This window comes from Leptodactylus fuscus, chromosome 1, assembly GCF_031893055.1.
Source record: "Leptodactylus fuscus isolate aLepFus1 chromosome 1, aLepFus1.hap2, whole genome shotgun sequence".
NCBI classification, from domain to species: domain Eukaryota; kingdom Metazoa; phylum Chordata; class Amphibia; order Anura; family Leptodactylidae; genus Leptodactylus; species Leptodactylus fuscus.
Window position 1 is genome coordinate 96,195,642 of NC_134265.1, and position 60,948 is coordinate 96,256,589.

A 60,948-nucleotide genomic window follows, 5' to 3' on the forward strand; every position below is an offset into this window, starting at 1 on the left:
GTGGCTTCTATTGAAGGCTACATAGAGTAGCCTGTAATAGAAGCCAGTGAATGACAGGCCGGGGAGTCTTCACAAGGCTCCCCGCTGTCATGACAACATGAGCCTGAACCAGGGGCATAACTACCATAGAGGCAGCGGAGGCGGCTGCCACAGGGCCCGGGCCATTAGGGGGCCCGGTGACAGCCGCTACCGCTGCGTTTTGTTTGTTTTTTTAAATTGGCCGTTACGGGCCCTATTTACTTGCCGATCCTGGACATAATACTGTGTGCAGGGGCCACTATTGGGTATAATACTGTGTGCAGGGGATACTATGGGACATAACACTGTGTGCAGGGCCACTAAGGGACATAATACTGTATGCAGGTGCCACTATGGGGTATAATACTGTGTGCAGGGGCCACTATGGGGGATAATACTGTGTGCAGAGGCCACTAATGCACATAATACTGTGTGCAGGGCTTACTAAGGGACATAATAGAGTGCGGAGGAGGGGGTCGGTCGAGGTCTTCGGTGTCGGTTGGGGGGGGGGGGGGCCATGTCAAAAGTTCACCACGGGGCCCCGTCATTGCTAGTTACGCCACTGTCCTGAACCCAGAGCTTGCTTGCCGGGAAAATGCCGGTGCCCACGCGTCGTCAGGAAAATGGTGCATCCGTCAGCTTTGACCGAGGCGCTGGAGGGGTTGATGCCCACAATCGGTGTGGGCACCGACCGTGGGCATTAGCGCTTGGTGTATAATGTATAAATGTTTAAACACCCTGCATCCGCCGTAATAGTATGGTGGATGTCGGGAAGGGGATAATAGTATAAAATACAAGGTTAACGGTATAATGTCTTATTGTTATAGAGCTATATTATTATTATTCACTAGTGGTCTTCTATTTTTGTCTCTTCAGCTGTTGAGATGCTACAAGTATCAACATGCAGCCAACCTTTACTTGATGTGGAAAGCAGTGCAACTGTTGAGTTGTGAACATTCTCCCATTGGGCACCATTAATCTCAAAATCCTTTCATGTCGTCTGCAATGGGACACAGTTTAGTTTTACTGGTATGTGCCTGGATGCCAGAGATATTGGTGTCTTTAGTTACTGATATCAGTACCTGTCAGAGGGGCTAGCCTAACAGATCAGCATCATTGCCGGGTAGTAAGGACAGGTACTTTGATGGTACCTTCTATAGATTGTACTGCAAAGGGGGGTGTTCCTCACCACATTAGGGGCCCCTCAAACAGTATATCAGTAACCAAAACTAATGCCACCAATATCTTTGGCACCAGTGCACATATGTGCACAACTAACAGTGTGCTAAATTCAGCACAATGCCAGCTTTGCAGCAGTATATAGTATAACACTTTGCAGAGGACATGAAAGCGCCTCTGTAAGGTTAATGGCCATGTTTTGCACCTGTCAAATAGTGAGAAAGTTTGCGTAACAGCAACATGAGCCATGCCCATTGGAATAATGATCACTCCGTAGTTGCACTGCTTTCCACGTCACAAAAAGGTAAAATAATCTTAAGAATTAGGAACTATGTGAGTTAATAAATGTGGACTTGCTCTTCACTACTCAAAAAAGTCACAAAGTATTAGGAAGCCATAAAATCCTAGATGTTGTTATCACTGACAAGAACCAGACAGCAGATTTAAAGGAAGCTTAGGAGGCTACTTTGAAAGAAACACGTGCTGTGAAAGTCAGGGCTGGATCTCATTTCACCTAATAAAAAGCACAGTGATAATAATTGATGAGCCTGGATAAGGAGATAATGTTCCGTTGATAGTGACAATGACGTTCTTGTGTTTTGACAATAGTTTATTTATAAGCGAGAATTGAGCAGCTGAAAGAGACTTTATGGGAAAATCTCATTGCAAAGCTTCACTGAGCCCATTTATAAAAATTGAAAGATGAACAAACAATTGGAACAAGGAGTCCTTCATTGGAGATGAATATAGCAGACTTGTATATTACTGTTTGGTGCAGTAAAATGTGTCACCATTCGCCATGATAGATAGGAGAGTTGTTTTAACTTTACTATGAAACAGCTTTATGGATAAACTAGCATCTGCCCGCGACTTTGTCTGCGGGTTTGCGGTGGCGCTGAACTACATACAGTTGGTGTATTGTTGGTGGAGATGATTCGCCGTGCGCCAAGGCGGACCCCGTTGCCCCTTTGTTGCTCTCCCCTCCCCCCCTGCATCTACCATGCCCTCCGGACCCCCTCCCTCCTACCGCTACCCCCCATCCCGCGGTGACCCCCACACCCTCCTCTGGGCCCCCCTCCTGCGGCCCACCATTCATCCACGCCCCTGTGCTCCCGCGGAAACCCTTCTGTCCTGCCCTGGGGGCCTGGGCACCTCCCTTGTACCCCCTAAACTCTGTTCTGCGCACCATCCTACTGCGCGCTCCCCAGGACCCCAAATGGCTTGCCCGTTGGTCCATAGTACCCAAATCCTACAGTCCTTCGGCGCTGCCCAGGCCCCCTGCACACCTTGGCCGCGACCCCACATTTGGGCTGCGGCGCTTCTCCATGGCCCATGTTTCCTTTCTGATAAATTTCTCAGCATGTGCAAAATCTCAGCCCAATTTGGTCAGCCGTTTGGCTGTGATTGAGGAACAAACCTCCAAACTTTCAAATTTATAATATTAGTAGGATGCAATGTCTGTTGAGTAGTCCATGTTTGATAGATTATACACAGAACCAATGAACTGGATGGGGTCATATACAGTTGTGGCCAAAAGTTTTGTGACTGACACAAATTTTGGTTTTTACATAGTTTGCTGCTTCAGTGTTTTATTCAGATGTTTCTATTGTATAGCTGAATTACAATTGTAAGCATTTCATAAATTTTCTAACTTTTACTGACATATACATCAAGTTTATGCATACTGAAAACCTCAGGACCTTTCTATGATAGGATAAAATAATTCTTTTTGGGCTCATTCACAAGGGGAAAGAGGGGGCGGATTATGGCGCTGAATCCACGTCATAATCTACCCCTCACAATGGAGGTCTATGTAGACCGTTAGCGCTCTCTTTTCCATGAGCGGCATGTTGCTGGTCACGGAAAAAAGAAGCGAACTGCCTTTTCTTCAGGCAGATTCCGCGGCTGATTCAGCCGCTGCGGCTGCCTCGTTACACCACCCTCTGGACTAGGTCCATTCATTTGGGCCTAATCCGGAGCGGAAAGCCGCAATGGAATATGCACCGCGGAATCCCCGTGTGAACTCAGGCTAATATTCCCACCATGGGGAAATTCAGTATGTTGCAGCAGCATAGATAATACAATAATAGAGCAAGAAAAAACAAATACAAAGCTCAGAATAGGAAATTAAAAAAAAAAATTATAGGAGTTATAACAAAGAAAAACTTCAGGATCATTTAGTTCTCTGTACTGGGTGCTCTACGCTTGGCTCGATGTTGCTGCTCCGCATTCAACCTGACCGTAGCCAGGCTCAATGTAGGTGGAATTTTTGGTGGTCACTTCAATGGGAGTGCCAGAGATAGCAAAAGAACAGCACTCAGCTATCTCAAGTGCACCAATTGAAGTGAATGGGAACACCGACTGCTACCAGTCTTGCCCAAATTCAGCCTGGCCATGCACAGATTTAGGGTAAGTTCACACGAAGATTTTGAAATCAATGGGAGACGCTCAGGAGTTTTTTCCGGGAGATGCGGAAATGTGAGATGCTCATTCTTTAGGCTGATTCGCCTTGTGATTCAGCTTGAAGACACTCCTTCCTTCGGACTAGGCCCATTCACTGTGCCTAATCCGGAGCAAAGTCCGCAGTTGGATGCCGGTGCAGCGCACCGGCTTTCAGTCGCGGCTACCCGGCTTTTGGATCGGAACCTGAGGTGGCCTCCGCCAAAAACCCTGTGTGAACTTACCCTAATTGTATAGCTGGAGAAACGTCCTGTGTCTTTAGTTTGTGGGAGGACTCTTAATATTTATAGTGCTGACCCCTATGTTTAAAGACTCATTATTCTTCAGGATATCCCAAACAGTCTGATGGGAGCTTCATCAGACAAAATGTCTGTCAGTCTAGGGGCAGCACGGTGGCTCAGTGGTTAGCATTGCAGCACTGGAGTCCTGGTTTTGAATCCTGCCAAGGACAACATCTCCAAGGAGTTTGTATGTTCTCCCTGTGTTTGTGTGGATTTCCTCCCACACTCCAAAGACAAAATGTACATGGGGGGGGGGGGGGGGTTGTCACAATAAACACAAACAAAAAGACAAAACAAATGAATGTCAGTCTGTCTTTGATATTCTCCTTGCAGAGAGGTGGCTTCTGGAAGAATGACTGTCCATAGTAGAAAAGGGGAGCACTACCATCCTGTGTCATGCCAACAGTAAAGCATTCTTAGACCATTCATGTGTGGGTTGCTTTTAATCCGAAGGAGTGGATTCACTCACAATTTTGTCTAATAACACTGGCATAAAAGATGATGTAAACATCTTCCAAAATCAACTTCTTCCAACCATCCAAGCGCAATATATTGATCATTCTTTATTTCCAGCATAATGAAGCAGCATGTCACAAGGCAAAAGTGATAACTAAGTGGTCCAGCTTCTACACTTTCCAAAGATAGATTTCATATTCCACATTGCAGGTCTGAGGGGTCCCTTTCCGGTGGAAACCGGGCGGACCCCATTATAGAGTTCATGGTAACCATTTTTTTAGGTTCCCGTTTTTGGGGTCCCCACGCTGACCCCATGCCACAAATAAAAACCCGAACGCAGCTGTGATCCTAGTGTAAGGCCCTTATTTTGGAGGTCATGTCATTTCTGGATTACAAAGGCCTATACATCTGCAGTGCTGGACTTTTCACATTTACCATCCACATGCCAATGGGAGCTACACAAAAAGCTCAGTGCTTAGTTAATTCTATCACTCCCATATAACTATTTGTTGTTGAGGGGATGGGTAACAAGGTCCCCAGTCTGGAGTCAGACCCCCACCACTCTACTGTCCACTAGTTTAATAATAAAGAAAGAAATGCTGGCCGCCAGGGGGAGACACTTCCCACACGAGACCACACAGCACCGCTATAATAATTCCCACAGAGGCAGTAAGCTTTTCCGGCGGTCCCTGTCACGTGACCATTAAGGACACTACTCTCTACCGTAGACTTTACAGTTATTTACACTTCCTTTAGCTAACCGTTTGGCTGCCCCGCCCCCTGCATCCCACGTGACCTAACTTCTCCTCTTCGTTGGTCGAGCTTGCGCTTGGTTACCGTGAAACGCAACGCTGCCTTGACATGGCGCCTTAGCAACCTGAGTGCGCGCTGTTGTGTAGTGAACGGGCCGCCGACATGCGGCCTCCGTCTGCCCCGTGCCCGGTAATCCTGGCAGTGCTGGTCTTAGTAGGTCAGGCGGAGGCTCAGTCACTTCTAGGTAAGTCCTGAGAGGAGGCCATTGCTTCAGTCTCCATAGTGTAGTAATATAGTCTACGTTTCATCTGCGCATTCTGATCTGCATTAGGAGAGTGACTAGAGTCTTTGTGAGAATCCGTATAGTAATTATGGTTATACTATAATAGCTGATAGGCCTGACTGATGCGGCAAGGCAGGAGTCACCATCAGCAGACTGTACATCGTGTAGCAGCCTATAGCAAGGCAATGTGACAGCTGCTGAGGGGGGGACATCATTCCCGAGTACAGACTGCTGTACAGTGTGCCTGGATTCTGAAGGTGAAGCTTATCTTCTTTAGTTTGGCATCTTCAGATGGGTAAGGGTTAGAGATGAGCGAACAGTGACATGAATTGCAACTGGGACAGCAGGGGAAGCATGCCTGGGGGCGTCTAACATGCCCAAGTCCCTGTATTACGCCACTAATAATGCCGGAGCTGACTTTTTCCCATAGGAATGCTTTGACCAGCGTTGATTGGCCGAATTAGGAAATTGTTTTTTGACACTTTTTTTTTTTAACCTGATGCAGTTTTTTTTATTTTATTTTTTTTTTTTGCTCAAGTACACTATATGAACCTAGAAACTTCCCTTTAATAAAAAATGTTTGCGGTTTTTGATGCGCCTTTTGCAAAAAAGTGTAAAAAAAAAAACCAAAAAAACACTTAAAGAAAACCATAACAAAAAAACACGTCACGTTTTTTTCCACATCCTATTGATTTCAATGGATTTTTCGGATTTTTCAAGGTGGAGTCCGTCTGAAGATTGGTCATGTCACTTTTTTTTCTCAAGTTGAAAAAATCAGGCGTTTTTTTGAGGCGGATTCTACCTGAAAACGGCATGCAAAAAAAAAAACCCTCTGTGTGAACATACCCTTAGACTTCTTGCCAGTATCATGGCCATCATCATTATGTAGTCCTAACATTACCCTGTAGTGGCATCTATGAGAAATGAACAGTAGTTGCCAGGCTCCCTTGCAAAGTACAGCTAATTGCTCGGAAAGGGTAGAGGATTGACTTCTAACAATAAAAGATGGTCCCAAATGGACGTTTCCTTTAAGCACTACAAGTTTTATTTCCCGTATTATGGAAATTATAACTGGATTCTAAGAAAGTGGGACAGAAAACCTAACATAAAAAAAAAAAAGCTTTAAGGTCCTATTGGTCCTATTCTGACACGGCTTCCCGCGTCAAAATCAGGACCAAAATGCGCGGTCCTGTGCCCCGTGTGAACAGGGCCTAAGGGGTTGCCCAGAATATATATTATACATTTTAGACCAGGAAAGGTGACAAAACAAACATATCTGTTTCTGGTGCTCCTGTGTCTCCCAGTACAGTCTTGCTGTACCCGTGTTTCCTTCTGGTGAAAATCCCCTCTGCACATGACAGCTGTGGACATACAGCTGCTGAAGGAAAGGGATGCGGGATGTCACAGCCAGCGAAGACTTCCAATAAACTAGACCGTGGAGCAGCAGGACCGGACCACGCTGGGAGACAGGCCTAATCTGAAAAAAAAATAATAATAATTTTATCCTGGATAACTTCATTAAAGAGGACCTTTCACTTTCTGGGCCACATGTGGTGTAACGCACCGCTAGAAAGCGGACAGTGCGCTGAATTCAGCGCACTATCGGCTTTCCCGTTCTGTTCCCCCAGTGACCTTTCAGGAGGTGAAAGGTCCTCTTTATAAAGGTGTTGTAGCAAGTTTTTAAGTTATTCTCTATTGATAGGAAAGTGGATAATCCCTTTAAAATTCTGAGCCTTGAATAATAAATGACAAAAGGGTTTTATTACAGTTTTCACTGCGTTTTCATGCAGGTTTTTATCCTTCCTCGGTTTTATTATCTGGACCACAAATGACAACATTCCTTGTTTCAAATGTTTCCTCAAATCAGATATCTCTTGAGGTCATCACTGGTACAAGTAAGTGAAGTTGTTTGCTATCTCTTTAAGTAACTAAGTATTTCACATATATGGATGTAGCAGAGTAAACCTGAATATTTGCAATCGGTTAAACTGCTGCAGTGCGGTATCTTAGCACAGAAGACAACAAAAAACATTTTCAATGACTCTTCATTAGTTTTTGTTGTCTTCTGTAATAAGATGTCACTGCAGTAGTTGAGCCAGTTACAGATGTTTGGGTTAACACTGCCTTATCTGTGTGTTTTTGCAGTTACCGTATATACTCGAGTATAAGCCCACCCGAATATAAGCTGACCCCCCTAATTTTACCACAGAAAACTGGGAAAACTTATTGACTCGAGTATAAGCCGAGGGGGGGAAATGCAGCAGCTACTGGAAAATTTCAAAAATTAAAATGGTCGGAATTTTTGGGTGCAGTAAGTGCTGGGGAAGAGGAGGGGGTGTTTTGGTTGTCTGTCTGCCCCTTCCCTGAGCTTGAGGACTGTTTTTTCTTCCCCTACTTGGAATTCAGTCTGACTGAATATAGGGTATCTGCAGTGCTCCTATTAACCCCTTTTCGACGGAACAGGAGCACTGCAGATACCTTATATTCAGTAGACTGGGCACTTTCAGACACAGGGATACCTAATGTGTATGTGTTTCACAGTCATTTTCTACTTTTGTATGTATTCTAAGGAAAGTGAGAGTGATTTAGAACTCTTATTATTTTTTTTTTAATCTTTTTTTTTTTTTGCACTGTTTTATGGGAGATTCTATACATTGATATTGTGACTGGTCATAGACCCCCCCCTCCTAAAAAAAAAAAAAAAAAAAAAAAAAAAAATTTTTTTTTTTTTTGCTGACTCGAGTATAAGCCGAGGGGGGCTTTTTCAGCACAAAAACTGGGCTGAAAAATTCGGCTTATACTCGAGTATATACGGTAACCCCTTTCCGATGGAACAGGAGCATTGCAGATAACCTATATTCAGTAGACCGGGCACTTTCAGACACAGGGATACCTAATGTGTATGTGTTTCACAGTCATTTTCAACTTTTATATGTATTCTAGGGAAAGGAGGGATTTAGAACTTTTATTTACTTTATTTTTTTAAAGCTTTTTTTTAAAATTTCTTTTCACTATTTTATGGGAGATTGTATACATTATTATTGTGGCTGGACACCCCCCCCCTTTCAAAAAAAATTTCTTTTTTATATACGGTGTATTTATTTTATTTTTCTTTCTAGCTTCTATACCATCTCCGAATTGTAATGGACCAAATACCATAGCAAATTGGTCGTCAAGCGTGGAGTCCTTTGATGCTGGGACACAACTGGTAAGTGGAAGAAATAGTGTTATAGATGAAATACAGGCAAACACCTTTTCTAAAATAAAGGGTCCATGAGTTTCAACTTGTTTTCTTCTTCCTAATCTGTTTTGTTGGCACTTAAAAGCATGGGTGGCCCTTTTATTTGGGAAATTGGTAATGGTCTATATTCTTAAACCCATGGCATTCTCTCTGATGGGTTTGCATAGTGTTGCCAGGGGCAAGGCAGCCATACATAGAAAAACAGCTACTACAGCGCCTGCCACGTTAGTGGGGCCATCTTCACTGTGGCCTGGTGAGACACACTTTAGTAATAACTGCAGATGATGGAATTAGAAAGGGAGGATAGAGTTCTGAGAAACCCTATTTATGCTAAAGTTCATCATCGTAAAATGTATTCTACGTTATAAGAGGCTCCATGGGTCCTTGTTAGGCTATGTTCACGCATTCACTGTGGCTTCTCTTCATGTATGATGGATTCCGCCACCACCTGATGGACCACATTATCTGTCTTGCTGTTCATTGTTTTGAGGAGTTTAGTGCTACATGTTGTGCTTATTTTGTTCTGTCAGATTTGTTGAAATTTGTTTTGTTTGGTTCACACCTGTGCTCGGGTTTCCATTCTTAGGGCCCGTTCACGCAGAGTAAAAGTGCGTGTATTTTGGCAAAATACATGTGTAAAGAATACATGTGTAAAAATAAGACTCCCATTGACTTCAATGACATTTTACACGTGTATTTTGACGTGTTTTTTTACACGTGTAAAAAATTGTCATTGAAGTCAATGGGAGTTTTATTTTTACACGTGTATTCAATGTGGATTAAACATAACATAAGATAAGATAATCCTTTAATAGTCCCACAGTGGGGAAATTTCAGTATGTTACAGCAGTATAGTAATACAGATACAGGATAATAAAACAGTAGTATATTACAGAAGTAGACACACATAAGCTGAGAAGAGAAGATATACTAGGAGTCCATAGCAGCTAAGGAACAGAAGAACAAAGAAGGAAGACTTCAGGGTCATTTAGTTCTCTGTGTGGAGTGATCTTCGCTTGGTCTGATGTAGATTATACAGCCTGATCGTGGTTGGAAGGAAGGACTTGCGATAGCGCTCCTTCTCACATTTGGGGTGAAGCAGACGGTCACTGACAGTGCTACCAAGTGCCATCAAGGTCTCATACATGGGGTGGGATTTGTTCTCCTACATGGAGCTCACCATGGACATTATCTTCTATCACCCACCACCTGTACTGGGTCCAGGGAGCTCCCCAGGACAGAGTTGGCCCTTCTAATCAGCCTGTCAATTCTGTTTCTGTCATTGGCTAGTATACTACTCCCCCAGCAGGCCTCACCAAAAAAAATGGCTGAAGTAACCACAGAGTTGAAAAAGACCTTAAGAAGGCATCTGAAATATCATTTCTATGCCATTTTGATCTTTTTGTTTTGTAGGTTGTAGCTAAAGTTATGGTGACTTTCACTAGAAATCTGACTTTATGCTCCGGCAATGAAACAAATTGCTGTAAAGAGGTTCGGTGTGTTGTGGAAACCCTTCAAGTCACTGCCTGTGAGAATAACCGACCGATGGCCAGCATGCTCCTACATGCAGATATCTATATTAACACCACCTTTGTAGGAATTGTTTCAGGTAAGAGACTCTTCAAACCGTCAGTGAGGGTTTTCTTTGGTAGCAGTATAATATAGTGAAGAATCTTATGGCGTAGCTTGTTGTCATCTTTCTTGTATACACTGTGCATGAAATAACTGCTAGTATTTTAATCTGCAAGTAGATTTGGTACTATTCCGTTATCGGGCCAGCAGCAGCGCAGTTCAGCAGCAGCTTTCGGGACAGCAGTTCAGCAGCGGGAATTACAATGACATCCGAGGACTGCTGGCCCGATGCTTGTGCCCAGTAACCAGTACATCGATGACCCCCCTCCCCCATCCTTCTCCTCCTGCCAGTGCTGCCCCCCAGCTCTCCTTACATCTTCCCCGTACCCTCTCCCCGCCACACGACTAGGCCTCACCTCAGCGCTAGTACCGAGACCGAAAGGAAAGACACCGGGGCTCAATCCAGGCCCTGACAAGAAACACGCCGACTATAGGAACGGTGAGCTACAGCGAGCCGGAGGGACAAACTTTCTGCAGCGTCCGGCGGCTATCTAGTAGCATTCATTGCTCAAGATTTACGGTGAGGCCTATTACAGGGAGAGGGTACGGGGCAGATGTAAGAAGAGCTGGGGGGCAGCACTGGAAGGAAGAGGAGGATGAGGGCATCGATCGATGTACTGCCTACTACACACAAGCACGGCCTCTATCATCGGGCCAGCATCGGCTTAGTCATGTGGCGGGGAGAGGGTACGGGGTAGATGTAAGGAGAGCTGGGGGGCAGCACTGGAAGGAGGAGGAGATGGAGGGGGGGTCATTGATGTACTGGCTACTGGGCACAAGCATCGGGCCAGCAGTCCTCGGATGTCATTGTAATTCCCGCTGCTGAACTGAACTGCTGTCCCGAAAGCTGGTGCTGAAATGCGCTGCTGCTGGCCCGATAACGGAATAGTACCGTAGATTTTACTAAATAAGCTACAGATTTTCTACTAATTTATGTTTGTGACTTTCTGTTAAGATTTTGCCAGGTGACATTTTGTTGTGAACAAATCATAGAATTAACACAATACAAGCTGAGTGTTCCACATGAATGTTTGCTATGAGTTCATAACATCTTTCACCTGGCAAAATATTGCCCTGTAGCTCCAAACTTAGGTTGCTGCCACACTGTGTACTGACCTGGCTATAGCCTCATTCAGTCCTTGGGTCACTGATGCTTTCACTTCTAAGTAATGCTAGGGCTACATAGCAATTTTTCTTAGTGCCCCTGTTCCTATTGCCCATTTGACATTTGCATCAATGTAAGTGAATGGAGTTGTATTGCCAACTCAAAAGTTGCTGCAACAGCAACTTCTTGTTGCCAAAAGATTGTGTTGTACTGTACTTTTTTCCAACCCTTGCAGTTGCAGAACCCTATGAGTCACCGATGTAAGTGAATGTAGCTGCAGTGTGAAAGACTGTACAGCTATCTTTGGTTGTGCAGCGGTTATATAGCCAAAGTATCCCTAGCCTAAGTGAAACAATGATACATTTCAGTTGTATCTTATTACTGGCTATTTGTTTTTTGCTGTTACTGCACAGACAGCAATGAAATAAAACTGAAATTCATTGGTGTTTTACTTGGAAGTAAAAACAGAGGCGGACTGAATGTAGCTTCAGGTACACCACGTGGCAGCAGCTTTACCTTTGACTGATAATTGATAAGTGCACTCATCTTTTATGAAGTGGTAGATGATCACAAGTCTGTTGACTTTACAGATAATAAAACTGTGATACCTAACCAAGTGTACCAACCGCTGGGACCCTGTCCCTGTAACCTAACAGCTGGAGCCTGTGATGTCCGCTGCTGCTGTGATCAGGTAACTCATTTATTGCTTCTTTTTGCAATGTTCTTGGAATTTTTGTATCTATGTGTGTGTATATTAGTGAGCTAATAGGATAATAAATAGATTTATTATCGGTGTTCAGTAGATTATTACTTCTGCAGATGTTATATACATTGATAACTAATATTATATTAATATATGATGGCTAATAAGATATATAGTTATATTCATAGGCTACCGTATTTTTCGGACTATAAGGCGCACCGGACTATAAGGCGCACCTGCAAAAAATGCCTGCTAAGGCATCTAGGTTCATATATAAGGCGCACCGGACTATAAGGTGTACCGGACTATAAGGCGCACCATATAGGGTGCGATTATAGGATGCGCCGGATTATAGGATGTGCTGAATTATAAGACGCTGTACATTGGATATTGAATGAAGCACAGTTATGTCACTGGGCTGCTGCACACAGAGCTGTACATATCACAGCTCCTGTGTACGGTGGCCGTAGTGCTCAAACCATTTACAGCAGGGGTGCTCACACTTGTTGAGCTACTTATAAATTGACCATTTTAAAATTATCTACTGTGTGGGCGGAGGCTTGGGCTGCATGTGTGAGCGGGGCCCACAAGTTTACCAAAACTGGGCAGGGCTTAACACGTCTAAGGGTCGGGGCCTGCTCTGATGCAGACGTTCTGATTGGCTCATAGTACTGCCTGGGCACCCAGCACAGAGCCAACACCACTGCCAGTAATGCTGGTGCCCTCAGCACAGACCCCCACAGTCCTCCTGCCCGCGGCTGCCTGGAGAGCGGGGAGGGCATCATCCCCCAGAGCTGCTGCTGCTTCTGTTCTGTGTGAGACACAGGGGACAGAAGCAGCAGCAGCTTCGGGGGATGATGCGCTCCCAGCTCTCCAGTGTGACACAGAAACTAGGCGGGGCTGTGGCCCAGGCCCCACCCACACAACAGACTGCTGTGAAGAACACGTAAGGCAGCAAAGGGGCGTGGCCAGCAGCCAACATGGCCGGACGCTGTCCTAACATCGCACCACAGAGTGCAGCAGTCACGGAGCGGTCACTTCGGCGCAGCGGAGAGACCAGCGACAGCACGACCGGGACCCAACCAGTTGTATTGGGGAAGAGACAGCTTCAAATTGAGTTTCTGCAACTTCCATTAGAGGTAGGACAGTGTTAAATATCCGAACCTGGCTCGCCACTGTTAAATATCTTGTATTTGCCGGTGAGACTTGTGTCCACTGTTAAATATCTTGAATGGTGGGGGACAGTCTTGTGTCACGTGTTGTAGGCCTTATCCACGATAGGAAGAAGTCAGCTTGTTATAAATCAGTGTAGAGGTTTATTAATATCTTGAAGGAAAACACAGGAACAGGGAAAATGTCCAAATAACACAAATATCAGTCAATTGTCAATAGCTTACATCTTCAGAGAAGTGAAATCATCTGGATATCCTGTAGTTACAGCTTGGTTCATGCTTGTCATCTGGTTGGTGGGCTTGGGCTGGTTATGACGTCCATGGATGTCCATCTGCCTGGACCACCCACCCTGGTGTTCCCAAAGACAGACCTCCTGGTCTTCCCCTGGTCTTCCCAAAGACAGACCCAAACATGTGTATTTCTTACTCATTTATATTCATGAGAGGGGGTGTTACCTTCCATCTTGTAGCTATGTAAGGAGATTTCTAAAATGGTGTACTCTAACCGCACCCATGTTCCCAGAATATAAGACTATGATGTCAGTAGAGTGTTAACCCCATGTCTGCTAGAGAATATTGTAAATATATAATATTTAACAGACAGATCCATATATAAGGCGCACCGGACTATAAGGCGCACTTGCAATTTCTGAGAAAATTCTAGTATTTTATGGGCGCCTTATAGTCTGGAAAATACGGTAATATGCTAGTATAATATGCTATTGTGGTTATAACCTAAGATTAATGGAATTTCTCACAATATTGTCCACACCGCAGCATTCTAGGTATTACTTGTCACGTCTCACCCGGAAAAAAGCCAGTTATATGCAAAACAACTTGTATTTGTTATCCTTTGCTGTTTCGGTGCATTTTTCCACACCTCAATCACAACATGTGAAAGTGCCATTATACAGTTATTCTGAGTAACTTAAACATGTTATTGAGTTCTTTTCATCTAATTTCACCTAAAGCATTCCAGTAATGTTTTTGTCCCCCACATATTTGAAAATGAGCCTGTGTATATGTTATTACATATCTTCCTGACAAAATTATTGTGATGTTATATGCTCCCCTCTGGAGCACTGACCTTCTCTCAGCTCATTTGAATTGACTCTTCTGGACGAGCAAAAGGTCAAGCTATTAATATTATAGGGGTTGTCCAGGCTAAGCCAGGGGAGGTGGAAGAAAACCCAAAAAACATACTTGTCTGTCCCTGATGCTCCGGTGTCATCCTAAGGCGGTCTGGTCTTTGGGTGTCTCTTGTTCTTGAATTTCTTCTTCTTCTTTTTTTTTTTTTTTTTTTTTTTTTTTTTTAACTCTGTGTTGGGTTATATCTGAATTATCCGGAGGTTTGTGGGTTCCTCAAATAATTTGTAAGAATTATAAATTTACATGAAGACCTTTCTATTTGCTTCCTTCTTTGATAGGATTGCAGCCTAAGCATGAAAGAACTCTTTAATGGATCTTGTTACTCTGGTATTTTTGGTGGAAATGTCTCTCCACCCTTTGACCAGCTTTGTAGTGTTCAAGAAAAGAACCGTGCTCCTGATTGGTTTCCGTTCCTGTGTGTCCAGTCCTCCATGGACAATTCCCCATTTCTTGGTTATTTCTACCAGGGATACACCGGGTAAGTCTCTGTATGCTCATGCAAACGTAATGATATAGTAGCTTGGCTTCTCCTACTATTATCCTTGTACAAAGTGTGTCTCACTCTGGAGGACCTTGCCTATTGGTTTTATTGAATGCTGCATTCATGATTAATACTGCTGCTTTCTTGGAACAAATTATAATGAGGGTACCCGTTTAAGGGGTTTCTCCACAAAGGGCTATCTCCTAACCACAGAACAAATCTCTTCTCTTTGGGGGTCCCCACCACAGGTACTGCCACTGGTCACAAGCTTCCCTGCTTTTCACAAGACAACCACAGAGAGAAATATGATTTAGCATTGGTAGTGCATATGTTCATACAGATAGAGGATTGGGACACTTGGTTTAATGATCAAGAAGGTCCCAGCAAGGGGGATTCCAGAGATCAGACACTTATCAGCTATTGGCAGAATAGGTGAAAAATGTTCATTGTGGTATAAGAGCTTTAGCTGACTGTACTTTGTGTTCAGAAGCCCACAGTCATCCTCTCTGCCATGCAGATATACTGGTTTAGTATTGGATTACTGTCACAGGTTTGGAGGCTTCTTCAATCCAAGGTGAACTGTATCCTTTTATTTGCATGAGATCTTGTAGATAAGTATTATTTCTAATAATTTCTTTATTTTTTTTACTTTTCACAGAACACCCTCCCAGACTCCATCTTTTAATTTGAGCTTCCAGTCCATTTATGAAAAACCCCTGAATGGTTATAAACAAGGAGATGCAATATTAATAGATCTAAATGGATTCAACGAGTATCTTACTATTCCACAGGTACTGTGTAGTAAACTATAGACTGATCGCTTTGTCTGTCGCAGCTAGGCAGTAAAGGGACCTCATTAAAAGACATATAGGCACCTCATATTTGGAGGTTTATGTTGGCAACACCATAAATCTACCCATCTTAATATATGGTCTTGGGGTGGAGGTCTTGCATATACATTTAACATCTAGCAGAATTGGCTTTCAGCATTCCATCATTAGGACAACTCAAGAAGGATCCAGATCTAGCACTCCAGAAGGTAAAATTGATTGTCTCACAGACTAAAATCCAGGAAAAAACAGAGAGGGCATGTCTGAATACTGATCTTGTAATAAGAGGTGAATACCGGTATTCAGACATAACATAAATAATGATGCAGTGTTGCCTTCCCTGTTTTCTCTGGATTTTAAACTGGCTCAATAAAATATTGATCCATGTTATCTACTGGAGTGCTGTAATATTCTTTCAAGTTTATTTTGTGGACATTCGCTTTATGTCCCACAAAGAGTCTGCTATTTGTTTTTATTTTTTATTTTTTTTGTACTCTAAGATGTACTCAAGATAGTGTCTGATATCTGCAGCTCACAGGAATAAGCTTAATTTTAAGAAGGAGCTGTCTAGCTCAGAAGATATGTGTAATATGTTTGTATAGCATAACAATAGTGTTGGTTCTGCTTCTGCTATAGCTCTCTTAGGGGTTGTCCAGGATAAATTAATATTTTAATAATAAGCCCCCTCCCCTCAACTTTCTAAACTTTTATTGTACATTTTTCTTAGTTTTACTGTAATATATGTACTGTATATACTCGAGTATAAGCCGACCCCCCTAATTTTACCACAAAAAACTGGGAAAACTTATTGACTGGAATATAAGCCTTCGGGGGAAATGCAGCAGCTACTGGAAAATTTCAAAAATTAAAATGGTTTTTGGGTGCAGTAGTTACTGGGTGCTGGGAAAGGGGAGGGGTATTTTGGTTGTCTGTCTGCCCCTTCCCCGAGCTTGAGGACTGTTTTGTTTTTTTTTTTCCCCCACGTGGAATTCAGCTTGACTCAGGGGGGGCTTTTTCAGCACAAAAACTGTGCTTAAAAATTCGGCTTATACTCGAATATATATGGTAGGTCACCTGACCTTAGACTGGGCTGTCGGGATGTCACTGGAAAGAAGCTGGCTCATCCCCCATTCCAATTATACTTACCTGTACCTCCTGTGGATATCAGGATCCTGGGACATCATTGCTGGAAGTCCACCTCTTCATTGTGTATGCCGATTGTCCATGCATGGCCAGCACATGTTACAAAGAGTTTGTGCCGACCGACACCTCCAAAGAGTCGTATAGCACCATATAATATGGACTGTGAATTTGGGGACACTGGGGGGCATATTCTACTGTGCGGGGGACACTTTTGAGCATATTATACCATGTAGGGCCACTGTGTAAACCACATTGCATCATGGTAGTTGTAGGAAAACAGAACAGGAAGATACCCATGTAAACTAATGCTGAAAATGCCAGGAAATTACAGAGAACCCTAGAAATATCTCAAAACACTGCTAAAGGTATAAGAAATATACAGATGTACAAAGTGGTTTTCTGTGTCATATCCGAGCTCCAATGACGTACAGTAGTATAAAACTAGTGTTTGAAAATGTTGTGCTGCAGTTAATAAATATATACTTTATCTCCTTTTTTTTCCCAGCAATCTGCTATTGGGACTTGTATGACCTATTCTCCAGTGGCTTATCTTCAAGATTTCAATGTTACGTGTATCACTGATATAACTCTGTGCACAGACGCATTGACCTTTCTTTTGGATGCTGTGAAGGTTAAGGATGGCAATGGAGGTCAGTTCTTGATTTTATTTATTTATTTATTTTTTTTTGGGGGGGGTAGGGGTGGTTGGAGAGTAGACTTAAATCCTTGTACTTAGTATTTTACATCTGAGATATGTCTTCACAACTTAAAGAGAGCTATCAACCAAAATAAAAATTGGCCATATATATCGAAAATTAGAGAAGTGTGGCCACATTGGTTGTTGCGTTTAACAAGGATAATTTCTCCTATTTGTGTAGCAATATTTTGACATTTCTATCTGTTCAATGTTATTTTTCACAGGAGGTAGGGGCAGTAAAAAAAACTATTTACATATCAATGTGTCATTTTCATAGTCTTTATTAAAAGACCACTTTTGCATCTGTTTTAGGCACAATTCCTCTCAAAATACAACTTAAAAATATTACACAGGATATTGCTCCTACAGGTATGGCCTTTATCTAAACAATAACATTGGAATTATTTTTTTTATTTGTTGTTGTTTTGAAAGTAAACTACTTATTATGTAGTACATTTACTATTACTATATGGCTGTTCAGTAACCCTCCTCTTCTCTGTAGGACCTGCACTACCTCATGTTTTACAGTGTGAAGTGAATGTGTCAGCAGACTACGTATTTATTTGGGAAGCTAATAAAATAAAGGAAATCCAAGTCACCGTTGAGACTGCTAATCTGACACTTACTCATCAGGGTATCTTTATTATTATTATTTATTTGGCTTTAATTTGCCTGCTTACCAGTTTAAAGGGATTCTACCATTAAAACCTTTTTTTTTTTTCTCCCTAACACGTCAGAATAGCCTTAAGAAAGGCTATTCGTCTCCTACCTTTAGATGTCTTCTCCGCGCTGCCGTTCGTTAAAATCCTGTTTTCCGAAGGTATGCAAATTAGTTATCTCGCAGCACGGGTGGCGGGCCCTAGCGCTCGAACAGCACTGGGGGCGTCCCCAATGCTGCGAGAGAACTCTCCAGCGCTGCTGGAGAAGATGGAGGCAGAGAGTTCTCACACAGTATTGGGGACGCCCCCAGTGCTGTTTGAGTGCTGGGGTCTGCCCCCAGTGCTGCGAGAGAACTCATTTGTATACCGGCGGAAAAGGGGATTTTAACCGAACGGCGGCGCGGAGAAGGCATCTAAAGGTAGGACACGAATAGCCTTTCTTAAGGTTATTCTGACTTGTTAGGGAGAAAAAAAAAGGTTTTAATAGTAGAATCCCTTTTAAGGCTAGGTTTATATCTGCAAACAGTTCTCTAGTTACCCCATAGACTATAATGGGGTCTGTAGGGTGTCTGCTGTTTTTATACTGACACCAGTGGTGAGATTTTTCTCACTGCCAATTTTCAGCCACCCTATCCTAACCCATTAAACTAATTTTCTAACACCATTTATAAATTTGGTCGTGTGCGTCGGATCTATCTACTTATACTCTTTGTACAGAGTTCCTGTGGTCTTTATAAACCATAAAGGTTTGTAGACCAAAATAGGTATATTACAATAAAAAATAAAAGCTATTTCATACTAGTAGTAGTACTAGTATTACTAAACTCAGTTTAATTATACTAATTAATTAATTATCCTACAATTATCTGTGATTAATAGATGCATAATTTGTTTTGCATATTTACATTTTTACTAAGTCAATCACTGCATTCAGTCTTATGCAAACAAGTAATGTATATTGTAATCTTATGACAGCAAAACTAGCTCAAAGATTCACAGCTACATTTCTCACCAGCAACAGTACCACAGGTGTCCTCTCTGGAAATCCAGGTATGTAAATCGTTAAAAAAACAAACTTGTAAAACAAATCATTTGACTTTGTACAGGAATGCATGGAAATTCATTCATTAATACATTATGCCAGAGTATGTGAGACATTGCTAGGTCCTATGAAAGGGGGCACCATTGCTAAACCTGTGGGGACAAGTGCCATATCTGTTATGGGGTCACTGGCTCTGTTAAAATGGGTATTGATATTTAGTTGCAATTCCATTAAATATTTGTAATGTGTTATTTTTGTGTTATTTATCTCACTATCCTCATTATTATCTGAAAATATTGCCCCACTCTTTTCATTATGTTATTGAAGACTCGGCAATTTTTTTTCTATTTTTGCATTTTCAGTGTTTCCTCCCTTTCTTCCACAAGCCATAACTTTTTTGTAGTTTTTCAACCTATATAGCCATATAAAGTCTTGAGTTTTTTTGTTTTTTCTTTTAAGGGGACAAATTGTACTTCTTGTATAAGGTGTATGTGTGTATATATATTTGTGGGGAGAGGAATGAAATAGTGAATAAATGGCAGTTTGGGCACTTTGATTTTTATCCCCATGACACCGTTCACCATATTGGATAAATAATTTTAGATTTTAATAGTACAGACTTTTTTTTTGATGTAGCAATACATGCATATTTGCTTTGCTTGTTTTGTTTGTAAGCTAAAGTAAAACATAACATTTATATAAAACTTTGTTTCCTCTATATTTGTTTTGCATAACAATGTCATTAATAGTTTTTTAGACTATTTACAATCCAACCATATACAATAGGTCTTCGTTCTGTATTCTATTTTACCTGCAGGCTACCAAACGGGAAAACCAGTTATCGCTGCTAATGGGAGTGCGCCATTTATCAAGACCACGCTTAATGTCTGGAAACCAGGTAAAATATTTTTCTTTTTGTATAGTTATTCAATACATGTCTAACACACATGTAATATGGTGTATTAAAAGGGATTTTCTAGACTGGGGACCCGTTATGATACTAATGATTTATCACAGGGTAAGTCATTACTGTCAGATTGGTAGGGGTCCGAATAGCTGCCTTCAGCTCCAGAAGAGGAACTGTCCACTGAATAGTGCAGGTGCAATTCTCTTATTTGCCTGAAATAAATGCATTTGTGCTTTTAAAATTGCTGAGCTTTATAATAGCATTTGATCTATTTCAGTTTTAGATAGCTCATGCTCTAGTGTGATTCAGAAACCTGTTCTGTTTGGAGAAAATTCATTTTCTGGATGTTTATTCAAAGTGGTCAATGAGAACTGTGCACAGCTAAGGTGAGTCATAATTCTAGAAAATCTAACTATGAAAGATTATAGACATAGCCAATACAATGTACAATCTATCACAACAGAGGAGCACAACCTGAGACCTGCCAGGAGACAAACTGGCTTGTCTGCCCTAAAGGTTGGATCTTTCTGATGCAGAAAACGTCATCATTGATATGACAGCTCCATTCTGTCTTTCCAGCACTGAACATAGATATTAGTGTTGCCCATATGCATCTTTGTTTTTGAGATGAGGCAAAGAATGATAGGTAATGGCACGCTCCATTAGGCTAACCAAATCGGTTTGCCACATTACAGGGACTCATTTACACCAACTGTATTACACTTCTGAGTTGTAGATAAATAAACAGAACAACTCATGGCATATATCAAATGTGTTCTTCCCTAGAAACATAACTTCCAGAGGCACATACCACTGTAATACAGTAGCCATGTAAAGAGTTGCAATATAGCGGTATTGTATACCTTCAGAAACTGCATGCACCCTCCTACTATGTGTAATTTTAACATTAACTGTCTTAAAACATTGATAAGCTACCCATGTTTCTACCTCTAACCCTATTTAGGATCAGTAATAGGTGTACCCAATAAGTTGTTTTGTTTCCTGCACTTGTATTAATAACCATGCTGTATATGGCATTATATTCTGTATTGCAGGGGAAATGTACTTTCCTGGTTTAAGAATTTACTTCTTTCTGTCAATCAAGTATCCATGAGAGGAAACTCAAATGTCAGTGACCCAAGCGAATGGGTACCGATAATATGTAAGTTATTAAATGGGAAAGTTGTAAAATGTTCTGCAGGAAAATCGGAGGAAAGTTTATACTGTTTTCCAGTAGAAATCTGTATTTCTATGGGTTCTGAGGATAGTGGGAATCTAGAATGCCGCACACTACTGGTAAGCAAACAAGTAAAATCAAGCATGTACAAGACAATAAACAAGAATATAAGCAAACGTATGCAAGTCTGGTTTGAACCCAATCTCAGCTAGTTGAAACCCCAAGTTAGGGTATGTTCACACATCAGTATGCCATCCGTCCGTTTGAATTCAGTTTGACACTTCAAAACAGACTGATACACATACTGATTGCATACTGACACCTTTTTATGCTGATAGAGGACAGATAAGGGGATTAAAAGTAGCAATTGTAAACAGAGTAGAGATAAGGAGGACACAGGGACATTTATTATATCTCCTTATCTTTACTTTGTTTACAATTGCTACTTTTAATCCCCTTATCTGTCCTTTAGGGGACAGATAAGTTTGCTATCAGCATAAAAAGTTTGCTATCAGCATAAAAAGGTGTCAGTATACAATCAGTATGTGTATCAGTCCATTTTGAAGTGTCAAACTGAAGTGTCATACTGCTGTGTGAACACAGCATTATACAGGCAAATCACAGATTATGAGGACCAAGCAGATGTCTAGAGTTAATAGATTGCCTGACAGATCATTATGTGAGCATTTAGTGTTCCACCCCCCACCCCCACTTCTTGATGTATAGAACTTTCCAGGTGCTGCATGTTTGATGGTCATTGGTTTAGAATTTGACCTTATACCTTTTGTATCAGACAGTACCAAGACCTTCTAAGGCTGAAGCCTCACGTTGTGGAAATGCAGCTTTTTTTTTTTTTTTTTTTTTTTTTTTTACAGATATGTTGTGGTGCTTCTAGTGAATCCCATCCACATATTGGAAATTGGCGTTTTTCAAAATTGCAGCATTATACCTATAGAAACGCCAGTAGTTTCCCTATAGGTATAATAGAAGCAGAAAGTCCACAGTGGAAACCTCTGCAGTCTTTTTGTGAAAAGTAATACAAGAAAAACTGCAATGCGTTTCCGTCACGGATTTTCCCACAGCACTTTTAGGCCTTGGCCCGCTATTTAAGACCTTAGCCTATAAGCCAGAATAGAAGTAGAACAATCAAGAAGTAGTTTTAATACCTTATAATACAAATTCAAACTGGATTGTTGACAAGCATTTGCATTGTACTGTTCAGAAGTTAGTGTCAAGCCTATATAAATTGTTTGAATGGAACTTTTTAGTTGTGTGGTGGTGGTGTATTTTTGGTTTTTTTTTTTTTTTTTTACACTAAGCCACAATGTTGTTATGTTATTTTCATGTACATACTATAATAAAGTTACCATCGACTAGTCATGTGGACAAAGCCTTTCTTCTGAATGATCACACATTCCCTGCTGTCATTAGGCATTATGAAGTGTCAAAAAATCTTCCAACGTTAACAGAATTGCTGAAGAAAATGTATACATGCTTTGAGTCCTGTATTGGCGGCATGCATAGTGAAACCAGATGTACTTGCACACTGTCTCCCAGCTTCTTGTATATCAGCATGGTGGAGAAAAAGTCAAAGCAAGTAAACCTGACTTCACTCTGTAGAATTTCTGCTGAAACCTCACTCATGCTCTGTAGAGTCCTGCTTCTGAAACATGCAAACGTTAAATCCTCTTTAGCCCTTTAGCCTGTGGGTGTAATTACAGTGGGAGCTGTGTAACTTTTCAGAGGAACAGCCCTTGCCAGGTGAATAGTAAAGGTTAATTTTAATAAAGCACATATAATCATAACTTTGTTCTTTTAGGTTCTAAAGCTATTGTAGAGGTTATTCACAAGTTGGTATTGATGTCCTATCCTTAGGCTAGATCATCAGTATCATATTGGTGGGGATCGGACAACGGGTTCCTCCACTGATCAGCATACAGTGTACAGAGATGCAAATGGATAGCTTCACACTCTGTGTGGCAGCCCTTATGAGCTATGACAGGTCAGGTCCTATTCAAATAAAGAATGAGTACTGGTAGGGCTAGAGAAGTCTTATCTGCATTTTTAATTTCACTGTGTGTTTTGGGGGCTGGGCGGGAATATCAGTAAAATCAGATAAAGAATACCTGACTCTACACATTAGTAGTAACTTTTTGCATTTTAGCAGTTACTTACTGTAAATCTGCTCATACACAATATTCTTATCATGTTGACTTATCTAGCTCACAGTATCAGCCTGGAATGCAACCTGTTTAGGATGTTCTAGACTGGTAAGGGCTCATTCACATCTGCGCCCGGTCTCTGTTCATACAGGTTTCCGTTTCTTGCACAAAACTGAGCAGGAGACGGAAACCTGCAGGACTCTTTCAAACCCATTCATTTGAATGGGTTTGAAAGATGTCCGGCCGTGAGCGCCGGTGAGCGTTTTATGCTCTCCGCCGCTAAACCGTGTTTTTTTTTTTTTTTTTTTAAATCAGACACAGAGTCGGATATGCAGTACTCTATGTCCGGTTTAAAAAAAAAAAAAAAAAAAAAACCTTTCGCGGCAGAGAGCATAAAACGCTCACCGGCGCACACAGCCGGACTCGGTCTGACAGCTTTAGACGGAAAGCTCAGAACGGACTCCGGGCGCTAGTGTGAACCTAGCGTAACAAACGCTCAGTCTTGTACTTATTTATAGCTTCTTGTGAAAGGAAAAACATCTTATTCACTCATAGAACAAACAAATATTTTCTAAACATTGATAATGGTACAATACTTCTCCTTATACAATAATTTATTTACTTATAACTGATAACCTTGGTGTGATTTTTTTTTTTTTTTTCCATAGACGAAGAACCCAATACAACATGTACAGAGAACTGTAACACAGAGAATGTGATTTGCTTAAAGGTGCCATCAAACATCAACTTTCAGATCCTGACAGCTGTGATTGGCACTGTTGAGGGCATTACCCAAGAAGAAATCCTGGCAACTAAAGTTAGGTCAGTGTGCATGATACTGTATATTATTGTTTGTCTGCTATTTTATTTCTCTTTTCCTCTTCTAAACCCTTGTCATACACTTTTTACTTTCTTAACATATAGAAACTATAATGGGAAGTTTACATGTATGAAAGGGTTTTTCTGGGATAAATTGAAAACTAACTGGAGACCTGGGGTCAGGCGAAATGAAAATAAGAATTGATACTACTCTACCTGTAACAGAGAGTTATTTATTTTTTCTTAACCACACTCGACCCCCCCACCCCCTCAATTACATTTCAATTATCCCAGAAGGCAGTATATGAGTTAGAAGGAAGGTTATGATGGTCATACCCTTTTAGAGCCAAACTGGTGAAATGATGGAGCCCTAATGTAACAAGTTAATTTGTTTTATTAATTATTTTGTACAATGTTGGCAATTTTTTTTTTTCAGCTTCTCAACAGTTAATATAGATTGTGTATCGGCCTGTAACTTGTCACTTCCACTTACCGCCTCTGTCCAGTTCATCAGAGTACCAGCCCAGGTGCCTTTGAGCATCACGAGGTAATGTAAATATGGAATTGGGTTAATGAAATAAACCTCTGGAAACGTACAGCTATCAGCCATAACATTAAAATCACTTGCATAATAATGTGACTGGTCATATTGGGGTTGCTGAAATAGCTGTGAACTGTGAAGGTACGGAGTCTGGAAGACTGCAAAGAATGGGTTTACACAGTGCTTTGTTGTTTTTTTTTTTTTTTTTGTTTTTTTTAAACTCCATGCTATCCTTTAATTGCAACACATTACTACGCATTTCTCCTGTATGCTAATGACCAGCAAACCAATAGTTTTCAGTTTAGTGGCAATTCGTATACAGATGACCTGCCTAGTAACATGTACTACTCATTACTGCAATTGAAAACTGCAAAAACTGCATGCATGTCTTTGTTAAAGAGGACCTTTCATGGTCCGGGGCACTGGCAGTTCTATATACTGCTGGAAAGCTGACAGTGCGCTGAATTCAGCGCACTGTCAGCTTTCCCGATCTGTGCCCTGGGTAAAGAGCTAACGGTGCTGGTACCGTAGCTCTTTACAGTCAGAAGGGCATTCCTGACAGTCTTCAAAGCAGCGCCTATCGTGTTGTACTGTGTGAGCGGGGAGAAAAGCCCCCTCCCTCTGCTCACAGTGCTCGTCCATAGACGAGTATTATCAGGAGGGGAGGGGGCGTTCCTCCCCGCTCACACTGTACAGCGCGATAGGCGTTGCTTTAAAGAAGGACGTACCTGATTGACTGTCAGAAACACCCTTCTGACTGTAAAGATCTACGGTACCGGGACCGATAGCTCTTTACCCGGGGCACAGATCGGGAAAGCCAACAGTGCTCTGAATTCAGCGCATTGTTGGCTTTCCAGCAGTATATAGTACTGCTTGTGCCCTGGACCATGAAAGGTCCTCTTTAAATATATATAAAAAAAAAAAGCCATCCTAAGCTTGTCCTGGTTTAACATCTGGGGCCCCATGTTATATTTTATAGTTCCTGCAAGAAAAATACACGCAGCAGATACACCACGTTTTCCAAAACCATAGTGGGTTTGGAAATCGTAGCATGTCAATTATACCTATGAAAACGCTGGTGGTTTTCCTATAGGTATAATGGAAGGACAAAGTCTGCAGAGGAAAACTACAGACTTTCTATGAAAAGCGCTGCATAAAAACTGTGATGCATTTCTGCCACAGTTTTTCCTGCAGCGATTTTTGGCTGCGGCTCACTACATAGGGCCTGGGCCTTAGCCTAAAAGCCAGAATTGAAACTTTTTATGAAAAGCAGTGCGGGGAAAAAGCGCATTTTTTTTTATTTTGAGCTTATGTCAGGTGTGGATTAAGCAGGCCACTGCCATAGGTAATATTGATAGATAGGCGTATCTGATCTGCAGCAGTGTGTATGTAGGTGACACTTGTCAAAGTAACATCTACATGAATGCCAAAGTTTCCCAGCAAGACATTGCCCAGGGCATCATTCCCCCTTCCAGGTAAAAGATGAACACGCACCTGGCTGTCCATATAATGTAAAGAAAATTTGAACTACCACACGAGGCCACTTTCTTCCGTCACTGCATGATACAGTTCTGATGCTCACATGGCCGTTGTAGTTGCTGTTGGCAGTGGACTACATGAGCTAGCTTTTTACGTCAGGTGCCAAACTGCCTACCAAGAGTACCCCACAAAATCTGGGGTTTTGGTAGTGCTCTGACCTAGTCTAGCCATTGCAATCTAGTTCTTGTCACTCAGATCTTAGTACTTGCTCATTTTTGTGCTTCTCATACATAAACTTTTTTTTTTTGTGCTGAAATCACACTGCTGGCATACCAGTATAACCAGTATTCACTTCATTTGTCAGTGGTTTTAATGTCATAGCTGATTTTATACATATGTCTATACATTTACTGTAATATAAATATCACTATACAATACTGATCAACTTCCTTATCCTAATCCTTTAGATTTCAAATGACAAATACAGAATATGACTGTCAGAAGAATGATGTCTGCTGGCAGCAGCTTGCTTATCCACTGACTAAGTATTACACAGGTAAGAGACTTGTGGCCGGTTTCACCAACGCATGTTAAATCTCCAGTTCGCTAACTGAAGTTAAAACCAACTAACTTCTGTTAGCAGCTATCCGTTTCACCAAAGTCGTGTACAGGTACCTAACAGCCAGTTAGTTAACTGAATGTCGTTTTTGTAACAAGCTTCGTAATTGGCAGAAGCAGTGGCACATGACCTCTTAGTTAGTAGTGACCTCAGTTTGTTATGACAGCCAGGCCTCGCTTTGCATAATATAGGACACATGCAGGCAGCAGGCCAACAACTGTGTGCAGTGAGCTGGGAGCAGATGAACTGATGAACATTTGCTGTAACACATGCCCAGGCATTTATGTGCAAGAATGAAGTCAAGGCATGCTATCTTATAATTTCCATAGAGGTGTAATAAGAAAGGATGACAATATTGTTTATTTGAAATGTACATTATTATTTTCGGTAATTAAAACAGAAAATATCAAATAAGTCGTCATCTTCGTCGTCACAGTAATCGACGGCGGCCATGTTACCAAGAGTTAACTGGAGAAATTTCTCCAGTTAGCGATAACAGGCGATTGGCGCCACTAACCGGAAGTTAGACACTAACTGCCGATGGTGAAATTCTTTAATAAAGAAATAGTAATGACTAGTCTCTGCCCGCGACTTCATCTGCGGGTTGTTGGCGGCGTTGATCCACCTATATTCAGCAAATCGCTGCCATCGATGGTTTGCCTGCTCCAGCATTTCGGCAGCTCTCAAGTTGTCCTGCTGCTGATCTTCTTCCTCACACCGTGCCTGTGATTGTCTCAGCACCTCGCTGGGATGCCACATAATGAGCGTGCTGTTGGTGTTGATGAGCCGCCTGCTCTGGCGTTTCGACAGCTGTCAAGCTGGCCTGCTGCTGAACTCGTTCCTCGCGCTGTGCCCGTGATTGTTGCGGTATCTCAGCAGCTCGCTGGGACGCCATATAATGAGCGTGTAGTTGGCGTTGATGATCTGCATGCTCCGGCGTTTTGGCAGCTCAAGCTGGCCTGCCGCTAAACTTGTTTCTTGCACAGTGCCTGTGATTGTTTCGGCATCTCAGCAGCTTGCTGGAACGTCATATAATGAGCATGTTGTTGGCGTTGATGATCCGCCTGCTCCAGCGTTTCGGGAGTTGTCAAGCTGGCCTACCGCTGAACTCATTCCTCGAGCTGTGCCCGTGATTGTTCCGGTATCTCAGCAGCTCGCTGGGACACCATATAATGAGCGTGTTGTTGGCATCAATGATACCCCTCAGCTCCGATTGAGGAGAACTCTGTGACTTCTCTTCTCATTCATTTTTCTGTTACTGTCAAACTGTGTTTTTTTTTTTTTTCAGCTTCCTTTCCACTGCCAAAGACTTTGTGTTTCTGCCAAGTGGGGCTTTGACCTTACTAAACCCCATTTAGCTGCTCACAATCTCATTAGTGGAGCACAAGAGACCAATATATGTTTTCTTTGTTAATATAGAACTAATTCCTCGTCAATCCCTTTTTCATAATAAAACTGAGCAAAGTCCACTTTTGGGTATGTTCACATGGAGTTTTTTGCAGGTGGATTTTGACGCGAAATCTGCCCGCAAAAAATGGCTCCCATTAACTTCAATGAGAGCCGCTCACTTTTTCTTTTTTTCTCCACTAGCTAGTAGCGGAAACAAGAAGCGAGACAACCTATCTTTTGGATTCCGCAGCTGAGTCAGCCGCAGCGTCCACGGCTCGAGACACTCTCCTGTTTAGGCTCATTCATTCGTCCCTAGTCAGGAGTGGTATGCTGTGATGGAATGCCTGTTCACAAGGTGGAAAAGGTTTCTGCGACCTTTTTCTCCGTGTGAACATACCCTTAAGCCATACATTTCAGGTCTACAGTTTAATTTGAATTAATTTAAATTTAATTTAATTTGCTTTATATGTTCTGTTCTCTAAGATTTGCTTTTTTCTGATTGAAAATGAATTGTTCATCGTTTATATATCTTTATTTTAGGAGAGCCACAACATTTGACCTTGGCTAAAGGATTGATACTGGTCTTCTTTTTCATAAGTGCTGCAGTTCTTGGAGCGCCATGGAACAGAATCCGTAAAGCATGGAACGAAACCACCTTTTAAAAGAGGCTTCCAATAATGGAATGGCTATTCAAGTAGCTGCTAGATTGTAAATATTGGATTGCAAATGAATATAATTGTGTATATATTTGAAATTATTTTAATGATAATTGGCATATCAAAATAAAATATATTTTAAATATGATTTATAGAAATTGACATCTGGCTTTTTTCTCTCCAAAAAATATTTTCAGCTTTTTTTTCTTTAGCGTCATGGATTCTAACTGCTGTTGGAATTTCCTACTGGCGCAAAAGACTCCAGTTGATACAAAGTAGGCAAGTTCTGATCACCTTAAAATGTCCAAATGACGTTCAGCTGCTCTATATTAAACTGTGCAGCCTCCTTTAGGCTAAGGCCCCACGTTGCGGAAATGCAGGTTTTTTTGTTGCAGATTTTGTTGCGTTTTTTTTGAGCCAACAATGGTTACAAAAGAAAATATGGTACTATTCCGTTATCGGGCCAGCAGCAGCGCATTTCAGCACCAGCTTTCGGGACAGCAGTTCAGTTCAGCAGCGGGAATTACAATGACATCCGAGGACTGCTGGCCCGATGCTTGTGCCCAGTAGCCAGTACATCAATGACCCCCCCTCCATCTCCTCCTCCTTCCAGTGCTGCCCCCCAGCTCTCCTTACATCTACCCCGTACCCTCTCCCCGCCACATGACTAAGCCGATGCTGGCCCGATGATAGAGGCCGTGCTTGTGTGTAGTAGGCAGTACATCGATCGATGCCCTCATCCTCCTCTTCCTTCCAGTGCTGCCCCCCAGCTCTTCTTACATCTGCCCCGTACCCTCTCCCTGTAATAGGCCTCACCGTAAATCTTGAGCAATGAATGCTACTAGATAGCCGCCGGACGCTGCAGAAAGTTTGTCCCTCCGGCTCGCTGTAGCTCACCGTTCCTATAGTCGGCGTGTTTCTTGTCAGGGCCTGGATTGAGCCCCGGTGTCTTTCCTTTCGGTCTCGGTACTAGCGCTGAGGTGAGGCCTAGTCGTGTGGCGGGGAGAGGGTACGGGGAAGATGTAAGGAGAGCTGGGGGGCAGCACTGGCAGGAGGAGAAGGATGGGGGAGGGGGGTCATCGATGTACTGGTTACTGGGCACAAGCATCGGGCCAGCAGTCCTCGGATGTCATTGTAATTCCCGCTGCTGAACTGCTGTCCCGAAAGCTGCTGCTGAACTGCGCTGCTGCTGGCCCGATAACGGAATAGTACCGAAAATATTTATGAAATTCTTATACTTCTCTCTTCTACTCAATCCACACCTGACTTTAACTAAAAAAAAAAAAAAAAGCTGCATTTCCGCAACGTGGGGCCTTAGAGAATGTATGCTATTGTGCACAGTCCCTTAAAGGGGTATTCCCATCTCCAGAATCCTATTTATACTGCTAGCTTATGTAGATTCAAGACTTTTCCTCAATACATGGCTTCAGCAGAGCTGCTTTGTATGCCTGCTGTGTGAGATTATTCACCTCATTGTTTTATTCACCTCATTGTTTATACAGTGTTACCATAACACCAGATGTGTGGATGACCTTATGAGGGAGAGCCGAGTTCTCTTGAGTGCTTATATTTCTGAGGCCCAGTTCACATCTGCATTCAGGGAGTCTGCTTAGGGACCCCCTGAACAGAAACCTATACACATTAAAAAACAGCTAAGAAACCACATGGACCCCATAGACTATAATGAGGTCCGTGTGGTTCCGCTCTGTTTCCATACGAAACATGCGGAGAGAAAAGTGCTGTTGGCATGGCACGTCGGTCACTTTGGGTTTTTTCCTAGCATATGGATTAGTTCTCCAAATTTCATCCACCATCTATATTACTATACATTTAGCTAGTCTCCTATGGATCCTCCCACCTTTCTGTTTCAATTATTAGTCCTTATTTCATTGCAAAGGTATGTATCTTTGTACTTGAAATTTTCTCTTTTTTTCAGTGTAAAGAGTCAGAAATAAATTCGGAGACCCACAATACTAATATGCTTGTTGGTAAAATAAATAAATAAATTCTGCCTAGTTGAACTATGATATCCTGACCTGGCAGGACACCAATTCTGATCCACAGGCACCTGCTAAATAAATTGTCACGAGATCTGAAAAGACCAGTGACATACCAGGGTCACCATGAACATTCTGGTCTTTTGTTTACCCAAATCCATGCAGCCTTTCCAAAGATATAAGCTCCCATTAGTGTTGATGCAAAATAAAAGATACACAGAGACCCTGCAACCAGGGAAAATCACAGTGTAACCGCATAATAAAAGGGCTTTTGGATAAACAAAACAAAATGCACAATGCCAAGCAGATGCATGAAGCAACACAGTTAGGCTAGGTCCACATCTGCGTTCGGGGATTCCGTCCCCCATTCTGCTACAAAAATGTGCAATTTTCAGGTGGAAACCGGGAAGGTACCTTGCAGACCCCATTATAATCTATGCACCACCCCCCCACTGTGCACCCCGCATCTCTCCTCCACCAGTACACTGTGCACACTTCATCTCTCCCCCCACAGTACACCCCAAATCTCCCCCAACAGTTCAGCACGCATCCCACATCTCTCTCCCCCTATAGTCCACCCCATATGTTTCCCCCACAGTCCACCCCGCATCTCCCCCTCTATAGTCTACCGTGCATCCCACATCTTTCCTCCACAGTCCATGTTACACCCAGCACCTTTTCCCCACAGTCCACCCTGCATCTCCCCCTCTACAGTCCACCATGCACCCCGCATCTTTTCCCCACAGTCCATGGTGCACCTTGCATCTCTCCCCCCACAGTACACCAGTCCATGGTCCACCGTTCAACCCGCATCTCCTCCCAACAGTCCACCATGCACCCAACATCTCTTCCCCCTCACACTACACAACTTCCACCACTGCACAGGATACAATTCTTCATGTGGAAAGATCTTGTTACAAGTAACGACACGCCTACCCTGTCATGTGACTTTAGAAGGTTCTCGCCGAGTATAGTATTTAGCCTTGACCAGTGTGAGGTGGTTACACAGCTGCTAGGTAATAGTAATAATCCATTTCTACAAAGCCACTACAATAGTCATCTACAGACATGACAAGGCGCCCGTCTGCTCCTCTACATCACCACATACATATGTACACACCTACTCCTCCCTCCTTCCCTCTCCTGCACCGATCACGTGATCGTGACGTCACCCAGTGCCCTTAGCCCGGAAGTTCTGTGTGGAGAGAGGAGTTGGAGGAAGCGACGTGGAGACAACGGGCAAAGCCGGGCACAGAGCGATTGGTGACCTTATCTGTGCTGATGCCACTGGCAGGACATTGACAGCGGATACCCAGTGTTATTACAGGATGGGCTCTCTGTTCCGCAGTGAGACTATGTGCCTGGCACAGCTCTTCCTACAGTCCGGTTCTGCCTATGACTGTGTCAGTGAACTTGGGGAGATGGGTCTGGCAGAGTTCAGGGATGTGAGTATTCGGCAGTGGTTTGCCATTACTATTATTTTATTATTATGATATTATACCTAATGCCCTTATTAGATTGTGTATGGTGTTATCTCTTGTGTCAGTGCCATATTGTTCACTTACCCCCTCACGTGTCCGTGCCATATTGTTCACTTACCCCTTCACGTGTCTGTGCGATAATGGCCACTTTACCCCCTCACGTGTCCGTGCGATAACGGCCACTTTACCCCCTCACGTGTCCGTGCGATAACGGCCACTTTACCCCCTCACGTGTCCGTGCGATAACGGCCACTTTACCCCCTCACGTGTCCGTGCGATAACGGCCACTTTACCCCCTCACGTGTCCGTGCGATAACGGCCACTTTACCCCCTCACGTGTCCGTGCGATAACGGCCACTTTACCCCCTCACGTGTCCGTGCGATAACGGCCACTTTACCCCCTCACGTGTCCGTGCGATAACGGCCACTTTACCCCCTCACGTGTCCGTGCGATAACGGCCACTTTACCCCCTCAAGGGGTCACTGTTCCCCCTGTACTGTCGCTATCCCCCCCCCCTATAAATATAACATATTGCCATCTTGCTCTTATCTCTATGCCAGTACCCCCCCTGCACTGCCAACATGATCGCACCTTCAGTGATCACAATTACCCACCACCACCACCGCGTGATGTTCCCAGCTACTTCTTAGTCCAAAGCTAACATGATGTTTTCGACTTGCCATGACCTGATGGCTGTTGACTATCTCCCCTTCCCCGATCCCAGGATAATAGATTGTCTTTTACCCTGGTGTCAATGTAATATTGGAAACTCGCCTATCTCCTCCACATAGACATGATGTTGTCACCTTACCACCAGTGTATTATGAGGATATTGCCAAAAAGGACTTTTTCCTTCTTGTTTTGTATGATATTTGGTCACCTGTTCTATATGAGTTCTCCATCAGTCAGATATCTGTTTCTTTACTTCCTAGATCTCATTCTACATCTTTATTATTGGCTGCCTTTTTTTATGATAGACATCACTTGAAGTTTGCATTTATGTCAATTCTGGAAGTATTCTCTACGCCGTACATAGTCGATTTCATGTTGATACTTAGTAAAGTACCAAGCTTTTACTTGCAGTATTCTGCAGATGTCCTTGATCTATAATTATTATTTCATTAGTGTTCTCAATACTGAGTGTCCATTAATTTATTATAGCTCAACCCTCATGTCAGCGCCTTCCAGAGGAAATTTGTTGGTGAAGTAAAGAAGTGCGAAGAGCTTGAAAGAATATTAGGTATGTAGGCGGAAGACTGGTGAAAATATGTCTATAACTGCCTGTGCTGTGTATATTATATATAATATATATATATATATATATATATATATATACATACATATATATATATATATATATATATATATATATATATATATATATATTGTGCAAGTGTGTATATACACACTTATATGCATCTGTGAGTTTTATTAACGTTGCTCTGACATCATATTTTATTAGATGCTAGAATTAAAGGGAGTTATTCGGCGGATTGACCCCTCTAAACTTCTGACAGTGGTAGATAGGAGAGGAGTGAAGCCATTTAAACATGCCTAATGTGATGGTCATATTACTTTGCATGATTGAAGTAAACAAGTTTTAATCCCTCTCACAGTGGAGTCACAAGTGTCATGAACAAGTCTCACAGGGTGTGCATGGTCAGATGTTACCACCAAGATTGTTTAATAGCAAGAAAACTCCTTCAAGATGGATTGGACTTTTCCATTTATATACATGTACAGATTGTGGGTCAAACATATTTACCGCTTAAGGCAGAGGGCAATAAGCAGTTGCCAGACTGTTCTGACCGTGTTTATCTCCTGGGTGTGCATGGATGGAGCATGTTGTAACTCAAGAGGCCTAATCTTTGTTTTTCATGACTACAGTTTATTGGAACGTTGAGCTTCCTTCATGTATCTTAGGGTATGTTCACACGGTGGAAAATGGATTCAGCGGCAAGATAGGTCGTCTCGCTTCTTTTTTCCGCTAGCTTGTATTGGAAAAAAGAAGGGAGCAGCTCCTATTGAAGTCAATGAGAACTGTTCTGGCAAGCGGATTTTGAGGCAGATTCTGCGTCAAAATCCACTGCCAAAAAACTCTGTGTGAACATACCCTTAGCCTGTCAGGTTTAGGGCCAATGGAGGATGTAATTTGCATTATGACTGAACAATTAGGCTTCAATTCATGATAGGGATTTATTTATTAAACGGAGCCTGTCAAGTAGCTTTTCCACCATAAACTTGCAGGATCATGTATTTTCCATTGATGCCCGCAATAATTTTTCTGTTGCAACAAATTGATGTTATAAATGTCTGAAAACATAAAAAGCCATATGCAAATTATATGAAGTGGTCACAGGGGCGGCTTCAGTCTAGCCTCTTTGTCCTCTCACTAGTCATGCCTCCGGGGGTCATTGACATCTCCCTCGTGTTGTCAGGAAGTAAGGGGACTATGAAGGAGTCAGTCATGCCCAGGAGGGATGATTATCAAGCAATACATTGTGAATAGACTGAATCTGTTCCCTGCCTACTTACATTAATTTCTGTATTACTTTTTATGCTTTCACATGTTTATAACCACTTTTCTTCAATAAAAAGATAGAGTAGCACCAAAGGAAAGGGAATTACTTAATCACATGATGGTGCAAGTTTATGGTGGAAACCTCACCTGACAAGTATAAAAACAACTTTTCATAAACGAATAGTGCAAGTAAAAATATAAGAAACGTTATAATCTCGTTTAACAAATATGTTTTCTACTGTATTTATCAAGCGTAGTTACTTTTTACATATTATCCTATGGGCGAAGGGGAAGATGAGGCTGCTATAAAACACACACGGATACCTGCTGTGCTACAGTCTACTATTCAGTGAGCCCATGTAACACTTCTGTACTTGTAGGTAACAGGTTGCTAGTGCACAGAACAAGGCAGTAAATCAGTTAACATCCTCCTGTCCCCTCCTCTCTTCATATAATTCTGTATGTGAGGCTGGATACGGCTCTCTATAAAAACAGACTGATGAGGAAGGAAACCTATTTGTTTAATAAGATATATTACAAAGTTTCTTATATTTACGTTATGGTTCACACTGATGTACAGGTCTAAATGGGGACTCAAAAAAAACTGAGAACCTAACTACTTACAAAGTGGTTACCTGCAGACCCCATAGGCTATAATGAGGTCCACCAGCTTTCCACCAAGTTTGCAGTATAAAACTTTTCTCTCCACCGATTTTTGAATGCAAAGCAGATATGAACCAAGCTTTACATACACTATTACATACATACACTTTACATACACTATTCATTTATGAACAGTGGTTTTATATATGGAGGTACAGTTTAAGATGATCTCGTCTAAAGTAATTTCTATTTAATTTGGGGAACGTTTTAGTTTTTCTTTGTATAATTTTCATCAGGATGTAAAAATCTCAGTAGTCTCATGACTTCCTTTATCTAATCCGTTCCTCTGCACATGGTATCCTCACAGAAGTCATTATATGATGGTTACTGTGCTAGATGCAGTCATTCCACTCTTTATGCCAATAAGATAAAGAGACCAGCTGATGCCCCAGTTCACTGCCTCCAAATAGTTAATTTTACAAGGGAATCATGTGGCCAGCTAAACATTTCCCATAAGTTACATACAGCTCCTCTGTGAAATAAATCTGTCCTAATTACTGACTAGTTCTCATTACTGACCACACTGTTCTGTTGTTACTGTGAGGCCATAATGAGACATAGCCGATAATCAGCGCTTTACTTAGCAGGGGCCACCTATGCTTTCTCTAAGCTATGTCCATATTCAGAGCACACAGAGGCAGATACCCAGCTGTGTACTCACAACTGCCCATCCCGGGAATTTAACTCCTTAGATTCCATGGTGAATAGCGAATGCATAATCTAATGGTTTTTAGAGGGAGGGGACTCCCTCCTGGAGACATCGGAATCCCTGTAAACAAGATCAGAGGGGTCCAATGCCTTTACATAGGCAACCGGGAGCCTAAAGAAAGCCCTCCAGGGCTGCCTATGCATACTCTTGTTAGGCAAAAGCTACAGCCTACTAAACTGCCTGTCATAAAATGACAGGCTGTATAATATTTTGCACTACATAGGTAACACAATGCATTATAAAAGCCATCAGAAAATAGCAAGTTAAAGCTGCCTGAGGGGACAAAAAACTTGTGTCTAAACAAAAGAATTAAAATGTCGTTAATTTCCCTCCATCCCAAAATGTTTAATAAAAAAAATAAAGTATAACGCACATTACAGTACAACTGTTATTTTACCCTCGCACTTAAAGGCATAAAATTTTAAAAAATCTAAAAAATTATGCCAGTATTGCCTTTTTTTTTTTTTTTTTGTCTGACGTCCACCAAGAAAACGCTATAAACAGTGATCATAAAGTGTTACATTCTCTCAATGAGGTGTTACATACCCCAAAATACTGCCAATAAACACTATTACTTGTACTGCAAGAAAAACCAAACAAAAAAAAAAAACATACAGTTATAGGACTTGGTACGTGCAAATACACTACTTTAGTCATCAAGGCCTAAACAAGGCTGGTCACTGAAAGGTTAAAAGATTAGTCTGTGTGGCCCCTACTGGCTTATTAGACCTGACAGACTCGCTCTTATTACATCGCTTAAAGGAACTTATTGAAGTCAGATTTCATGTTCAAATATATACTTTATTTACCAGGATATCTTGTCCAGGAGATCAAAAAAGCTGACATTCCTGTTCCAGAAGCAAATACACTGCCAGCAGCCCCGCTCCCCAAACATGTATTGGAAATACAGGTAAATGTAGCTTTGTGGAATTTATCATAATGACTTCTGATTGTATCGTACAACTGTAAACATTCGGATTTCTGGTTTTTTTTAATATGATTTATTGGTTATAACAGCATCACAATTGCCCCGTGAAGGGCTTTCTCAGTTGATGATTTATTCTCAAGGAAGTTCATCAATTGAAGATCAATGGGATCTGACACCCAGCTGTTTGAAGCAGCAGCGACACTCCATGAGTACTACTTACAATAGGCTATGTGACCATTCAGTGTGATGTCACATGGGCTGCAAAGCAGAATACTGTTACTATCTCAAGAGAATGGGCTTGAGGTGTGTTGTCAAGAATAGCTGCTATAATATGTATATGCCAGTGCTTGGTTTTCTGTGAAGAGACGCAGCCCTTGCCTGAGCGGTGAGGATCGTAGGCGTCAGACTTCCACCAATCTTCAACTGATGACTAAGGGAGCGTTCACACTACCGTCGGTGTCCGACATGTAGTGTCCGCTCTTAGTGTCCGCTCAAAATCTGTCACGGACACTAGGAGCGGACACTAGATGTGTCCGTGACACCTGTCATTGACTTGAATGGGCATCGGGTGCGTTCTTTTGCACTCCGTGCCCGTCCTTCCCTGTCCGCAAGAGAAGATGTCCGACTTCTCAAGCGGACAGAAAAACCCTGCATGCAGGGTTCCTCTGTCCGCTTGAGAAGTCGGACATCTTCTCTTGCGGACAGAGAAGGACGGGCACGGAGTGCAAAAGAACGCACCCGATGCCCATTCAAGTCATTGACAGGTGTCACGGACACATCTAGTGTCCGCTCCTAGTGTCCGTGACAGATTTGGAGCGGACACTACATGTCGGACACCGACGGTAGTGTGAACGCCCCCTTATCCTGAGGATACATTATCAATAAAAAAAAATAAATAAATAAAAGAAGTGGAAACCCCTTTTCTTTCCATGACACATTTCCTGTAACAGACACAGGGTTTCTTTTATCTCTTTTTGGTGTTTTCCAGGAACAATTACAAAAGCTTGAATATGAGCTGAAGGAAGTGAATAAGAACAAGGAAAAATTGCAAAAAAACCTACTAGAGCTGACCGAGTATACACACATGCTGAGAGTGACAAGGAGCTTTGTGCAGCGATCATCTGAGGTAAATTAGGTGATGGTTCATTCTGACAATCTGGATCACCTATTTGCATGGTAGACTCTGCTAGCTATCATTGACTGCATTATAGCAGGTTTTATTTCACATGGATATTTTGTCACTTTTTGAGTGGACTATTTACATTGCGGTTATCTACCTTTGTCCATGTTATTTTTGCACCTTTTTTTTCCTTCCATACTTTCCCTTGAGAAATTTCCTTTTCTCGCTTATTTTATTGGAGGACACAGCAGTGTTTTAAGCTACAAATGCTAGATCCGCAACAAGGGTATTCATTCCCCTTCATCTCATCTTATGAGAGACTGGGTTATATATGTGACGCCTGACTTTTTGCTACCGTGTTTCTCCAAACACAAGATCTACCCCTAAAATTAACCCTAGTATGTTTTTTATTTTTTTATTTTTTCAGGAGTATTGGAGTATGCTTGAAATATATAAGCCCTAATCTGAAAATAAGCTCCAGCTTTAGTTCATTAAAAAAAAAAAAAAGTGTCCAGACAGCTGCTATACATGTAAATAAAATACAGCAGACCCTTCATCAAGGAAAGCAGACACCCCAAAAAGAATTGTACCCCAAGAGAATCACACCTTGACTTTAAGGGCACTATCTGTACAAGTTGGCACTAATGATAGTCAAGGATTGACTGCCGGTAGTGCTGGTTTCTCAGTGCCGCACCTCCCATGAGGCGACCTGAAGCGAGCGCTTCGGGCGGCGCTATGCCAGGGCCCCAGGGAGGGCGGCATTTTTGTTTCCCTAAGCCAGTCCAGGACAAGCTGTCCTGGACTGGCTTATCACCGAGCGGTGGTTTGGGGAGGCCACTGGAGCAGCGCTGCTCCAGCAGCCTCCCCCCACGCTCAGGCAGAGAGCAGGCAGTCTCCGGGCAGTCTCAGAAATTGTGCCAAAATTAAGGACCCCAGTTATTTTAGGTATGCATTTATTGTGAACCAGAGTTGTACTTTAAGGCTAATGACTTTTGCAGCAGAGCCACCTATTATACCAAAAAAGCCAGATTGGTGGGCAGGGGGATTGACTTTCACTAACCAACGATGGATGTGCCCAGTCACTCTCTATTATAATCTATGTAAGATTTCAAAACGGCTGAAACAACTTTAGTTGAATTTGACTATGCATGTCATAGATGTTGTGGGGTTTTGTTGGCGACCCAGAGTTTCTTCTTCTTCATTGTATAAATAATGATCTCCTATATATTAAAGGTTCTCCCTTCTTTTTAGTATGAAACTCCTTCTCCTACCAGTTATGAAGAGTTCCCTACATTAGAGAAGGAATCTTTAATGGACTATACTTGTATGCAGAGACTTGGAGCAAAACTGGGGTAAGTTGAGAAAAATTTTCAACCAATTAAGTAGATGGTTTTTTTTGTTTTTTGTGTGTGTGTGTGTGTGTAATTTTTTTTACTATTTAGGATCAGTGCATGCTGCAACATATAGAGCTCAAGTGGCCTGTTCTAACAGTCATTATATAATGCAATCATGTGACATGTCTCTTGAGACTGTACTTCCATCATGCTTGCCACAATGCTAAGTGATGTGGCAAAGAAATTTCCTCGAGGTGAGAACAGAGGAATTTGGGCTTCCAATTATGATAAAGACATAATATAACAATGTCAATAAAGTTAAAGAGAAAATGTCTTTTAACCTTATATCAGCAAGAACTAACCGATTAAGACCGACTTGGTAAGGAAAATATTAAATTTGTTTGGATTCAAATGGCAGGTACACAGCCCTGTGCAAGCTAGTGTAAAGCCATGTGTATAATAGTTTTGTAAAATGTTCTTCATCAGTAGAAGTAAATGAAATTCTGGTTTTCCATGCGCACTAGCAATTCATTCACATTGAGAATGCATGGGGCCCTTGTTCTCCTGATCACTGGTGATCCCAACTGTAGGATTCCAAACAATGTGACACTTATCTCCTTTCCTAAGAAAAGGAAATAGGTGTCTGTAATAACAAAGCCCTTTTAAGGGTACCGGTAGTTGTTGGGCGGTCTAAAACTCTCACTTGACAGTAGAAGAGAGCATAAGTATGTCGATGCAGCAGGGCTGCTAATGGAAAAATAAACACAGTGGGAGAATAAGGTGTTTAAGGACATGAAATACTTCTTGGAACTCTAGATTGGATGGCTGTACACTGCATGGCATCCATGACAGGAGTTCTGTAAACAGAGACCTGTTAGGTGCACTCAGCCATTCAGTATTATTGAGTACCTTCCTTAGTTTTGGATTAAGACCACGGCTACTTTGAACATTTTGTGGCACTACTGATTGCTTATAGCTCTGAGTTTTCACTTTGATATGGGTCCCAGTAAATAGCATACTCCACTTCAGTAAGGTACATGTGGTTGCTTTTAGCACTCAGTACCTTTTAGAGAACTGCAGTCTTCTGTACCTTACTCTCTTTTCTTGGTTTCTTGGCTCTTTTCAATGGTGTGCTCCCACATTTGATCTCTGTGCTGGGAATTATTCTTCCTTTCAATATATATTTATATCAGCATTTGGGTGCTACCATTCCTCATGTTCCTTTACTTTGAGCATATTTAATCAGTGCTGAGAGTGTGTAGGCACAATTATAACCATAGGGAGATGTCCAGAAGTGCTTTCTTTATCCTTTGCCTTTGTCTTGTAAAAATTAGTGTGTGTAGTTTTTTTTGTTCTTGTTTTGAAGACATCAGGTTCATTCATTACCTTATTAGGCTCTGTTCACATCACATTAATAGCCTATGTTTGAGGCATATGTGGGTGGGATCTCATGATGTATACTTTCAATGAAAATTGAATAATGTAGTCTTCTACATTCTTTAGAGAGGACTTTTCACTGCTTCCACCAATTCAAGTTCTTACCATCATTTAATAGGCGTGGCCGACTGATTCCAACACAGTTGGAATTCTTTTTCTATCTCCTACGATTCCTGAGTAACAAAGCACAGATAGTTTTGGGTCCTCATGTGTGGTTTAAGGTTTGCAATGTCAGAAGGGCGGTATCGGCAGTTGGGGGGGTGTGATTAAGAGCTTCAATCGGAGGCAGCTAATGACAGAGCTCAGAATCATATACCTTGTTTGCTCCTGCCTGACATCGCCAATCGACAGTACAGAGCCTAAACAGTATATCAGGCTCCAAAACTTACAGCATTGATTGCTTGGATATAGTGGAGGCTAAAGAAAAATTGCAACTGTGCCAGAATCAGTAGAGCAGCAGCTATTAATAGAGCTGGAGTTGGTGAAAGATCCTCTTTAATACCACAAATGGATTTCTTAAGTTTTTCCCAATATATATTGCCAAATATTAGCACTGAACATTGTATGTATTTATTTTCTGTCTGCAGTTTTATCTCTGGTTTGGTTCACTATGCAAAGTTAGAATCATTTGAGAAAATGCTCTGGAGAGCTTGTAAAGGCTACACAATTTTGACGTACCGGGAGCTAGATGAGCCTTTGAAAGACCCTGACACAGTGAGTTGATATTTTAATACTCGTTGTGGATATACTTTAGTATCAGAAGTATTTATTGAATGATATCAAAGTATACCAAAAAGACACTTAAAAGGATAACAATATAAATGATCGTGAAGATAAAACTTATGGAATATGACACAATTGTATAATGACACATTCAGAATAAGAAGTGCTGTAAAAAATAGGGATAAAAAGGGGAATAATTAGTAATAAATATAATGGGGAGGAAAAGATGCATGCAGCTATAGCGCATATGTTTGTGGATATACTTTAAAAGAAAAAAATACAGAACAAAGGAAATGAATATGGAAATTTTTCATTTATTAAAAAAAATTCAGCTTATTTGGTGGTGAACTTTTACAGACTTAAAGGGATCCTATTATTAAAACGCAATTTTGTTTTGTGACTACCACATAGGAGTAGCCTTAAGAAAGGCTATTCTTCTCCTACCTTTAGATGTCTTTTCCGCGCCGCCATTCCGTAGAAATCCTGGTATTCGTTGGTATGCAAATGAGCTCTTTCGCAGTACTGGGGGGAAGAGTTCTCTCGCAGCATTGGGGACGCCTCCAGTACTGATTGAGCGCTGGGGCCCGCCCCCAGTGCTTCCAGAGAACTAACTTGCATACCAACGAAAACCTGGATTTCTACCGCACGGTGGGGCGGAGTAGACCTCTAAAGGTAGGAGAAGAATAGCCTTTCTTAAGGCTGTTCATACGTGTTAGTCACAAAAAATTGCGTTTTAATGATAGGATCCTTTCAAGTGCAACGGATTGAAACTTTGGGAAAAATAGCTGTTTAAATGATGGGCAAAATTGCCTAATCCTCCTAAGCACCTAATGCTATTTTTTTTTTTTTTTTTTTTTTTAATTTTTTTTTTTTTAAATTGTGTTTTTGTTCATGCTTTCATAGCTTTTTACCCTGTTCTCCTTTGATCATATAACTAAGGCTAGGTTCACATATGTGTTGGAGACTGTGCTGCACATTCTAACTAAAATCAATATAAAACGAGCGGAATCCCAACAGTCCCCATTACAATCTATGGGGTCCACGGGTATCTGCAATTATAGTAATTATAGTAGACGGGCTAGCTGTCTTTCGAGTCCTCTTGCAAACCTGAATGACGTAGAGACTGAATCTAGCGTAAGTTTCATTTCCTTATTTTAATCAAACTTTCAATGACTTTCTTCTACCTATGTATTCCCTGCATTGACAGGGTTTCTGCAGCAAAAATACAATACTAATTTGTCAGACATGTTTGCTGAGGTTTTCTTTCTCCTGACATTAGTTTATGAAAACGATGTTTTCACAAAGATATTTGACATGCTGCTTTATTTATTTATTTATTTATTTATTTATTATAATAAATGTGGCACCACAGTGTGTTTTCTGCTGCAAAATTTTTCCACAATGTGTGAATGAGATTTCTCAAAATATAAAATGCATTATTCTTTCCCAAAGTGTATCCACAGCAGCAGAAGTGCAGTATTTTTGCCATGTATCACTAGCCTTAGAACAAGTTTAGCTTGCTTGCTCAGTTGCAATTTGATAGAAGCGACTCCCAACAAGTAATTAAGAAATGAGTATATCTTATGTTGGCTAGTTGAATCTTTCTTACTGAGGTTGTGCTGTTAGAGCCATTAGTCAGGATTTTTGCATGACATAATTCTGTTTGTCGCTTTGCTGACGTGAACAGTGATTGCATATTACTGGTTTTGTGAGTTTGAGCAAATTTTTGGTAGTTCCATGAAATCTCATAAACCACAATTTTATCTGTGCTTAAAGGGGGTGTCCAGACTAAACTATTAAAGCATAAAGGGGCTTTATCATTGGGGGAAAAGTAATTTTTAGCTAAGCACATACTTTCATAGCCTTTAGAATTTCACACGTAACTTTTGTATGTAAATCGCATCAGTAGTTTTTTTTAATGAGGCTGTTTTTATTCATATGCTAATTAGCCTCCACCGTGCACTCCGGAAGTGTTTGTGTGCACCCTCTCTGCTATTCTCTATGTGTGTGAGAGCAGAGAAGCTGCTGCTGATGAAGACTTCTCTCCCTGCTCACACACACATGGAGAATAGCAGACCGTGATCACAGACACTTCCGGAGTGCACGGAGAAGGCTAATTAGCATATGAATAAAAGGCGATAATAATAATGAATAATAAGGCGATTTGCATACAAAAGGTATGTCTGGAATAGCCTTTCCAAAGGCTGTGCAAGTATGTGCTTAGTTAAAAATGACTTTTCGAAATGATAGATCCCCTTTAAATCTGTTGAGGCAGTGAAAGTGTGTGTGTGTGTGTGTGTGGGGGGGGGGACACACTACCCACTTGTCTCTGTTGCTCCCTTGTCGTTCCAATTCGTCTGCTCTTCCAGTGTCGTGCTGAAGCTGCTGATTGACCTCAACTGTCATGTGACTGCTGGGGCCAAGCAGCAGCTTCAGCGGGCCTTAGGGGGCATTCACACTACCGTCAGTGTCCAACAGGTAGTGTCCGCTGCTAATGTCCGTTCAAAATCTTGCACGGACATTAGCAGCTGACACTAGTTGTGTCCGTGACATTTTTCATTGATTTAAATGGAGTTTGGGTGCGTTGTTTTACGCTCCGTGCCTGTTCTTAAGTGTCCATTCCTAAAAATGTCCGACTTTTCAAGCGGACAGCAAAACCTGACATGTAGGTTTTTTCTGTCTGCTTGAAAAGTCGGACATCTTTAGGAACGGACACTTAAGGACAGGCACGGAGTGTAAAACAACGCACCCGAACTCCATTTAAATCAATGAAAAATGTCACGGACACAGCCAGTGTCCGCTGCTAATGTCCGTGCAAGATTTTGAACGGACATTAGCAGCGGACACTACCTGTCGGACACTGACAGTAGTGTGAACGCTCCCTTAGGAAGAAGACCTGTGTTGTCACAGGCAGTGACATTCAGGCTCCTTGCTGATTGGATTCAGCGGCCATGTGATCGCTCAGGACAATCAGCGGCTTCAGCACAACGTCGGAAGACTTTGCGGGAACAGTTGAACCAGGAGGATAGCAGGGCAACAGAGACAGGTGAGTTGTTTTGTTTTTTTTCCACTGTCCCTGGCTTATTTAAACTTTAAAAGGGTTGTCCTTTTCTTTTTTCTTTTTTTTTTGCCTGGACAACCCCTTTAACATGCTACTTCCCATAACTCATCATTTGTCTTTCTTTAATTTGTAGGAAGAACCAACTAAGTGGTTTGTGTTCTTAGTTTCTTACTGGGGAGACCAAATAGGACAAAAAGTCAAGAAGATTTGTGACTGGTAAGCATCTGTGGAGCAGGAAGATCTAGCTTATATCAGGATAACAAAGGTCCAGTCCACAGGCTTCGCTCAGCCGAGCATACAGTATAAACAGTGGAGCTATGTCTAGCAGTAGCGAGGGTAACTTGTCAAAACTCTATTGGAGAAACCATATAATCCACCATAGAGGTTGGTTGATGAACACAGCAACACTGTGTGAAATGAATGCCGGACTTCAGGAAAATGGGAAAATTAATGCATGTTTAAAGGGGTTGCACCATTAAGGACACTTATCCCATATCCACAGTCTGATCACTGCAAACAAGGAGGTTTTAGGAGGACCTTTGGCTACCCCATTCTCATCATCGCTGGGAGTCCCAGTGGTTGGACTCCCATTGACCAGACCTTAATCCCCCATCCTGTGAGTAGAAGATAAGGGTCCTTAACAGAACAATCCTTTTAAGTAGAAAATGCAGAACAAATTTTTGCATTTTCAGTCAATACAAATTGTATCTGTAATGACCTGTAATTGTTTTTCAGTTACCATTGTCATATGTATCCTTACCCAAACTCTTCTGAAGAGCGTCAAGAAATCATATCTGGGCTGAACACAAGAATTCAAGACCTTCATGCGGTAAATATGTCTGTCGCATGCCTACAGTTTAATGTACACTTGGTGAAATGTATAGGTTCGGTGCAGTTACATTATAACTTTGGCACATCTTTGGTGCCTGTGTGTCACAAAATGAAATCTGTGCCAGCTCTGAGTTGGGGTACATTTCCACTGTAATTTACCACCAATTTCTGGTGTGTTATAATAAAACTGTCGCAAGAGGCGTCCCGTCCTCTGGCGTTAGACCCTGTCTCCTTTAACTTGAGATGAGTGTAAGGGCAAAAAGTCACTCACAAATATGTTGGTTGCACTACTGGCGCAAAACCCTTGATAAATTCCTAGCACAGTTTATAAATGTAGAGCCATTTATATTTCAGCTTGTAAACTATTATTTCAGGCTCTCTAACTCTTATCTGTAGATGTTCAAATGACAATAATGGCTGTGTAGAGTAGGCTTGGATACTACCAGTACAGATAGCGTTAATATAATCCAGTCTATCTTAAAGTTGAGATAAACATTTCTACTGCCCCATTTCTTGTGCATAGATTCTACCAATAATAGACGCTTACGTGCAATTTTTTGGGTCCGTGTACATTGCCAAGTCTGTTTTAATATATCTATGTTCTGCTAAACCACTGCATGGATGCAAGTTAACATGTTTGTTACTTCTTGTAGGTGATTAACCAGACAGATGATTATTTGAGACAAGTTCTCTTTAAGGCATCAGAGTCTGTGTACAAGTGGGTAATTCAGGTCAAGAAGATGAAGGCCATTTACCATGTGCTGAATTTATGTAGTTTTGATGTAACTAATAAGTGCTTAATAGCTGAAGTTTGGTGTCCTGTGGCAGATCTCCAGAACCTCAAAAAAGCTCTTGAGGAAGGCTCGGTAAGATGATTTTTCTCTGCTGCAGACCAATCATTGTTCTTTGATATTCTTAATTAATATATGCACTGAAATGATGTCTGCATTGAATGTCTGTTCTCATTAATCAGAGAAAGAGTGGTGCCTCTGTCCCCTCCTTCATAAACCGCATTCCCAGCAATGAGACTCCACCAACATTAATACGAACAAACAAATTCACTGCTGGCTTTCAGAACATTGTAGATGCATATGGTGTGGCAAACTACAGAGAAGTAAATCCAGGTATGTTTCAAATCTAAGACTATGTATTTTATTTTCTATAAAATGAGTTTTTTGGGACTTTGTTCATGCATAAGCCACAAATACCTAATCAGACAATCTCCTGGTAGCTCTGCTTATTTGTAGATGCAAGGGCCTCCGTATTCCAAGGCATGGTGCTGTACGTTCAGTAGTTGCTGTACCTAGTATTGCATTACAGTTGTTTAAGCTTGAATGGGACTTAGCTGAAGTACCGGGAACAACCTCTACAAAATGGATCGTTTTGTTGAGTCCCCAAACAATCAGATGGTGATCTATCCTAAGGATTTACCTTCAGAATCAAAGTCCTGGAAACCCTTTTAACAGTTTGAAGGGGTTGTTCATGATTCCAAAAAACCCCCCCAAAAAACCTTACGTTATTTCCAGAAATTGGGCCACATCTGTCCATAGGCTATGGATTGTATCACACCTCACTTGGTATTCAAGTAATGTTTTTAGATATAAAAAAAACAGACCCCCTCTCTCAGAAGTTTTTAATCCAACCTAAGACCACATCTGCAAGAAGTTTGTATGTTCTCCCCTTGTTTGCGTGGGTTTCCTCCAGGAGCCCCAGTTTCCTTCCACACTCCATAGACCCACTGATAGGGAATGTAGTTTGTTACCCTATATGGGACAGTGATTGACAACATCTATGAAGTGCTGCAGAACATGAAGGTGCTATGTAAGTTAGCAAAATTGAAAAATAATTTTACTTCACTTTGCGGAAATTTTATTATAAAGAAGCAAAAATCACATTTACATTTCTTTTTTTTTAACAGCTCCCTATACCATTATCACGTTTCCATTTTTGTTTGCTGTAATGTTTGGAGATTTTGGACATGGCATTTTGATGTCTCTCTTTGCACTTTTTCTGGTTCTCTATGAAAACAGTCCAAAATTGCAGCGCACACAAAATGAAGTAAGTAGTTTGTTTAAGGCTTGCCTAACCTTGAATATTATCTTTCATAATAGGCTACTTTGACATTTATTGTCATTTATTCTGCACTTTCTATTGGTTTTTCCCATTAGTAGGCTCCAACCCTAATAAGGCCTGCTGCTACAGCTCAACTTGGGCCCCTGCACACCTTCTACTCACAATTGTCAGACGCCTCCCATCTGTACTTTTTTTTTTGTTGTTGTTTTTTCTTATTTATTAAACATATCTTTCCAGACGAAACCATGGTGAGACAAGGATGCTGTCTGCCCATTTTAACAACATTTACACTTCTATATCTGGGTCCAGACTGCCATAAAGACTTGTACATTACATGTGTGCACATACAAGTTTCCCACCATTCCAATCCCCTGACAGAGCTCCCCACACAATAATCATAGCCCCCTTTTTGTGCCACAGTTTCCCCAAAGGAATCCATATATTCTGCTGACCAATTCTATTTTGGCAATTTATGGGGGTCATTTTCTCTTTTCTGACAGTGGAAGGAGGTGTATCACAAATCTTCAATAAGAAAGGAGATCAAAGAAGCTTAAACAGCTTTAGTGTATTAAGGGTGACATTGGGCCTGGATCTCAGCTGCCATCACTGCATCCCCTATAGTTAGGCTAGTGATTTCTCATTTATAGTTTTCTGTAAGGTGATGGATGAGAGTAGATTCTATGATGTCTACCATATATATCAGATGGGAAGAAACAGATTCAGTTCTCTTCACTCAGAAACATCATGGAGAACATTCATTATTTATTTTATTATGGAGTAGGACTCAATTAGTATTTAAGTAACTAAAGTACGTGGGGTGACAGAAACTTACTGTTTAGTTGTAGAACCGTGTCTATGCTTCAGCCCCCTCTGTTTTCCAATGTATTTTCTTTCATCCCCTCCCTTGTCTGTCCATAAACTATTATAGCAAGCTCTAATTTGACACTTCAGTGAGCATCAACATTCAGCAGTTATTTTAGAAGGGGAGCGTAAGGTATTACAAAGTTTCTTAAATTTACTTAAAAATTAAGCAATATTCTGATCCATGGGTCTACTCTTTTCTGTATGGCCCTTACCATATGATATTTCAGCTCAGCATAAACAAGGCAGTATGGATATATTGCATATGTGTAAGTTGCGTAGTAAGGCTTTATACAGAGCTTTCCTTATAGTGTGTAGACTTGCTATGTAGGGACTAAGCTACTACCATGTAGTACGATCTGCTAGTTCTAAACAATATAAATTAACATTTGCGCTGTATGATCTCTGTAGAGTTAGGCTGGGTTCACACTACCGTAGGTGTCCGACAACTAGTGTTCATAGCTAATGTTCGCGCAAGATTTTATCATCAGACAGTAGCTGTGTCATTTACAATATCCATTATTTTAAATGGGATATTAAAGGGGCTCGATCAGCAAAATCATGCTGATAGAGCCCCCCTCGTTTTAAAATAATAACCTAAAAAAGAATGTGCTCTACTTACCGAACGTGCACACTGGGCGGGCATTCAGGGTGTGTCTTCATCCCCGCCTCTTCTTCCTCCGATGTCCTCGGGTCCCGTCCTCCTCCGGCACTCGCGAGCGGACACTGATCTAAAAAAATAGCCTGGGCGCCCGCGCAGTAGCCGTAGTAGAAGCCGCATGCTACTGTGCAAGCGCCCAGGCCATTTTTTTTTATCCATGTCCGTCCGTTCGCGAGCGCTGGAGGAGGACGGGACCGGAGGACATCGGAGGAAGAAGAGGCGGAGATGAAGATGGATGAAGACACACCCTGGGGGGGGGGTAGTTTAATATAACATTTACGGTGCCTGAATAGCCTTTTTAAAGGCTATTCACGCATATGTGGGGCTCTATCAGCATGATTTTGCTGATAGAGCCCCTTTAAGTTGTGTCCTTTAGTGTCCGTGTGTGTCCTTTAGTGTCCGTGTGTGTCCTTTAGTGTCCGTTTACAACCATGTCCGATTTTTCCAGCAGACAGCAAAATCCTACATTATCTACAGACACTAGCTGTCAGACACCTGCAAAGTTTGTAATTAAATAGATACATGTTTTCTCTTTCTGTTCTATACAATAGTTTATGAAGACCTTTTTTGAGGGTCGTTACATTATTCTACTGATGGGACTCTTCTCCATCTATACTGGATTTATCTACAATGACTGCTTTTCAAAGTCGATGAACATATTTGGCACTAGTTGGAAAGTTTCAGCAATGTTTAAAGCTGGAGTTTGGACGTGAGTTTATTCTATACACATTACTCTTTTAGATTACCACCCATAATGGCATTGAGAAAAAGGGCTGTGGAGAAGACTAACCAAATTCTACCCCTTTCTTCTCTATTAGTAATTGTAAATTAAAACGGCAAAATATAATATTAATAATAATATTGGATATTATTTGCATACCCTATGGTAACAGTGTGGTGGTACACATGTGATTGATGGAGATCACCATTTTTGGAAGTCACAAAGATGTTAAAGGGATTCTATCATTAAGAAAATCTGTTTTAAACTACTAGCACGTAGGAATAGCCTTTTATAAAGGCTATGCATCTCTTACCTTCGTCTTGAAGGTCCATGCCACCATTTTTAAATATTTTTCTTTTCTTCTTTATGCTAATTGTGGTCAGAAAGAACAGGGGGGAGGGGGGCATGCCATCGGTGTTATGTGTGCAAGCATTCCAGCACCGCCATCCTTCTGCTCTGTCCGGCATTCTCCTCCTCTTCTTACAGGAGACCACTGCAAAATGGTCACCAGACATGCACAGTCGGCTGTTTCGTTGGCCATTTTGCAGTAGTCTCCTGTAAGAAGAGAAGGAGAAGACCAGACAGAGCAGAAGAAAGGCGGCGCTGGAATGCTTGTACTCAGAGCACAGACGGCACAACCTCCCTGTGCATTCTGAGCACAATTGGCATAAAGAAGAAAAGAAGAAAAATTCCAAAAACGGCGGCGCAGACCTTCAAGGTAAAAGTAAGAGATGAATAGCCTTTATGAAGGCTATTCCTACGTGCTATTAGTTTAAAACCATTTTTTAATGATAAAATCCCTTTAATGTGCAGTGGTCTGGTTAAAAAGGTTTGCATGGTTTATCCAGGGGCAAATAAACCTTACCAATGCATTTTCTGCACTGGATAAGGATATTGCTATTATATGAGCAGGTCACCCAGAGCACTGCTGTTTCTTTGAGGGTTGCTGGAAATCTGCGTGCATTGCCTCCCCTTCTCCTGACTCTCTGTGATGTCACCAACTCTCATCTATAGGTCTTTAGTGTAAAGTGATGTCTGTCATGTTTCTGATAGTTGAAGTGTCAGCAGGGAAGGCAGAGGAAGCCTCCAAACACCACCCCTGCTCCACTCTCCAAATGTTATAAACAGAACTCTGGGGGGCTTTCTACTATATATCTTAAAGAGTAGTCTGTGAAAGGAATGCACTGGTAAGCTCAATTTGTCCCTGAATAACCACTTTAACTGTATATACAGTCCTATGAAAAAGTTTGGGCACCCCTATTAATCTTAATCATTTTTTGTTCTAAATATTTTGGTATTTGCAACAGCCATTTCAGTTTGATATATCTAATAACTGATGGACACAGTAATATTTCAGGATTGAAATGAGGTTTATTGTACTAACAGAAAATGTGCAATATGCATTAAACCAAAATTTGACCGGTGCAAAAGTATGGGCACCCTTATCATTTTATTGATTTGAATTCCCCTAACTACTTTTTACTGACTTACTGAAGCACAAAATTGGTTTTGTAACCTCAGTGAGCTTTGAACTTCATAGCCAGATGTATCCAATCATAAGAAAAGGTATTTAAGGTGGCCAATTGCAAGTTGATCTCCTATTTGAATCTCCTCTGAAGAGTGGCATCATGGGCTACTCAAAACAACTCTCAAATGATCTGAAAACAAAGATTGTTCAACATAGTTGTTCAGGGGAAGGATACAAAAAGTTGTCTCAGAGATTTAACCTGTCAGTTTCCACTGTGAGGAACATAGTAAGGAAATGGAAGACCACAGGGACAGTTCTTGTTAAGCCCAGAAGTGGCAGGCCAAGAAAAATATCAGAAAGGCAGAGAAGAAGAATGGTGAGAACAGTCAAGGACAATGCACAGACCACCTCCAAAGAGCTGCAGCATCATCTTGCTGCAGATGGTGTCACTGTGCATCGGTCAACTATACAGCGCACTTTGCACAAATAGAAGCTGTATGGGAGAGTGATGAGAAAGAAGCCGTTTCTGCACGTACGCCACAAATAGAGTTGCCTGAGGTATGAAAAAGCGCATTTGGACAAGGCAGCTTCATTTTGGAAACAAAAATTGAGTTGTTTGGTTATAAAAAAAGGCGTTATGCATGGCGTCCAAAAAGAAACAGCATTCCAAGAAAAACACTTGCTACCCACTGTAAAATTTGGTGGAGGTTCCATCATGCTTTGGGGCTGTGTGGCCAATGCCGGCATCGGGAATCTTGTTAAAGTTGAGGGTCGCATGGATTCCACTCAGTATCAGCAGATTCTTGAGAATAATGTTCAAGAATCAGTGACGAAGTTGAAGTTACGCCGGGGATGGATATTTCAGCAAGACAATGATCCAAAACACCACTCCAAATCCTCAGGCATTCATGCAGAGGAACAATTACAATGTTCTGGAATGGCCATCCCAGTCCCCAGACCTGAATATCATTGAACATCTGTGGGATGATTTGAAGCGGGCTGTCCATGCTCGGCGACCATCTAACTTAACTGAACTTGAATTGTTTGTCCAAAATACCTTTATCCAGGATCCAGGAACTGATTAAAAGCTACAGGAAGCGACTAGAGGCTGTTATCTTTGCAAAAGGAGGATCTACTAAATATTAATGTCACTTTTCTGTTGAGGTGCCCATACTTTTGCACCGGTCAAATTTTGGTTTAATGCATATTGCACATTTTCTGTTAGTACAATAAACCTCATTTCAATCCTGAAATATTACTGTGTCCATCAGTTATTAGATATATCAAACTGAAATGGCTGTTATAAACACCAAAATATTTAGAACTAAAAATGATTAAGATTAATAGGGGTGCCCAAACTTTTTCATAGGACTGTATGGATTAGAACTATAGAATGATTAAAGGGGGTATTCCCATCTCAAGGACCCTATCTATACTGCTAGTTTATGTAAATTGAAGAGTTTTCCTAAATATATTGCTGGTGCAAAGCTGGTGACTCTGGAGGATGGAAAGAACTTTTAAATTAATCTTAATTTATTTATGCTCTTTCACCAGGGAAAAAGATTTATCCAATCAGTTTTTGACACTGGACCCGAATGTTACAGGAGTTGTCACAGGAGTATATCCTTTTGGAATAGATCCTGTAAGTATATCATTATTACCGTACATATAACCCTGTATACGTTTTATTTATTAGTACCTTATTGGACATTTAGTATATAGTGCATTGTCATTTATTAGCAACGTCTTACTTTCCAGTGCTAACTTGTTATTTTGTTCTTTTGTTTCTTATTTATAAGATCTGGAATTTAGCATCAAATCGCCTCACTTTTTTGAACTCTTTCAAAATGAAGATGTCCATCATTTTAGGAGTAATACACATGACCTTTGGGGTAGTGTTGAGCGCTTTTAACTATTTGTAAGTGTTCATACTTATCTACTGACTGGTAATTCCTTATTGCTTTTTTTATGTTTTGCACAAAGCTGCAGATTACTCAAAGGTGAGACAATGTTGTTTATGACCTATCCGTAGGATAAGTTGTCAATAAGTAAAAGGGGCATTTGACACCCATACAGATCAGCAGTTTGAAGAGACCGCTAACTTAGGATGAGCACAGAACTCTCATTATATGCTAAGCACAGTGCTGTACATTATATAGTGACGGTCCTTGCCTTTGCAGCTTAGCCCCATTCACTTGTTCCAGGTGTCAGACCAATTCTCCTCCATGACCTCCCCCCCACACACACACACACACCCACCCACACCCCTACCTATCTAATATTGATGACCTAGAGATAGGTCATACTTTACTCTCAGACAATCCCTTCAAAGGTGGTGCCACCACACCTATCCAACCCCACCCCCAGGTCCATTCTAATACAGTGGGGGTCATCAACATGTTCCTTTGCCCAGAGCAGGAAGTAGACAGTTCTTCTTTGTATTGCATTCTTTGCATACATCATATGTTGTATATCATAAAGTTGTATTTCATCATGGTATTTTGTGTATGCTGTTTTATATTCATATGGTATATTTTTATTTTTTTTCTGTGTTTTTCAGGTATTTTAAGAAGAAATTCAGCGTGTTTTTAGTTTTCCTACCTGAGCTCATCTTTATGATGTGTATATTTGGGTATCTTGTGTTCATGGTTATATTTAAGTGGTTGACGTGTTCTGCAGCAGAATCGATGATGGCACCAAGTATTCTTCTTCACTTTATAAATATGTTTATGTTTACTGGTAGTGGTAGTAATGAAGACAGCAACATTCCTCTCTATGCAGGGCAGGTTGGTGACTATTTTATTTATTTATTTTTTACTTATAATGGTTCTTTTTGGTGTTTTTATTTCAATGCTGGTGTTTTCAAAAGACAAAATCTAGCCGATTCACTAATCATGTATTAAAAGTAAATCGGCTATAAGGATATATTCAGATGTAGTGCTTCTGCTGAGGTTCTTGTCATATGGCCGAGAACCTCAAAGCAAGAAATGTAGCACAGCTGCTATGTCTGAATGAATCTTAACTTCCTTGTAATTTAGTTTTTGGTTTTTTTGTTCTCGTGTGTTTTTGTTTTTTTGCGCTGTAATAATTTTTGGTGATATTGTACGATTGTGAATAAAACTCAGTTTATTCCATTTTAGAATGGTTTTCAAATATTCTTGGTGGTCATCGTGTTTTTCTGCATTCCCGTGCTGCTGTTTGGGAAACCACTCTATCTGTACTGGCAGCACCACGGAGGTCAGACTTTTGGGACTTACAGGGTAGGCATTGCCCTTCTTTATTTCCTTTTATACCTGATAATTTTGTAAAAATTACTTGCCCTACAGCATTTTCACATTTTACAGGTGAGTTATTTTAGAACTGTATGGAAGCTACTGTAGAGTTATGTACAAAAGTATTTCAGAGTGTTCTCTTATATGTGGAGAAATAATGCTTAACCACAAAAAGCTGGTGGAAAATGTGTTAATAACTTATATTCAACTTTACTTTTGCCCAGTTTGGTGGATATTGCAGTTACACTATATGTATCTGTTGATAAAAACCGCTACATGTTTGTAAGTTGTTTCTTCTAGCTATTTCTGTTATATTGAATGAACCTTTGGAGATCATAAACTATAAGAATCGTCATGAATTTTGTTACTTTGAGGTTCCTTGGATCGTAAGATGTAAAGGGCTTTTAACTTTTCTCTGTAGAAAGGATATACATTAGTTCGTCGTGGAAGCGAGGAAGAACTGTCATTACTCAGATCACATGACTTGGAAGAGGGGGACAGTCATACAGGCCATGAAACTCCCAGAGAAAGAGAAAAAGAGGAGGTGAGAAAATAACCAAAGGCATAACCAGACTGCTTTTATATATACATACCAATACACTGTTGTCCAATGTAGCTAATGTATAGTATATGACCTTGGTCACCATTATCATGGAGCAATCGGATGTGGATTTGTCAATGAATAAATGTCTGAAATCCATCAGAAATTCAAGGATGTGGTCACAGATCAGCAGATTAGATCCATATTAACTGAATTGAGCTATTCCGCTTTCCATACAGAATCTGGATCCGTAGTGAATATGTCATAGATTTGTTGTTCTGTGATTTTCTAAGACTGTACTGTACGCCCAGTTCGCTTGTGTTAGCTTCACATTTAAACCCTTACGAAATCCTGAAGGCATGACAAAGAGGTCAACTTCTTATTGCTTCTTGGTTTGTTTTCCAGTTTGATATGACTGAGGTGTTTATACATCAGGCAATCCATACCATTGAATACTGTCTGGGATGCGTTTCCAACACCGCTTCATATCTGCGTCTCTGGGCACTAAGCCTGGCACATGCTCGTAAGTGTTTCCTTAATGCCCCTATGGTTTCTGGCTGCATAACACAAAGACTGGATATATGGGTAACCTTGCAATTGTTAAAAATGAAGACATTTTTAAATTTGAAATTTTCCGGAAAGTTTGTGATGATTTGCATGGCTTTTCTTAAAATGTTAGTGCCTAATTTTTTTTTTTTTCCTCTCCCTTGCAGAGCTTTCTGAGGTCTTGTGGACGATGGTTTTGCGTAAAGGTCTTCGTGTGCTGCCCTCTAGTGTAGGAGTATTTCTGCTGGTGCCAGCTGTGGCTGCATTTTCTGCATTGACTGTTTTTATTCTTTTAGTTATGGAGGGCCTGTCTGCCTTCCTTCATGCGCTTCGATTACACTGGTGAGTTTCATTTGGTAACCTAATATGTTTGCATAAGGCTGGGCTCACATTTGTGTTTGAGTCGACTGTGAACGTTAGTGCATTGTCCATGGGGTCTGCCTGGCACCATTGGTGTCTTTTGTTTTAGTAGTCTGTTGTTCTGGTCCTCTGACGGACCAGAACAATGAACACACTGGTGCAAATGTGAGAAAAGCATAACATAGTGATATGGCTGAAGAATTTTTATTTTTCATCGCCTTGCTGATTCATAGAGCTGATGTACTTCTAGATTATCCTGCATGTGATGGGGTGAAATATAAGGCCAAGTTGCTACAGGACTGTTTAAATGCTCAATTCCTTGTGAATCCACCCTAAATCGTCGTGTTTTTTTTTTTAAAGTGTTAATGTGCAGCTTTCTGTTGCTGGATTTACACGGTGCTTTTTTCCATTGAGCCTGACGCACTGTCTACCTGATGCAGCTATATCTGCATTCAGTCCTCAGTCCGCTGATGCTTTCACTTCCCTGTAAGGACACTTTTAAATTTCAGCTGTATATCATTATTGGCCATGTGGTAATGACAACACACTGCAGCCAGAATACATATGGTTGAAAATAATTTGTTTTTACTTTCTGAGAGCATCTGAGGACAGAATTCGGCTGTAGCCTCAGCAGGTACACTGTGTGGCAGCAGCTTTAAAATTGCATGTATATATTTTTAATTGTAGCAGTACATAACACAGTTTGCATTTCAGCTACAAGCTAATGGCCATTTAATTGAGAACAACCTAGTATACCATTCACAGTAAAAATGTGCTACTCAGCATAAACGGATAGTGAAATGTACTAGTTATTACTGCAGTTTTATAAACTGCAGCTGTTAATGTATAAACCACCAAGTAATCTCAGCTTAAAGGGGTTTTCCCATCTCACTGTTTCAGCGGTTTGCCTGTTGTCTCTTCTTCTCACTTCCTGTATCCCCCCCCCCCTTGCTCAACTGAAGTATCACAAAACTTATGCAGATCAGATACTATGCATGTGCTTATAGAGAACAGACTCGGTGTTATCTGTATGTTTACTTAACAAGATAACAGGCTCAGCTTTATCAGCAAACTGCAGTTATCTGAACTTATTGTCCTGCAGAGCAGTGAGTGACATCACTTGTCCTATCTCACAGGTGGTTATGGTAACGCTGTGTAAACAATGACAGGAATAAGCTCACGTAGCAGGCAAACAAAGCAGCATTTCTAAAGCAAAATATTTAGGAAAAGTATTGAATTTACATATGCTGCCAATACAGATAGGAACCTTGAGATGGAACAGCCCCTTGAAGGGTAAAATCTAACATAACAGTAACTGCATAGGTCTGAATCCCGGCATGCATGCATCCAGTAATGATTGCATAATCATTTTACTACACTGTATATTTGTGCACTGATTGGTGGCATGTGACTGCTGAGTGGAAGCACATTTAAATATATTTATATATTTTCACCACCAACTCCAACTTTTTGTATTCTTCAATGAGTGCTGCTCAGTGTCTGATTGGCCCACCAGAGAATCCTTTAGTGGCAAGGCCATGTCTCTAATGGAAATGCGCCTGTCATCTGGCATTATGTATGTGTGTGCCATCATTGGTCCTCTTTCCAATAGAAAATAGTATGGGAGCCCAAAATCATGATGGCAGCCCTGTTTGCTATGGCAGGTTATTACCAGATAGCTTTTCGGTGGGCCCCTAGAACAAGTTCCCATGGTGGACCCTAGGCACTTTAGTCCGACATAGGTGCTGTTGCACTGATTCTGGTGAAGTGCAATGCAGTGCAGATAAGTAGGCTCTCTGTCAGGTGGGCAGTCCTGGGCTGGAGCAAACATTTGGGGTCCTCCCATCTGATGGCAGAGAACATAAGTGTCATAGCTAACAAATTATTGCTCAGAAATTCTGGGGGCAATGGAGTAGCACCTATTAAAAGTTGGGGCAGCACCTACTGAAGGATAAAAAGTGAAGCAGCAGAAGTATGAAAAGAGGTGGTGAAAAGTCCTAGCTAATGAATGTCTTCAAGTACAATAAATAATGTAGATTACAGTTCATCTACTATGTCACTGACAAATGTGTGAATCTATGTATACGATGTTTAAATGGAATTCTTTTTTTTATGTCTTTTGTAGGGTGGAATTTCAGAACAAATTTTATTCTGGTGCAGGATACAAGTTTACCCCTTTTTCCTTTAGCAATATGGCCATGCACCTGGACTAAGAAATCTACTGCTCTATGACTTGTATATGTATTGAAGAAATATCATCCATATGAACGCCTCAATTAAGGAACAGAGTTTGCTTACTTCTAGGAACATCCACAAATCTCATTCCTACAGTATTTTTTTTATGTCATAGCGATTCCATTTTCTTCCATTTGTTCCACCAAAGACACTTATGGATAGGGGATAGGCATCATTTCTGGGAGTCCAACCAGTGGGACCTTTAGTGATGAAGACTTTTGTGACCAGTGTTCCATTCACCTCTTTGGGTCTGACAGGCCAACAGTCTCTGTCTGCTGCATAGAAGTGGCGTACTGATCATGCAAGTGTATCGGCACATCATTCACATGAGCCATACAAGGGACTTTTGACTACCCATTCTCCTGATAACTCAGTAGACTGACCTCCAGCTATCTGATACTTATCCCCTTTCCATAGGGTAATTGCCTTTGGTAGCACAATTCCTGTGCATAGATGTCAAAGACTTTTGAGTATCTGTTTCTTTTTATAGTTTAATAGGTTCCGATAAAGAATTGGAGCAACAAGAAATTACTCACTACAGAGCTGAAACCTTTAAAGGGATCCTGTCATTAGGTTTATGCTGCCTGAACTAGGAACAGCATGAAATCCTGACCAGGTCTCTAATAATATGAACCTATATTCTACTTAGAAACAAAATTGTTTTTAGGTAGAGTACATGGTTTAAAAAATGAACCAAGGCTGGGGAGATGAGTCCGTTACGGGACTTTCCTCAGACCTATTCCCATCCTACTCTGCTTGATTACCAGATCCCTATATATCCTTCAAGTTGACCAGGGCATGGAGATGCTGCACAGCTGGCTTATCTCCCCTCATGGACCTTGTTGAAGCTCCATTTTAAACTTGTTATAGACTACAGACTGATGTGTGATACTGCTGCCAGTCGGTGGATAAATTTTTCTTAGACATTAGCTTTGACCATATAAAGTACAACCTGACTTCATGGCCCTGTTTATAACCCTTTTAGTAATTAAATGGCAACTACATTTAACGATTTGTTAGTCTCAATTACAAGGCACTAAAAACCGCTCACACGGAGTGGATGCACAGTGTTTAATCCTAGAAGCGAATCTCCAAGTGTGCTCTACTTTTAAATGGTGTAAATGTTCTTAAGCATTAACAGTGTCTGCAAAATATTCCACTGGACAATGTGTAGAGTTCTGTAACTTAAAAAAGTGTCTCACTTCTATGAGACTGTTGAAGAGAATCCTTGCTCTATTTCTGGCAGTGCCGAAGAAGTGAATGGAGCTGTAATGCTCAACCTGCTGCTTTATTCATCTAGAGTAAAGAACTTCCCACTCCCATTACACATTCTTGTGATTGGTGGGGGTCCCAGTAGTCAGACTGTCATATATGTTATACCCGTTCCACTGAATAGGGGAGTAAAATGCCCCTTTAAGACTCTGTTTACACTGGCATCAAGTTTTAGGTTTTCACAGCATTCGTGATAGAAGTAAGATATGTATTTTATTTTTAGGTATATTAACTTATGTCTTGTTTTTGTTTGTGTTTTTTTAACTCATTGGATAAAATAGCGTACTATATACTCTCTACTGACCTTCAAAAGGTAACTAACATGAATGTGAACACACCTTTTAAAGGGGTTGTCGGAGATCGTAAGGAAAATTAAAATTGAGCAAAGATAGGCAATGTGCTAAATAACTGAATAACCTATACTCGCCTGTTACATCCACGCACTTCTGCTGAACACAGAAGATAGCAGGCATCACTAAATCTAGTGTGAGGTGCTACATATGTTGTAAAGGAATGCATATAAAAAATGCATCCGGCAACACATAATTATTACAGCGCACGCAAGAAAGTATTAAAACAGTACCAATATTATGGCATATACCCATAAGGTAGAAATACTACTGTAAATTTCCCTGCCTCAAAAATACTTAATAAACTTATGAGAAATACCCTGTACATCATATGCATAAAAGTTATATAAATAAATCCCATAATGTCATGATAAATTATATACATTCAAATGGTAAACAATGAATGTTATTAGAGATGAGCGAACACTGTTTGGATCAGCCGATGCGAACAGCACGCTCCCATAGAAGTGAATGGAAGTACCTGTGACGCCGGCCGCCGGCAAAGTCAGCGTCACAGTTGCTTCCATTCAATTCTATGGGAGCGTGCTGTTCGGATCGGCTGATCCGAACAGTGTTCGCTCATCTCTAAATGTTATCCAAAATGGGCATACAAATAATCTGGGCAAAGATAGGGCTACTATGAACAAACCCACACATTACTACTCCAGGCAACTTCATTAGGGTAGGGTCACCACACTCCAGAGCCGCTGCTTCAGTGGTTCCTGTCAGATTTTGTTTACTTCACTACA

General features: G+C 41.2%; 2 protein-coding genes across 3 annotated transcripts; both read left to right on the top strand.

Moving 5' to 3' along the window:
* The first annotated feature begins 5,245 nt into the window (after positions 1 to 5,245).
* On the top strand, positions 5,246 to 29,113 carry TCTN2 (tectonic family member 2). Of its 2 annotated transcripts, none has more exons than XM_075274934.1 (18): positions 5,246 to 5,391; positions 7,221 to 7,325; positions 8,550 to 8,638; positions 10,085 to 10,280; positions 11,999 to 12,099; positions 14,711 to 14,910; positions 15,572 to 15,704; positions 17,392 to 17,536; positions 17,896 to 17,952; positions 18,086 to 18,217; positions 19,218 to 19,292; positions 20,102 to 20,182; positions 20,469 to 20,577; positions 21,247 to 21,353; positions 24,199 to 24,352; positions 24,786 to 24,896; positions 26,837 to 26,925; positions 28,918 to 29,113. In XM_075274934.1, the coding sequence occupies exons 1-18, from the start codon at positions 5,310 to 5,312 to the stop codon at positions 29,037 to 29,039; spliced, it is 2,088 nt and encodes a 695-aa protein (XP_075131035.1). In that variant the 5' UTR covers positions 5,246 to 5,309; the 3' UTR covers positions 29,040 to 29,113. The 2 variants fall into 2 exon arrangements, with proteins under 2 accessions (XP_075131035.1, XP_075131043.1); XM_075274942.1 differs by having other exon boundaries at positions 28,976 to 29,112.
* Positions 29,114 to 32,224: 3,111 nt separating this feature from the next.
* On the top strand, positions 32,225 to 60,613 carry ATP6V0A2 (ATPase H+ transporting V0 subunit a2). The gene is made up of 20 exons (XM_075274907.1): positions 32,225 to 32,475; positions 33,674 to 33,752; positions 37,218 to 37,315; positions 38,322 to 38,459; positions 39,705 to 39,805; positions 41,812 to 41,938; positions 45,142 to 45,224; positions 45,744 to 45,837; positions 46,493 to 46,705; positions 46,813 to 46,963; positions 47,758 to 47,897; positions 49,986 to 50,143; positions 53,178 to 53,265; positions 53,423 to 53,541; positions 54,184 to 54,409; positions 54,764 to 54,883; positions 55,317 to 55,439; positions 55,842 to 55,959; positions 56,150 to 56,324; positions 58,468 to 60,613. The coding sequence occupies exons 1-20, from the start codon at positions 32,359 to 32,361 to the stop codon at positions 58,553 to 58,555; spliced, it is 2,556 nt and encodes an 851-aa protein (XP_075131008.1). The 5' UTR covers positions 32,225 to 32,358; the 3' UTR covers positions 58,556 to 60,613.
* Positions 60,614 to 60,948: the final 335 nt, after the last annotated feature.

Bases quoted from the DNA above. Each gene is read 5' to 3' on its own strand.
- TCTN2 (XM_075274934.1), top strand. From the start codon at position 5,310: ATGCGGCCTCCGTCTGCCCCGTGCCCGGTAATCCTGGCAGTGCTGGTC. The intron at 12,100-14,710 runs GTAACTCATTTA...CTTCTTTGATAG, and splicing joins TCCGCTGCTGCTGTGATCAG to GATTGCAGCCTAAGCATGAA. The intron at 24,353-24,785 runs GTCAGTGTGCAT...TTTTTTTTTCAG, and splicing joins ATCCTGGCAACTAAAGTTAG to CTTCTCAACAGTTAATATAG.
- ATP6V0A2 (XM_075274907.1), top strand. From the start codon at position 32,359: ATGGGCTCTCTGTTCCGCAGTGAGACTATGTGCCTGGCACAGCTCTTC. The intron at 39,806-41,811 runs GTAAGTTGAGAA...TTCTGTCTGCAG, and splicing joins AGACTTGGAGCAAAACTGGG to TTTTATCTCTGGTTTGGTTC. The intron at 46,964-47,757 runs GTATGTTTCAAA...TTTTTTTAACAG, and splicing joins CTACAGAGAAGTAAATCCAG to CTCCCTATACCATTATCACG.